Source organism: Schistocerca americana, chromosome 5 (assembly GCF_021461395.2).
Source record: "Schistocerca americana isolate TAMUIC-IGC-003095 chromosome 5, iqSchAmer2.1, whole genome shotgun sequence".
Lineage (NCBI taxonomy): Eukaryota > Metazoa > Arthropoda > Insecta > Orthoptera > Acrididae > Schistocerca > Schistocerca americana.
Genome location: NC_060123.1, coordinates 229,747,746 through 229,819,834, shown reverse-complemented (window position 1 = coordinate 229,819,834; position 72,089 = coordinate 229,747,746). Strand labels below are relative to the sequence as shown.

Genomic DNA, 72,089 nt, shown 5'->3' with positions numbered 1-72,089 from the left:
TACCAGCCAACAAATTTTAACTGTTTGTTTTTTACAAGGGCCAAAATAGTTTATTAAGATGGATCTGAGAGCGATGAAGCTGAAAATGACAATCAAAAATCTATATTAACTCAGGTTTGGAAGTCATTGAAATTGTTATGTTTTTCTCATTTCATAATAGGCAATAGTCTAACAAGCGTAGCACAGCCCAACACACATTTAACTACCAAACATTTGACAGTATTTTTGCGCTTCATTCGACGCAGTTTTTTTTAGAATGGTTCCAGTTTCTTAAATATAGAATATTGAAGTTTGTGCTTTTACTGAAAAACTGATAGCTATATTTTTCATACTCCATTCAAAATTTTCAATAATTACAAGAATATTTAGATGAATTTATACAATTTAAAGGATGCTGAATACATATATCACATCATTTTTATCAGATAGCCTCTCGTTTTTTAGATATTTAGTAAGCTATGTGTGAGGAATGCAAAATCGTTAAGTCTAGCCTATTCATAAAACATGTGGAGTAATAAACCAAAGTGCTTTACGCTTTTAACAGTTACCTTGTTTACAACACGCGTTTGCTCTCCGCCTGCCGCTTACGGGGAAGACGCGACTCTTTCTGCAAAGTCCAGCAAAAATGTGCCAACATTGAAACGCCGAATCGATGTTCTGTTACAGATATTTGTTGGTGAACTCTCTCACAACGTTCATCACTAAACGTCCCACAATATGCAGGAAAATTTCGAAATGCGAGTGAATTAAGTGCATTTTAAGTGACATTTTGCATTTCAGTTTCTCATACGCGCAAATAAATTCAGTCCCAAGTTCACTGTAATTTTCAGCCCTCCTGCTGCATACCGTAACTTTATGAAACGGTTGGCACGCGTTTAACCTATCAAGACTGAGAATACACTCTAAATGCTGCCCTCCAAGGGCCTTACGTATTTGTGGACCAATGAATACTCCTTGCTTGATCTTCTCAGCACTCAGTAAAGTTATTTTTCCACACAAATATTCCAACGCGCCTTCTTTGGTCTTATTCACTGTTTTTCCAAGTGAATTAATCAATCTTGGCTTCGCATGTAGTGGTGGTGGCAGGACTTTACTGTGGTTCACAAGTGGCTCCCGTGGAACAAGTTTATTGCCAGGCAATAAAGCTTTACGCCGTGGCCGGTCCTTCTGTTTGTAATATAATTCCTTAGCACGGCTTTCCCACTTATAAATGTAGCAACACTACTCGCTGCACCCATCTTTTAGGCCCATAAGCATATCAATGACTTTTAAATCAGCCCATGTGAGCCACTGATACTTATCATAGTCGATACTGTGTAAAATATCTGTCATCATGATGTAATTTTCCTTTGCCAGGGCTACATATGACACTGGCCCAAAAGGAAGCACGTTGCCATTTTCTAATAGCACAGCTTTCAAAATAGTTTTCGAATCATCTATGAAAAGTCTCAAGTCGTACTGTTTATATAAGATAAAGAGTTCTTACATCAAACCTTCAACATCCGCAGAGTATGTCATTTCATTTGCTGTGTTGAAAAACTTCGACTGGCTTTTGGCTTTGTTGGAAGGTACGTACACCAGGTGCATCTTCCAAAAGATTCCACTCCATGAAACAAGACGAAATAGTTCGACTTTATGTCTTGGAAACTCCAAGTTTCTAACACAATCACTGAGTTCACTTCTTGTGATTTTGTGCGTTTCTCTGTATAAGGGAGGGATTGTTAGATGTCGAAGGATGGTATTTACCTGACTGGTCTTTATTTGTCACTAGAAAAGTTTATTGTTGTGGCTACTGAAAGATCTGGAACTGGAAGACCCACTCCATGAGGCACTGAACACATCGCACTTGGCATATTAGGCTACTGTATGATGCTCTTATTTTTAGTTAAATCCTTTATCGAGTGGAAGCATCAACCAGAAGTCCAGAAGAATCAATATGTTTCGTCGTTTGCGGATTCACACCAAATGGCAGCACTGCAAAACGCTTGAAAACTTTTTTTCCTTTCATCCATGGATTTACAGTTGATGAACATATTCAACAAACATGAGGAGCCCATGCTTTTGATTTGTATCCTAAACGACACCCGAAATATAGGAAAAAAGCTTTTTCAGTTTTTGTGACAAATTCTCTTCCTTTGTCCAAATGTCGCATCTCCACATATGTAACAATTTTTTCAGGTTATTAACACGTTTGTGGGGATAACAGCCGTTTTGATTCCACACTTTAACTCAGGAACTCACTTAAAAGTTACAGAGCAATGAACGAGAGAAAGAGTCGCCGCTCTGCTAACCTAAAAATATAACAAGATGCTTCTGCAGGCTGTTTCACAACGTTGTACCGGCCCTTTTGCGGCGCGCGATTATATCTGTGGCGATACAGTGAGCAGGTAGGACAGCACTTATTTTCCGATAAATAGATTGCGGAATAGGCTTAACACAACGATATAGAACTACTGAAACGGGTGTGACGAAACATGATTTGACGGATATGACGTAGAAGCTGTTCCCAGCATATGTACGTAAAAGTCCTCCATCGTTTGTAGAATTACCGATTTTTAAACATGTATATATATTGATGGGTTTTCTCTAAAAGTTCTTAAAGGGCTTTCTTGGCCATTCACGTAAACTTTGTAGCTTATTTTCGCTTTCTTTTTTGATGTTGTCGTTCGGATCGTCATGACCGAAGTGAACTATGTTCCATCGCCTGTAGCTATGGTGACAAAAATTATCACGATCAGCCTCGTAATGCGCAAGCACAGATGGTTCTATATTGCTCTTTATGGGCTTCTGTTAGACGGCGAGGAAACTATCGGGCACACGCCGTTGAGTACCAAAGCTGGTGGACGAGTGTGTCACCACTACCAACAAAGACGTCCATCTGAGCACCGAAGTGTTTGACTGTCATCCGTCGATCACCTCGAACAGAGTATCCGCACGTTCCAACACTGCTTGTTGAGATGATCACAGACGACTCCCTCGACGACTCAGCGTGCTTTTGGTCACTGCCAGGTGTCCGTAGCCATTCTGCAAGCGCCTACGAATATCGGCGGTGCTCTGGTTTTCCGCCAAACGAAACTCAGTGACAGCTCTCTGCTTGGAATGAACCTCTGTTACAGATGCCATTTTGAAGACTAAATATAGCAGCGTCACTCATTTTAACTTCATGGGTAGCATTGCTGCCTCTGGATCACGGGGTCCCGGGTTCGATTCTCGGCCAGGTTGGGGATTCTCTCTGACTGGAGTCTGGGTGTTGTGTCGTCCTCATCATTTCATCATCATTCGTGAAAGTGGCTAGATCGGACTGTGTAAAGATTGTGACTTAGTAGGGAGCTGATCACCGCGCAATGTAGCGCCTCACAAACTAAACATCATCATCATCATCGTCATCGTAACTTCATGAAACTATAGGGACTGAAGCGAGAATATTTCACGATGTCCCACAACAACTTCCGAATTTTTTCAACTATCACTGGCCGAGAAAAAGAATGTGTTGCATTACTTATTGACCACCCCTCGTATTTTATGTGGTCGTTCCACTTTAGAAAACTCCTTGGTATTTTATGGTAGTTACCATTTCCAGGGATTTCCTCCAGTAATGTAATCAAACAATAGTGGATGTCTTTCCAAATTACGCGCAAAATATTACATTAAATTTATTTACGTTCAATGTAACCTCCCATTCTTTTCTTCAGCCGTAGGCTTGCAGGTCTTCCTACCTTACTAAAGTCTTCTTGTGTTTTAACTTTGCTTCAGACAATAGCATCGTCCGCGAATGGCCCACGGAGCTTTCAACGTTACTCACTAGGTCATTTACGTATCTTGCAAGGAGTAACGGTTCTGTCAGACTTCCCTGACGTACCCCTGAAATTAATTTTACATCTGTAGATTTTGTTTCGCAAGAACGACTTGATGAGCTCTGTCTGCGAGTAACTTCTGAAATGAAATGATCTGGAAACCTCGCGATCTACAGACAGTGACGCCAGCCGTTAGATCGCGAACTGTGGACGACGAAGTACGAATCCAGTCCCCATGCCCGCATTTTGTTCAGTGAACGACACTTCTGAAACGAACCGAATACATTCCTGAAATCAATCAGAATGCGGTTGTCTACGGCGCTTTTGACCTCATGCTCGAACAGATTGCCCAGTCAGTGCAATCCTTACTGATGTCTAGCGTGTGTGTCTCCTAAGAGTCGCCAGGCGCATATTGTACTGTGTTTTGGTAGATGTTTGTAATATCATGTTTCCATTGTGTAGCTGGAGCTAGTCCAAACGATCACTGCCCGTCACATCTTCCATGCGTCGCCCAGTGTCAATAGAAGGCGTCGGTTTGTTTCTCATTACGACCAAAATTATTTTAATTGTTGAGGCCACATGTAGTAAGCGTTGCTTCACGCAGTGGAGAATGTCAACACAGAGGCACACCGGCGACCCAGGCGTTGTGAAGTAGGCAGGCACAGATAGATTTGCTGACAGCAACAGTCTACCAGCAGGCTGACGCAAGGATGCACACAGACTGAGCGCCAAGCGAAGCTTGGAGAGTGCTGAGTAAGTGGAAGTGAGGCCAGCACGCTAAGTTACGCTGCAATATATTGCGGGAGTAATAAGAAAAAGCTACCACCGAGGGTAAAAAACGTCCTCCTGCAGGATATAAAAAGTGGAGCGCAGGTAGCAACAGACAGAAGCCATTAGGAAGCAGTTCGGATCTGAGGACGGACGTGGTCCGTGTCCGAATGTTCAATCTTCGTAGGTGACGATTATGGAAGTCTGTTCCAGCTCGCAGGAGTCATCCGTTCGCCGCCAGATGTCATCTTCAGCTCTGGAGGTCGGCCCGAGTTCGGTCGGCATCATGGTTGACTAACTATAGCGAGAACTTCCAACAGGACCGGCCGCAGCGCGGTCTTGGTCACAGGCGCCGCCGGGGACCGACGCCCGGACTTCACGGCAACCCGCCCCCACGGCGCGTGGTCCGTCCATGACGGGACCTCGTGGACATCGCGACTGACGGCTTCCCAGCTGCCGGTGCAGCAGGTGTCGGCAGCTGACCTCACGGCGACGCGGCTCCGTGGACGTGCCCGTGCTGGGGCGCCGAGCGTCGACGAGTTCATCTCAGCCACAGGGCATCCTGGCTTCAGCGGAACACTGCTGGCCTGAGGCTCCCGAATGCGATCAGCGGCGCGCGTTGCGCGCATTGTCAGAGAATCTACACAGCAGCAGCCAGGCGGAGGGATCCGCAGGGCTGGGCAGCGACGACGAGGGAGTAATTGTACAGGAAGTTCAGTAGATAATTGTAAAACTCCACCCCGTCTCAGTCTGGTACAACTGCTGTGTCTGCTGCTAACAAGTGGTGCAGAAGTCGTAACATAATGCAGAATTTTACGTGCTCATTCGATATAGCGCTCCCAAATTTTTCTAGTGCCATATTCGTTTTATCGGTACCATATGTGCTAAGAGGGACAGTAAAACACAAAGAATAAAAAGTCATACAACAGCGACTCAGAAGCACGGTGTGTCTCACTGTAGCAATCAGTGCGGGCCAGGGTGCTACTGTCGCTGCTAGAGTACTCGTTATTCTTTGAGTTTTACTGTCGCTACCTACGAATTACGGCTCGGAGGAATCCTGAGAGCAATGTCACCTTGTTGAAAAATAAAAGAAGTATCGCATGAGACTGCTCTACAACCGCTGCATCGAATGGCCACGTAAAATTCTGTTTTAAAAATCGTTTTGTTTGTAACAAGAAACAAACTGACACTTCCCGTCGACAATGGGAGTCGCACTATTCGTTTAGGCTTACTCCAACTACACAATGCATAAACGAAATTGCAAATATCTGCTGAATCTCCGGAGATAATACGCCTGATGACTCTTGGGAGAGACACCCTGTGTATAGAAGATTTTCGTTCTCCAGAAATATCATAGTGCGTGAGCATTAAATAAGGTTGCAAAATTTTACATCTCTTTGACGTCAGCGATATAAGCCTATAATAGTTTACTGCTCTCCGAAGGTCTTTGTTAAGAATAGGTCTGAGTTGCATTTGTTTCCATTCGATAGATACGTTTCATTGCCCCAGCGACCATCTTCGAACTACCACTACAAGGGGAACAAGTTCTTTTACATAATGTCTGTAGAATTTCAGAGGTATCGAATCCGGTCCTGTTTATTTTCCACAGTTGGGTATCTGTAGGCGGTTTTCTGTTCCCACTATCTCAATAGTTACACTTTCGACGTACGTGTGCTGACTGAAACGAGTAGTCATATTCCTAAAATCCGTTATTAAAGAATTTCGGAGGATCGAATTCAGTATCTCGGCCTTCTCTGTGTCATTCTCTACTTCGGTGTAAGTGTAGTCAATTAGCGACTGAATAAATCATTTCGCTCCACTTACTGACTATACAAATAGGCCAAATTTCTTAAAATTTTGCCGGCCGCGGTGGTCTCGCGGTTAAAGCGCTCAGTCCGGAACCGCGCGACTGCTACGGCCGCAGGTTCGAATCCTGCCTCGGGCATGGATGTGTGTGATGTCCTTAGGTTAGTTAGGTTTAAGTAGTTCTAAGTTCTAGGGGACTGATGACCACAGATGTTAAGTCCCATAGTGCTCAGAGCCATTTGAACCATTTTTTTCTTAAAATTTTTAACGAAATCGGTTAGCAAAATTTTGCTTTCGAATTCATTGAATAATTCTCACGTCGCTCTATTTACACTCATTTTTGCTGCGTTCAGGTTTTGTTTCTCAACTAGGCTTTGACTTCACTTAAATCTGTGATGAAACTCTCCTAGCTTTCGTTGCAACTTCCTAACCCGGCTGCTGAACCTCGGTTGGTCTTCCCTATCCCTCAAGAACTTGCTCTGCACATACTTTACTGACGCATATTGTACATTTATTTCCATTTCGGTTTCACGTCTTCAACCTCAGAGAAGAATATTTGATGTAGACTACTCAAATACTCTGCAATTTATATCCTGTCACTTTTGCCCAGCAAAAATATATTTCTCCCCATTGTAGCACTCTTATAGATGCTATCACAGCCTTAAGATCACTGATGCCCTCGCCTATGTTAAATCATTAGAAAAATTCTGATCCATTACCTACCACGACGTCTAAGACGTTACCCTCGCGAGTTGGTTCTGTAACTACCTGCTCAACATAATTTTCAGACAACACAGTTACAACAATCTCGCTCTAATCCCAGTCTCTGACACAAGTTTTAATGGCTCTCTCATTCTATAGCTGGCATATGGAAGTCTCCGCCTGTAACAATAGCATTATCAGGAAACCTACTCACAATATCTTGCAAGTTTTCTTTGAAGCGCTCTGGCACTACATCTTCTGATGCAGGTGGTCCATAGTAGCAGACCGTTACTATATTTGACCCACGTTTGATGCCTTACTTTACCAAGATTATTTCACATTCGGAATTCGTAATAGACTTAGTATATTACTGTTAATGTATAACATGTTTCGTGTCCTTTGAGGCCCTAATTCGCGATGGAATTTAAGGAACAAGGTAAGTGAATGAATGACTGAATGGATGAATGAATGAATTAATGAATGTATGTGTCGCGTGAGGTTGTTTGTGAAAAAAATATTGATTGTCTGCAATTTTTTTCAGAGCACGCACAGTAAGTTACGCTATGGGAAATTTATTATATTGTCATTTTCATATAAATCTCGTTTAGTCGCTTGTATGCCATATGAGAAACTTTGCACTCGGTGGTTATCTCGAGAAGTGTTTGGAGCACAGCGGCATTTGAAATTCAGAGTGTCTTGGTTAGTAGTTTGACAGTAATTTGCAGCAGTCAATGGGTCACAGCTGTGACTTACAGCAACCTTATCTGCCGAAACGCTTAAATTTGTATCTTATTTGTATCTGTTAAAATCTAACTTACGTGGTACTAATATGAACGATTCAAAGTTCAGGGCTCTGTTGACTTTATCTTTATATGTCTTGCCCCTCAACAAACGTGTTGAACCGTGAATTGTGAAATATTTAAGAGTCCTGGGATCCGGGACTGTAAGCGAAAGAGCCCACTTGTAACAAAAAAATTTCACAACTTTATAACCCACAAACCATTTACGCAAGGCGCACGCTGGTAAACTGAACATATTTAGTTAGTTAGTTAATCAAATGTAAATTATTATCAAACTGTTAGAATATATCAAATGCCATTAAAATGAAAAAGGGGCCAATAAAAACATATCTTATACTGTAATATCCAACAAATATTTAAGGCGCTGCTAACTGAAGTATCAACTTAACATTAAAATTTATTTAAAACCCAGAGGATTTAAGCTTACAATTTAACATAAAAATTACTTAAAAGGGCGCCAATAATTGGATTAACAAAATACTTTACGGGCTCGAATAAAAGGTCAGTTTAAAATCAAAATACCTTTGAAAACGACAAGGACCAAATTAAACAACGCAATATCAAAAATTTATTTTTAAGGCACAAATAATAAGATGGTGTAGCATCAAAAGAACTTTAAAAACACCGAAGACAAAAGTAAACAATGTAATATCAAAATGTATTTTACGGGTGCTAATAATTAGGGCGAACGCTGTACCGTTCCATGGATTTAGACTTAGTACAAACAGACTTCAAATGACGCCGAATAAATTACAACCCAGATTTTACGCCGACGAAGAACGCCAAGGACTTGCCCTGATTTTCCTTACAAGCTGGCAGTTACGTTCCTCACCGGATGCAACAGGTTGTCCCACTACATCTACACAGGTGTAATAAAATCAGCTAAGTTTTAGAGGTCTAAAACAGAAAATAACTGATACACATACAGAAGCACCTCAAAAATAATTACATACATTTAAGTTAAGAAACGGTTTTGCATGTTGAGCTTTACTTAGCCGCTTAAATAAATTTATCAGTGGATACTGCACGCCCAAATTACTTATTCTACTCACTCATAAATTAACCAGTGAGGTTTGAAGTGATATTTATGATTTACTTATCATCAGGCATGTAAATTATGTTATGTGTGTTGGAACATAACTTAGGAATAGGTACAAATAACACAGGTGTGTGAAATATGTCATGTACATAAAGGCATTAAAGCAAATAAAAGAATCAAAATATTTCAAGTTAAACAGCACATTTAAATTTAACATAATGTAAAAAGTGGGGATATCCTTGTATTTGTTAATGGTTGATGAGATACAATTACAAACGTGAGTGCACTGTGGTATTGATACATATTGCTGTAATCTTAGTGCTATAAATCTTATTCATATGATATAGTAGTTACATCTTATTTATATGACATAAAGATGACATAGTAATGTTAACAACTTAATCAGCTACCGCATATGAAAGCCCCAATTGGGTTAATTCCTATTTCTTAACAACAAAGATGAATGTAACATTATTTATCATAAATACTTCTTAGAGAGGTAATAAACAATTGAGAAGACACAGGAGGTCTAGAATACTATAAATCATTCACTGAAGACTGTAGGCATGTGGAATTGAAGTGTAATGGAGGGGGTGTAGAAGGATGGATGGGGGGGGGGGGGGTTATAAAGTGACTAATGAAATGAAGAGGAAACTATTATAGTGGAGTGTGTATGAAAATGTGAAGTGAATGCTCTTTTTTTTATACACCTATGGTAAATGGGCACTTTTAAATGTTAAAGCTAGGACCAAATATACACTCCTGGAAACGGAAAAAAGAACACATTGACACCGGTAGGTCAGACCCACCATACTTGCTCCGGACACTGCGAGAGGGCTGTACAAGCAATGATCACACGCACGGCACAGCGGACACACCAGGAACCGCAGTGTTGGCCGTCGAATGGCGCTAGCTGCGCAGATTTGTGCACCGCTGCCGTCAGTGTCAGCCAGTTTGCCGTGGCATACGGAGCTCCATCGCAGTCTTTAACACTGGTAGCATGCCGCGACAGCGTGGACGTGAACCGTATGTGCAGTTGACGGACTTTGAGCGAGGGCGTATAGTGGGCATGCGGGAGGCCGGGTGGACGTACCGCCGAATTGCTCAACACGTGGGGCGTGAGGTCTCCACAGTACATCGATGTTGTCGCCAGTGGTCGGCGGAAGGTGCACGTGCCCATCGACCTGGGACCGGACCGCAGCGACGCACGGATGCACGCCAAGACCGTAGGATCCTACGCAGTGCCGTAGGGGACCGCACCGCCACTTCCCAGCAAATTAGGGACACTGTTGCTCCTGGGGTATCGGCGAGGACCATTCGCAACCGTCTCCATGAAGCTGGGCTGCGGTCCCGCACACCGTTAGGCCGTCTTCCGCTCACGCCCCAACATCGTGCAGCCCGCCTCCAGTGGTGTCGCGACAGGCGTGAATGGAGGGACGAATGGAGACGTGTCGTCTTCAGCGATGAGAGTCGCTTCTGCCTTGGTGCCAATGATGGTCGTATGCGTGTTTGGCGCCGTGCAGGTGAGCGCCACAATCAGGACTGCATACGACCGAGGCACACAGGGCCAACACCCGGCATCATGGTGTGGGGAGCGATCTCCTACACTGGCCGTACACCACTGGTGATCGTCGAGGGGACACTGAATAGTGCACGGTACATCCAAACCGTCATCGAACCCATCGTTCTACCATTCCTAGACCGGCAAGGGAACTTGCTGTTCCAACAGGACAATGCACGTCCGCATGTATCCCGTGCCACCCAATGTGCTCTAGAAGGTGTACGTCAACTACCCTGGCCAGCAAGATCTCCGGATCTGTCCCCCAATGAGCATGTTTGGGACTGGATGAAGCGTCGTCTCACGCGGTCTGCACGTCCAGCACGAACGTTGGTCCAACTGAGGCGCCAGGTGGAAATGGCATGGCAAGCCGTTCCACAGGACTACATCCAGCATCTCTACGATCGTCTCCATGGGAGAATAGCAGCCTGCATTGCTGCGAAAGGTGGATATACACTGTACTAGTGCCGACATTGTGCATGCTCTGTTGCCTGTGTCTATGTGCCTGTGGTTCTGTCAGTGTGATCATGTGATGTATCTGACCCCAGGAATGTGTCAATAAAGTTTCCCCTTCCTGGGACAATGAATTCACGGTGTTCTTATTTCAATTTCCAGGAGTGTAGCATATGTTAGGGCATTGTGTGGGAATGATGTGTCCAAAGCGGAGGTATGGCTTAGGTGTGTATCAGTATAGTCTGTAATTTTAGTATCACAACCAATTAATACATAAAATACTAGGATATATGAATCCACACAGGTCATATACTGATACACACATAAGCCAGTTTAGAACCTGACACAGACCTCTAAGTAGTGTCGGAAAAAACAGAATGTATGGTGGTGGACAAAGCGTGTTACAGAAGAAAAAACAATGTTTAAAACAACAACACTGGGACACTCTCCTGCGACTGATAGCCTTGGGTTATGGTCCTCCTATGGTACAGGCGACGAAACTGTGCAAGCGACTTCTATCACTAGCCGCCTGCACCAGTGGATCGATACCTGTATATTTAATAGGATCGCCACATACACTCGATGCCAGCATCCAGACAGTATTTGTTTTCGATGTATGGGAAGAGAGAGATGCGGTAAAAATCTTATCTAGTTCCGTGTTGGATGAAGTTACCGGAGCTTTTATAGTTCGTAGTTTTTCTCTGTTGGATGGTACAAAATAACGATGATAGAGTGTTTGGGTTACAGATGTGAATGCTCCCTGAGGGATGCAGATCTCCTTCGGACTGTAGTACCCATATGTAGATTGGAAACACATTGCAGTGGAGTAAAAAATCCTCTTCCTGTATGATTTGGAGTCTTCCTCATTTTCCCAATAAGAAATACAATTGTAATTGTTCATACTGGCTTTTATACTACCTCATGTTTCAGGAGAAAGCTTTGTTTTGGTGCTGAACTTACACGTCGCACATCATTGGTGGAATTATGACAACATGTTCCCATTTCCACCGAGTGGTCAAAAGACGGTCCTGTTGCATTAACTCAGCTCAACCTATTTCTGCATGGGTTACGGAAGGTTGTGGATATGGTGCTCTCCGACTTCCCTTCAGCTCCGATCTAAAGTGGGACGATCACATGGACGAAGCTGCAGGAAGGCCGGGGCATAGACTGAAGAACAGTTAAAAGATGCAGAGGGACTGTCTAAAACCACCTTGGAGTTTTGCTGTAGCAGATAGGTTCGGAAAAGATGACTCGTTTCGAGATATGATAGTGGCACAAATATTATTCACTAGTGGCTGTAATAATTAAAAGACGTCTCCATAGGATCCAATACAAGTATGTGGTTGAATGGGGAGACTTGACTCCAAATCGCAGACAGCATTTTTACCGGAAAGCGTTACACTGTCAGCGACTTTTGCGCAGGCATGTATAACCAAGATCGCTTTTTATGCAAGATGACGGTAACATAGTCGTTGTAATCATGTTTTGATAGCGAGGTCAGCCGACCGCTGTGGCAGAGCGGTTCTAGGCGCTTCAGTCCGGAACCGCGCTGCTGCTGTGGTCACAGGTTCGAATCCCGCCTAGAGCATGGATGTGTGTGATGTCCTTAGATTAGTTAGGTTTAAGTGGTTCTAATTCTAGGGGACTGATGACCTCAGACGTTAAGTACCATAGCGCTTAGAGCCACAGCGAGGTCCTTACGTGTAATGTATGTTGACGGTGCTAGAATCCTTTCTCAGCCAAACTTCAAATGTCGGTACTCAATAGCGTTCCTCGAAAAGAACATTTCTTCCCTCCAGGGATTCCTATTTGAACTGCCTGGTGAGTGTAATCCGGCTACTGAAAAAGTAAAATTCCTCTCCACGTAAAGAGACTCTCATGATCAGTTTAATTAATTGGCCTATCAATTTGCTATCAGTGATATACCACCTGGCAGGTGTAGGCAACAGCTAGGGCACCACGGATACAATTCTTCACTTGGTGTTTTTTCGTTGTGGCGATATCTTTTAACGATATTTCAATTGTCCACCTATACAGGGAGAGAAAACCATCGTAATAAAATCAGATTTGTTACAGAATTTGTAAAGTGATACGTAGTATAAAACTTATATTTAGAACCTTAAGAGACTTCGTGTGTGGTGAGATATTTGGTTACCATGAGAGAGATTTCGAAAGTGAGGAGGCTTCCTGGGATAGTGGTAGGTCTTAGCACTCCGTCATGAGCCAAAAATGAGTTTAATATTCTAGTTCTGTGATGCATGACGTAACAGAAAAGAAAAGATACTTTTCTATCTGATGAAAGAGTGCTTAAAGGGAATATACCCTATGCCAAAGTCCTGTACAGGATTTTCACAAGTACCGATATTTTAGCGACAGAAAACGCGTGTATTGTCCGACATCTTCTACCTTCTAAAATGACTCGTATAAACGGGAGGAATCTACATTTCGCGTGAGAAATTGAATGTGTATGGTCAACAACATCGCTACCTCGGACTAGGTAAAGTCAATTTTTTTAAACTGGTAGATCTATGTCGGGGTGGAATTATTTAGAACTACTGTATAGGCCTAAGCTGCAGCTGCTTTTTCCCAGTACACCGCGGCTGCCTGTAAGGGCGGTCATGAGGAGTTGGCGACAGGAAGTAACGGATTTGCTCGGCCTGTGACGTGTATAAAGAATACACCTACCTGACTGATGTTGACTGCGGCAGCGAGGTCTGCTGGCGATGTGACCAGCGTGGTGGGTGAGCGCGACAGAAGCGGACGTGTGTGTGTTGCATGAGATAAGCTGCAAAATAATGGATGTTTGCACTGGACGTATCGATAAAATTAGAGTTCCTGCCATTCCAGTTATCCCCGGATGCCCTCCACGGCCAAGGGTGGTGCTCTCTGACGTATACGCGGGCCCACTGACCTATTTATGTCGGCGCTGGGAGTGCACAAGGCAGACGGGTGCCCTGCGTGTTGACCTTTGGACATGAGCGCGCGGGATGTGTGAGTGTTCTCAACTGTCTCCGACATCCCATGACAGTTTATTCCTACGGTCTGGATTGTGGTTTAAGTGTGTCACGTTTAGTGCTTCTCAATACATCGCAGTGGACTCTTTGCTGTTGTCTCCATTCTATCTCCCAGTAGAGCCTTGCTCCCTCCTTCCGAATGTAGTGGAATGAACCACTTTAGGAAGTCTACAGTACCGGTGCTTTTAAAAACCCAATCGCGAAGTCAAATTCTCAATTGATCAATTTATTGTTTCCTACAGCTGGACTGCGTGCTCACATGCGTTCGCTATATGTGGGCATGGGCGGCGCACAAGTGGGTCTCTCTCCCTCCCAGCCAGCATGGACGGGAGTGTGTGTTCAAATGTGTGTGAAATTTTATGGGACTTAACTGCTAAGATCATCAGTCCCTAAGCTTACACACTACTTAACCTAAATTATCCTAAGGACAAACACACACACACACCCATGCCCAAGCGAGGACTCGAAACTCCGCCGGGACCAGCCGCACAGTCCATGACTGCAGCGCCTTAGACCGCTCGGCTAATCCCACTCGGCTGGACGGGAGTACCCTGCAGTCGGCGCACAGCGCACCCCGTGATGGCGAGTTTGCGTGATCGTCAGGATTCTTTTTTTTTTTTTTTCACCATATATGTTTAGTGAAATTGTGGTGCAGGAGTGGAGGAGGGCGCGTACGAGATCTCGGATGTATTTAACCCTACAATCTGTTTGTGACGGAAATTTCATTATCTGATTTGCATAAAGTTTGCGTGTGATACTTAAATATGTTTTATTATGAAGGATTATCGTAAGGTGGAAGTGAGTGTTTCAGGCGGTCTTACTGTCTCCTACACTACTGGCCATTAAAATTGCTACACGAAGATGAAGCGCTACAGACGCGAAATTTAACCGACGGGAAGAAGATGCTGTGATACGCAAATGATTAGCTTTTCAGAGCATTCACACAAGGTTGGCGCCGGTGGCGACACCTACAACGTGATGATATGAGGAAACTTTCCAACCGATTTCTCATACACATACAGCAGTTGACCGGCGTTGCTTGGTGAAACGTTGCTGTGATGCCTCGAAAAGGAGGAGAAATGCCTACCGTCACGTTTCCGACTTTGATAAAGGTCGGATTGTAGCCTATCGCCATTGCGGTTTATCGTATCGCGACATTGCTGCTCGCGTTGGTCGAGGCGCAATGACTGTTAGCAGAATATGGAATCGGTGGGTTCAGGAGGGTAATACGGAAAGCCGTGCTGGATCCCCACGGCCTCGTATCACTAGCAGTCGAGATGACACGCATCTTATCCGCATGGCTGTAACGGATCGTGCGGCCACGTCTCGATCCCTGAGTCAACAGATGGAGACATTTGCAAGACAACAACCATCTGCACGGACAGTTCGACGACGTTTGCAGCAGCATGGACCATCAGCTCGGAGACCGTGGCTGCGGTTACCCTTGACGCTGCATCACAGACAGGAGCACCTGCGATGGTGTTCTCAACGACGAACCTGTGTGCACGAATGGCAAAGCGTCATTTTTTCGGATGAAGCCAGGTCCTGTTTACATCATCATGATGGTCGCATCCGTGTTTGGCGACATCGCGGTGAACGCACGTTGGAAGCGGGTAGGTATGGGGTGCCATTGATTACACGTCTCGATCACCTCTTGTTCGTATTGACGGCACTTTGAACAGTGGACGTTACATTTCAGATGTGTTATGACCCGTGGCTCTACCCTTCATTTGATCCCTGCGAAACCCTACATTTCAGCAGGATAATGAACGGTCACATGTTGCAGGTCCTGTACGGGCCTTTCTGGATACAGAAAATGTTCGACTGCTGCCTGGCCAGCACATTCTCCAGCTCTCTCACCAATTGAAAGCGTCTGGTCAATGGTGGCCGAGCAACTGGCTCGTCACAACACGCCAGTCACTACTCTTGATGAACTGTGGTATCGTGTTGAAGCTGCATGGATAGCTGTACCTGTACACGCCATCCAAGCTCTGTTTGACTCAATGCCCAGACGTATCAAGGCCGTTATTACGGCCATAGGTGGTTGTTCTTGGTACTGATTTCTCAGGATCTATGCACCGAAACTGCGTGAAAATGTAATCACATGTCAGTTCTAGTATAATATATTTGTCTAATGAATACCTGTTTATCATCTGCATTTCTTCTTGGTGTAGCAATTTTAATGGCCAGTAGTGTATAAATTGTTAGACAATTGAATTCACAGGGTAGTACAAATGGTTCAAATGGCTCTGAGCACTATGGGACTTAACATCTGAGGTCATCAGTCCCCTAGACTTAGAACTACTTAAACCTAACCAACCTAAAGACATTCGAACCTGCGACGTAGCGGTCGTGTGGATCCAGACTGAAGCGCCTGAAGCCGCTCGTCCACAGAGGCCGGCGCACAAATTGATTATTTCACTCTATTTTTTATTCCGAGATTGCGCCTGCTTTGTCTTTGTCTCCCGCATTAGCCAATAGTACAGTATTCTGTGGAGAGATAAAAGCCTCGATCTTTGTGTTTGGAGACTTTGGTTCGTACAGAGAAGCAGGGAGTGGCCTTTTGAGAGCGATAGAGACAAGAAGCGAGCCTGAAATTCGCCTATCAACAGAAACCTGCCACTTGATGCTTTGTTTGGGGTCCGCGAGATCAAAGGAGGCCGATATGCAGTCTGTGGTGGTATTTACTAACGTGATCTGGATTTAGGACATTAAGCTATTTTGACCTTGGTGGCGGCACGGGAGGCTCCAAGCTGTGGCTCCCATACCGAACTTCATTCCATTCCGTTGTGACTATAGTTATTATGTAATGGGGAGCAAGAGTGACGGGTGCAGTCACCATGTCTACCCAAGTGGGAGTACCCCGTCTCCCATAAACCGACTAAATAAAGAATATGTATGAATAAATTATTGATTTTGATCTGAATTTCGTGTTGTGAGATGACAAATCCAGCTATGGTTTTCGCGCGCTCACATATTCATCTGAAAAAAGCCCTACTTTATGGTCTCGACTTACTCTGTGGTGAACTGCGGCCTCTGACAGACGCGCCTTGCCTTGCCTTGTGTAGCAAACTTCTGTGATAGAGTATTTAACAATATTTAGCAGGATCTTCAGAGTTTCGTCGCAGTGTGTTTGCGGTCATTTATTTTAACGATGTATTTTTTAAAGCAACATTTGCAAACGTATTGACGCGTTAAACACGTTACCTAATTTGTTTATGCTCGCAAATGTTTCAGATTAGTGGGGGAAGCCCGAGGTTTTTTTTTTTTTTTTTTTTTTTTTTTTTGGAGACAGTGGCTGTATACATCGCAAAATTGAAGCAAACTACTGTGCAGGAATCTTTTTGAAAGTGCGATTAAAGCCATATCAATTGGATTTAGTAACTCTTGAGGCAGCTCGTGTTCAAAGACGAGGCTATTTCCCACTAAAGAGCGCCAAATGTCTCAGGGATAGTTTCACATGTGTGCCACGACCTTTCCTTTTAGAGTCTGTAATCAAGTGTGGTGGTGGTGGTATTCCTCGGAACTGTTTAAATACTCTAACATCATCTGCAAAGTTCTCTGTTTGTTCCTGTGATATCTTCAGGTTATGTATGTGACAACATTCCGCAACACCAGATGCAATAACTCCCGAGGCAGTTAGTGAAATGGAACAGAAGGAAGTGCGCCAGGAGAGCTGGGAGAGTTTAGAGTCCATGGCGGACTCGATTCTCAGACAGAAATTTGCCTTGGAAGTGACCGACGGCACGTGCAAGTCTCAGCAGGATGTGGTCACCTAAGACAGAAAGCCCGTGTTTCGACAGGTATTTCTTGGGTGCTTTTGTTCGGGGATTAGCGTGATTCCCAGTCTGTCAGTCGCAGGGCCCAAGCGAATACGCTTGAACAGGTGCGTGGCACGGCCGCTGACGGACGCGTCGCTTTGCAGGATCCCGAGAGAGCTGCGTGTGTGGTTGCGTAACCTGGCATTGGGTGCGAGCCAGCGGACAGGGGACGGCTGATAGCACGTGCTTCACGATCAAAAGATTTTTAACAGTGTAATTACATGTTTCCTTGCACGATTGGGATAAAAATGTGATTGATTTAATTAATTGTTTTCGATGTACGAGGCCTGTTTTTTAAGTAAGTACCGTTTTGAAATTAAAATAAGACGTGCTAAGATATTTCAATTATTTTATTTTTAAATGAAAGCCTGTACCTTAATCTACGCAGTGACGCCATTACTGTCTGATTCTTCCTTGTTTACGTTGTGTACTGAGTCCTGCCGACTGTGAAGTACCAGCTGTTATAAATTTCTTATTGCTAAAGGCCTAAAAGCGATCGATATTCATCGTGAGATCTGTGCAGTTTAGAGAGAAAACATTATGAGTGATGGAATGGTAAGAAAGTGGGTGAGAGCATTTAAAGATGGCCGCACAAATGTGCATGATGAACAACGGAGTGGGCGTCCTTCGGTCGTTAATGAAAGTTTGGTGCATGAAATGGACAATAAGATGAGAGAAAACAAACGCTTTACGATTTCCTCCTTGCGGGATGACTTTCCTAATGTTTCTCGTAGTGTTTTGTATGGTGTTGTGACCGAGCACTTGAATTACCGAAAATTGTGTGCATGTTGGGTACCGAAAATGTTGACGGATGTGCACAAAACCAAACATTAGACAGAGCATTGATTTTCCTTGAGCGGAATCACAACGACCGTGATGATTTCTTAAGCCAAATTGTTACGGGTGATGAAACATGGGTGGCCTACGTCACACCACAATCAAAGCAACAGTCCATGGTAGTTGAGCAAGGGCATCGTTTTGCTGCAAGACAATGCCCGTCCGCATGTGGTGAATCAGACCCATCTTTTCGATGGGAAACTGTAGGTCATCCTCCGTACAGCCCCGATCTAGCGCCCAGTGACTACCATCTGTTCTTGCACTTGAAGAAACACCTGGGCGGTCAGCGTCTTCAAGACGATGACAAAGTCAAAACAGTGGTGATGCAGTGGTGAACAAGTCAGGCGGCAGACTTCTATGAGGAGGGTATTCAAAAACTGGTACAACTTTGTGACGAGTGCCTCAATATTGACAGAAATTATGTAGAAAAGTAGATTAAGGTACAGTCTTTCATGTAAAAATAAAATTATTGAGTTACCTTGGCACGTCTTTTTTTAATTTCAAAATGGTACTTACTTAAAAAACACACCTCGTATTTTACAAGACCTGCATTTTCCCAAACAGCAGAGAAATATGAACAAGAGATCTAAACTGTGGAAACTGAATCTTTTTGTAAATAAACAATATAACTTCTGCTATGTAATTGAATTTCCTGTCGTAAGATCCTTCCTCTCCTGCACAGAGCCGCCAATCTCCAGGTAGGGGAGGGGAACAGGAGAGGGGAGGGTTGAGAGGAGAGGGTAGGGGAAGGAGTTAACTAATTGATCAATTTAATTAAGTAGCCAATCAAATTGTAGAGTGAGAGGGGGCTGTTCGAGGGGGGAGGGTTGGAGGTTTCCCGTGTTGTTGGGAGGAGGAGGAGGGGGAGGGGAGGTGTGGGGGAACAATAGGTTAAAGACCTCTCAATCAAAAGAGAACAATAGATTTGTCCCTGAATGCATACCTGCTCCTGAATGTAGGCAGCCCACACTAACAAAATGCACTCATGGCCCCCTTGTCCTAATACTCTTGTCGCCCACTTATGCAGTGATGTGCTACTGAAACGTTAGTGAGCGCTATGGTCTATCTGGCGACTTGCAACGAATCCATGCAACTCTCATGGCTAGGTAAGAACTCACAGTCTCTCAAAAAAGGGGACTGCAACTAGTCGTCACCACCGATTTAGTCCAGATTTATGATATATGTAGAACTTGGCTAGACATAAAAGTTACAAAGTGGGAACTGCAGATGGCAGATCGTGTGGGAAAAAAAAGGCCAAGTGCGAGTTGGACGCGCGCCCTGACGGTTCTGTGAAAACTTATTAGTGTATATAAATAATTCATCCATTCTGGGAATCTAGAATCTCGGCGATTTTTACCTATTACCGAAATCGATATCGATACTGAAAAGATATCAGTCCCGGGTATTTCAAGATTTTCGTGAGATACAATTACAAATTAACAACTGTCAGGTTCTTCCCTTTACCTACACTTTAAAAAACTTACTTCTTGCCGAATTTCATGATTCTAGGTCAATGGGAAATACCCTATACATTATGATGAGTGAATTTGAGAGTATCAAAATATGTAACGTGAATGGCCGTATCTTTTGACTGCATGGACTTGGAAGTTAGAACTTTTTCACCATCAGGCGACTACAGACCTTAGTAAGTGATCTAAATCCAACTTGATACCTCTACTCGTTTCTGAGAAAAATGAGTCTTAACAGACAGAGAGTCGAATAACAAATGACAAAAGAATATTTTTTTCGTATGACCGAATAACAAATGACAAAAGAATATTTTTTTATTTTTTATTTTTTTTTTCGTATGACCTAATCCCCCCCATGAACGATGGACCTTGCCGTTGGTGGGGAGGCTTGCGTGCCTCAGCGATACAGATGGCCGTACCGTAGGTGCAACCACAACGGAGGGGTATCTGTTGAGAGGCCAGACAAACATGTGGTTCCTGAAGAGGGGCATCAGCCTTTTCAGTAGTTGCAGGGGCAACAGTCTGGATGATTGACTGATCTGGCCTTGTAACATTAACCAAAACGGCCTTGCTGTGCTGGTACTACGAACGGCTGAAAGCAAGGGGAAACTACAGCCGTAATTTTTCCCGAGGATATGCAGCTTTACTGTATGATTAAATGATGATGGCGTCCTCTTGGGTAAAATATTCCGGAGGTAAAATAGTCCCCCATTCGGATCTCCGGGCGGGGACTACTCAAGAGGATGTCGTTATCAGGAGAAAGAAAACTGGCGTTCTACGGATCGGAGCGTGGAATGTCAGATCACTTAAACGGGCAGGTAGGTTAGAAAATTTAAAAAGAGAAATGGATAGGTTAAAGTTAGATATAGTGGGAATTAGTGAAGTTCGGTGGCAGGAGGTTCAAATGGTTCAAATGGCTCGGAGCACTATGGGACTCAACATCTTAGGTCATAAGTCCCCTAGAACTTAGAACTACTTAAACCTAACTAACCTAAGGACGTCACACACACCCATGCCCGAGGCAGGATTCGAACCTGCGACCGTAGCAGTCCCGCGGTTCCGGACTGCAGCGCCAGAACCGCTAGACCACCGCGGCCGGCGGTGGCAGGAGGAACAAGACTTTTGGTCAGGTGATTACAGGGTTATAAATACAAAATCAAATAGGGGTAATGCAGGAGTAGGTTTAATAATGAATAAAAAAAAATAGGAGTGCGGGTTAGCTACTACAAACAGCATAGTGAACGCATTATTGTGGCCAAGATAGACTCAAAGCCCATGCCTACTACAGAAGTACAAGTTTATATGCCAACTAGCTCTGCAGATGATGAAGAAGTAGATGAAATGTATGACGAGATAAAAGAAATTATTCAGGTATTGAAGGGAGACGAAAATTTAATAGTCATGGGTGACTGGAATTCGTCAGTAGGAAAAGGGAGAGAAGGAAACATAGTAGGTGAATATGGATTGGGGGGAAGAAATGAAAGAGGAAGCCGCCTTGTAGAATTTTGCACAGAACATAACTTAATCATAGCTAACACTTGGTTCAAGAATCATGAAAGAAGGTTGTATACCTAGAAGAATCCTGGAGATACTAAAAGGTATCAGATAGATTACATAATGGTAAGACAGAGATTTAGGAACCAGGTTTTAAATTGTAAGACATTTCCAGGGGCAGATGTGGATTCTGACCACAATCTATTGGTTATGAACTGCAGATTTAAACTGAAGAAACTGCAAAAATACGGGAATTTAAGGAGATGGGACCTGGATAAACTGAAAGAACCAGAGGTTGTACAGAGTTTCACGGAGAGCGTAAGGGAACAATTGACAGGAATGGGGGAAAGAAATACAGTAGAAGAAGAATGGGTAGCTCTGAGGGATGAAGTAGTGAAGGCAGCAGAGGATCAAGTAGGTAAAAAGACGAGGGCTAATAGAAATCCTTGGGTAATAGAAGAAATATTGAATTTAATTGATGAAAGGAGAAAATATAAAAATGCAGTAAATGAAGCAGGCAAAAAGGAATACAAACGTCTCAAAAATGATATCGACAGGAAGTGCAAAATGGCTAAGCAGGGATGGCTAGAGGACAAATGTAAGGATGTAGAGGCTTGTCTCACTAGGGGTAAGATAGATACTGCCTACAGGAAAATTAAAGAGACCTTTGGAGAGAGGAGAACCACTTGTATGAATATCAAGAGCTCAGATGGCAACCCATTTCTAAGCAAAGAAGGGAAGGCAGAAAGGTGGAAGGAGTATATAGAGGGTTTATACAAGGGCGATGTACTTGAGGACAATATTATGGAAATGGAAGAGGATGTAGATGAAGATGAAATGGGAGATAAGATACTGCGTGAAGAGTTTGACAGAGCACTGAAAGACCTGAGTCGAAACAAGGCCCCGGGAGTAGACAACATTCCATTAGAACTACTGATGGCCGTGGGAGAGCCAGTCATGACAAAACTCTACCATCTGGTGAGCAAGATGTATGAGACAGGCGAAATACCCACAGACTTCAAGAAGAATATAATAATTCCAATCCCAAAGAAAGCAGGTGTTGACAGATGTGAAAATTACCGAACTATCAGTTTAATAAGTCACAGCTGCAAAATACTAACGCGAATTCTTTACAGACGAATGGAAAAACTGGTAGAAGCGGACCTCGGGGAAGATCAGTTTGGATTCCGTAGAAATGTTGGAACACGTGAGGCAATACTAACCTTAGGACTTATTTTAGAAGAAAGATTAAGAAAAGGCAAACCTACGTTTCTAGCATTTGTAGACTTAGAGAAAGCTTTTGTCAACGTTAACTGGAATACTCTCTTTCAAATTCTGAAGGTGGCAGGGGTTAAATACAGGGAGCGAAAGGCTATTTACAATTTGTACAGAAACCAGATGGCAGTTATAAGAGTCGAGGGGCATGAAAGGGAAGCAGTGGTTGGGAAAGGAGTGAGACAGGGTTGTAGCCTCTCCCCGACGTTATTCAATCTGTATATTGAGCAAGCAGTAAAGGAAACAAAAGAAAAATTCGGAGTAGGTATTAAAATCCATGGAGAAGAAATAAAAACTTTGAGGTTCGCCGATGACATTGTAATTCTGTCAGAGACAGCAAAGGACTTGGAAGAGCAGTTGAACGGAATGGACAGTGTCTTGAAAGGAGGATATAAGATGAACATCAACAAAAGCAAAACGAGGATAATGGAATTTAGTCAAATTAAATCGGGTGATGCTGAGGGTATTAGATTAGGAAATGAGACACTTAAAGTAGTAAAGGAGTTTTGCTATTTAGGGAGTAAAATAACTGATGATGGTCGAAGTAGAGAGGACATAAAATGTAGACTGGCAATGGCAAGGAAATCGTTTCTGAAGAAGAGAAATTTGTTAACATCGAGTATAGCTGTAAGTGTTAGGAAGTCGTTTCTGAAAGTATTTGTATGGAGTGTAGCCATGTATGGAAGTGAAACATGGACGATAACCAGTTTGGACAAGAAGAGAATAGAAGCTTTCGAAATGTGGTGCTACAGAAGAATGCTGAAGATAAGGTGGGTAGATCACGTAACTAATGAGGAGGTATTGAATAGGATTGTGGAGAAGAGAAGTTTGTGGCACAACTTGACTAGAAGAAGGGATCGGTTGGTAGGACATGTTTCGAGGCATCAAGGGATCACAAATTTAGCATTGGAGGGCAGCGTGGAGGGTAAAAATCGTAGAGGGAGACCAAGAGATCAATACACTAAGCAAATTCAGAAAGATGTAGGTTGCAGTAGGTACTGGGAGATGAAGAAGCTTGCACAGGATAGAGTAGCATGGAGAGCTGCATCAAACCAGTCTCAGGACTGAAGACCACAACAACAACAACATGACCTAATCAAAAAGTAACAATTTACTGATGTTTTTCCTCTACATCTCCTGTAAAACCTCGCTTCCTGCCAAATTTCATTATTCTAGCTCAAGGGAAAGCAACCTATATGTTTTGACGAGTGAGTTTGGGAGTATTCAAATTTGTGACATAAGTGATCGTATCGTTTGATTACATTGACTTAGAAGCCTGTACATTGTGAAGAGACCGCCGACCTTAGTATGTGACATAAATTTCAACTTGTTGAGAAAAAAGGTTCTTAACTGTGGCACAGACAGGCAGGCAGACAGACGGACTACAAAGTTATCCTACAAGGGTTCCGTTTTTACCTGCTGAGGTACCGAAACCTACAAATAGCATTTTTGGCACTGGTCAGGTGGAGCATGAGCCATGTGTGTTGGAGTGTATTGCAGGCAGTGTCTGGCGCAGCGGAAAGACTACAGAGCGGCAATACCAAGGTAGTAGGGTCGAGACCCTACTCACTAATTATTCTGTTTTCAGTTGTTATGTTACTTGCACTGCAAATGAACAGAAACAGGCTCACTACATTGTACTTATTCATATTTTCGTAAAATCCATGGAAATGAAAGCCAAAGCAAACTTTGAGATTTTGAAATAAACTCCCCGGAAAGGATCGTAGAGCATACATGAGAACATGTTGTACGAAATTAGGTACCTCTATTATTTTACAGTGAATGGTTTATACACAGTGTGCCATGTTGCACACGTTATAAACGCCACATTTTTACAATTACTTGGTTGGTTTACATTCATAAAAGGTTCCCTCTGCTTGGGCAGTCTTGGAGCAAACCACGCACAACGAAGTCCTTTACGCTTGAATTAAAGTTTCTTCTTAGAAAGTTAGCTGCAATACCAAATATTTCTTTGACTATCTTTTTCATTCCTTTTGCAAAAATACTTATTAATACGCTATATTCAGTATTATTTCGGTTTCGTTGCATAGTAACTAATGTAAAAAATTGAAAATAAAAAGAAGTTGCGTACAAGGACTCGACCCCACAACCTTCGGGTTGCTCTTCTGTACTCTTTCCGCTGCGCCAACGTTTCAGTGGAAATCACGTTAACATATAAATAACTCATATCTCCCCTATTCCGCGCCAAAAAAAAAAGGTTTTTTCTAAACGCTTGGCCATATGGCGCTCGCACTTCTGTTACTTTCATTTCTGGTCAATACCATCAATTTGGACAAATCGGTGGTGACGAGTAGACGCGGCACAATCTCTTGCGAGAGCGTTTGCATGTCCTTTGTTTTTCACGCTCTTAATGTATCAAGGTGGTAATGTGTTTTCTCTTTGGTCTAAAACTTTGAAATACGCCATTGTCATCTATAAAAAGCAAAAAGCCGGTTTTCCGTGGCGGCTCACCAACGTCCGCGCAGGGGCTGGAGATATCGTTTGTCCTAAACGGCTTGATAGTACGTTTGACTCTCTCATGGCGCACCTTCTCCAAACTGGCTGTAGTAATGTGTTCGTTCACTACCACTGAGATGATAAAAGGAATTCACAACTTGTCGCAGCGTATGTGTACATTGTGAGGCCAAAAACATTCACGTCCTATTGCTATGCAATAGCAGTACGATCAGTCTCCATGAGCATCCGGAGAAATTTATCTAAGAGTGGAAAAAATTTTAAAATTTATATTATTAATACACCTAACGATTTTTGTAAACGTTGTGCAAAATTTTAAAGTTAAAAGTCAAAACAGTCTTGATCGCATAAAAACATTTATTACAATGGCGACCAGTTTCAGTCTATATGCGAAGCATCCACAGACCAAATCTGAAGGCTGTAAATTCAACTAAATACTTAGGGATTACAATTACAAATACCCTAAATTGGAACGATCGCATAGATAATGTTGTGGGTAGTGCCAACCAAAGACAGCGATACATTGGCAGAACACTTAGAAGGTGCAACAGGTCCACCATTGGGACTGCTTACACCACACTTGTCCGCCCTATTCTGCAGTATTGCTGTGCGGTGTGGAATCCGCATCACGTGGGACTGACAGATGACATCTAAAAAGTACAGAGAACAGCAGCTCGTTTTGTTTTATCGCGAAGTAGGAGAGATAGTGCCACAGACATGATACGTGACTTAGAGTGGCAATCATTAAAACAAAGGCGTTTTTCGTTGCGACGGGATCTTCTCATGAGGTTTCAATCACCAGTTTTCTCCTCCGATTGCGGAAACATTCTGTTGGCACCCACCTACATAGGTAGAAATGATCATCACGATAAAATAAGAGAAATCAGGATTCACACAGAAAAATTTAAGTGCTCGTTTTTCCCGCACGCCGTTCGAGAGTGGAACGGTAGAGAGACAGCTTGAAGGTGATTCATTGAACCCTCTGCCAGGCACTTTATTGTGAATAGCAGAGTAGTCACGTATATGTAGACCATTCTCCAACGGTGGCAGGCGGAGGTGGTGAACGGAGCTGCACTGTTTTAATTTTTAACTTTAAAACTGGTATAAATAATTTGATTAGTTTGAAAACAGGTCGTGCCCCAAGCACTAATTTTTACAAGCAGGATACAAAACTAATTGTGTCTCACATGACTGATAATTACCATCCGCTCAGTACTTTCAAGGTAGATTACTTTAAAAACTAAACGGTATGCATATTTCGACAGTGTATGCAATATTTTGATATTATTAGGGTGAGTAAGGAGCTACCTTTTTTATTTAACAGTTTGAAATCATATCATTACATGAGTACATCCAGGATAACCAATGAGTTGTGAAATACAGGTAGAAACTAGTCACAAAGAAATTATTGTGTAAAGCCAGGCTAACACCGAAATCAAAAATCGAGTATATAAGAATTCAGGACGACTGAAAATATACTCTGTTGCATGTCAATAATAATAACTATGAAAATGCCGCTTTACGTTAGACACAGGGAAAAATTACAAACAAAGACATTAAACTTCGAGGACTTCTAAACATTCTGCTGGCTTACGAAACATCATATCTGATAGCGATAATGAATTTATGGATTACTTCCAATCTTCATATTTTGAACGCTACGTTTTTTGGGTCCCCATTCGAGTGAATGAATGTGGGAAATATACCAAAACCAACCATAAACTAGTTGACAGAGGCGACTTTTAACAAACTAGGACTGAACCAAAGCAGTCCTTGCCGCTTCAGTTGGACTGCGGATTACAGAATTCGTAGTTCTATGACTGCATTTGGCTCTTTATTGTAAGCCGTTGAAAAGGTCCAAATCATTGGAGAGGACATCTTTCGGACCTTGGAATTTCACACTTGTTATCCTTTTTCCAACTCATGTATTTAGCTTCCAGGATTAATAAATGCAGACAGCGCTCGTATAGCATGGCGCGTTCTTCATAGAGCATTTCAGCAGCTCTACCGTTAAAAACTGAATGTCCATTGAGGGAGCCATTATTGGTCCACAGACCTGTTGTCATTTAGTTGTGCAGCAGGGGGAGCAGACGGCCGTATGGGAATTGGGAGAACGGAGGGTGGACACACATATTGCTGTCCTGTGTCTGCCGTTTCCCGAATTCGTGCGCCATCTAAGCTGCAGTTCGGTAAGAGTTGTTTGAAGAAATTAGAGACAAAAGACTGCGGGCAGTGTTTCAGCAGTCCTGTAAAGTTTCGCATGCATGTTGACTACAGAACAGCGACGAAATGCCGCGGCCTCTAGGAATCGACATAATTTCATGTCAACAGCGTGACAACGAAACAAAAGACATAGTGATTGCATTGCAGTATAATCACCGGTAATATTTGCAAGATGTGTTTGAGAATTATGTAAAACCGTACCTCGCTAAACCAAAGAAAGAGGTCGGGCACAGAGCGGCTCGGTGCGACCAGCGTGGGCGTCAACCGCGCCGCCCTGCGCAAAAGCCAACATGTTACGCGCAGTGTCGGTGCATCAAAGGAAGTGGTTCGTTCGTGTACGTTCTGTTTCATAGAGAGTAAATTTTGCGATGGCTAAAAAGTTTGTATGCTAGAAGCCAATAAAAAACAGAGTATAAAAATCTATGGAGAGAGCATTCGGATGCGCAGAGCGAGAAATTTGTCCGCAAAATCTCCTGCTGCTCAAGTCACGTGGTGTTGGGACGGCGCTTGTTAGTCCGTATAGCGCTTAGCGTATTTTGAGTGTTATTACTTCGCTAGAACAGATGGATTACCTTCAGAAGTATCCTGAAACTTTGTACATGGAACTGAAATAGTTTTAAAGCTGTGAAGAGCAAGGGTATTGTGCTTTTTCGCCACAGTATCATAGCTCATTTCCACTTTACTTACGCTTTTTCGGGTGCAGGAAAAGAATTTACAGCCAAGAATACATTTTTAGGTTTTCTATTGCACTTATTCATGTTCCCGAATCTCCGTCACAGTGACACTGTATTGGGCACCGATGCATCACAGGAATAGGGGGCGGGGGGGGGGTCGGCGGGAGGTGGGGGGACCCATTTGTAGCAATGAAATTGCTAAAGTACATAAGCATTCTTCAGCGTGAAGGGTTTAGAGCAACTCTGAATCTTTTGTAGGGACGAAATTGTTTCTTTTTATTTTGTGGAGCCATATTTTGACTCTCTGTGTATCTTTCGGGGAACTAGAATACAAAAATTATATAATGTAGGAAAATTTCTGATTAATTGGGCTGTCTCTTTCCTCACTGCCAAGAATGTTTTGTAATTCTTCTCAGTCTTTCTGCTGTCCCAATTACTGTATGCTTTCTGTCGAGATTGGATTGCTTGTTCACAATCTTCGTTCCAACAAGGGTGCTTTATTTTTTATTTTTTGCACAGGCATCAGTGTTTGTGCGGTTTCGATTAGTTTGCTTCTGAGTTTCTTCCAATTGTTGGAGGGCTTTTCCTCTCATTCTTTTGTGAAAGATGATTTGATCCGGCTAGCGTCAAATTTTGGGATTATTGGCTTCCCTTTTGTGAACCTCTGAGGTTTTAACTGTAGTTTAATTCTCGTTAGGTAATGGTCTGAGTCTATATTTTCACCCTTTCGTACTTGGATATTCATGACTTTTCTGTGCTTTGGACAGAAAATTGCTACATGGTCAATTTGGAATTCACCAATGAGTGAGTTGGGTGATCTCCATGTCATTTGTTTCGATGGTTTCTTCTTGAAATACGTTGACATGAGTTTAAGGTTGAATATCCTGCAGAATTCGACCAATCTCCGTACATTTAGATTAGTCCATTTATGTGCTGGGAAGTTTCTTATTGTTTTCCTTTATTTTCTTTCTTTGCCTAGCTGCGCAATGAAATCACCTAGTAAGATTTTGACGTGGTTTTGTGGAATTTTGAATACTATTTCTTCTAGTTTCCAAAATTCCGCAAAACCACGTCAAAATCCTACTAGATGATTTCAATGCGCAGGAAATCCGAAAAGCCGGCCGCGGTGGCCGTGCGGTTCTAGGCGCTCCAGTCCGGAGTCGCGCTGCTGCTGCGGTCGCAGGTTCGAATCCTGCCTCGGGCACGGGTGTGTGTGATGTCCTTACGTTAGTTAGGTTTAAGTAGTTCTAAGTTGTAGGGGACTGATGACCACAGCAGTTGAGTCCCATAGTGCTCAGAGCCATTTGAACCATTTGAAATCCGAAAAGGATCAGCTACCTGAAATCGAGAAAAACTTTGATAGAAACAACTAGCGAATTTTTTACAAGAATTTTAAAACAAAGCTCACAGGATATCAGCCGCAAAATCTTTGCTTCAAGAAAAGAAATGGGCAATTTGCACTGAAAATCAAAAAAATTGCGAAGAACTTGCAAGACATTTTGAAAAACTACTGAACTGCCCAGAACCAACACAAAGGTTTTCGCCTCAGGAACGTGAATCCACAAATCCAAACTCATTATCACCGGATGTAGAGGAAATCACAAACAGACCAAACGTCTTAAAAACAACAAAGCTGCAGGTGAAGATGGAATCGTAGCGGAAAACCTCAAATCAGCAGGCCCAGAAATTATTTTAAAAAATCACTGAAATAATACAAGAGATTTGGCAAACAGAACGAATTCCGGATGACTGGAAAAATGTATTAATTCATCCTCTACACAAGAAAGGAAATTGATCGGGTGTAAAAAACTATAGGTGGAATCTAATTGATATCAGTAGCTTACAAAATTCTATCTCTGTGCCTTCTTGATAGAGCACAACAACAACTAGAACCAAAATTTGAAGAATATCAGCCAGGATTCAGACCAGGCCGTTCATGTCCAGAACAAATTCTGAACTTAAAACTAATCTTAAGAAATCAGAGAATAAGTGGCAAAGATGTAGTTTTCACATTTGTTGACTACGATTCAGTTGATCGTCAATCATTATTCCAAATATTAAAAGAACAGACTTTAGATCTGAAAACACTTGCAATGATACAACAGATATTGATAGACACAAAATCAAAAGTCAAATTTATGGATGAAATCTCTGAACGTTTTCTGATCAAAACAGGAGTAAGACAAGGAGATGGACTCTCTCCACTACTGTTCAACTGCGTCCTTGAAAATATGATACAAGAATGGCGCAGACTGAAATCAGTCCTCAAGATTGACCAACCAATTACTCTCGGCAGAGCAAAATTAACAGTAAATTGCTCAGCATTTTCAGACGATCTAGCCATCTTAACTAGCGATGTTTCAACAGCCAAAAAACTGATTGAACTCCTGAAAGAAACTGCGGAAAAAGTCGGCCTGCAAGTATCTTTTGAAAAGACAGAATATATGACTTGCTACAAACAAGCACCAAAATTCATGGAGACAAAATATGGCAAAATTAAACGAGTCCCACAATTTAAATATCCTTGTGAAACGATTCAGGAAAATGGAATAGAAGCGAAGACCAACGAAGTCAGATGCGAAAAGATGGTCACTGCTTATCAACTCACTCAAACTATCTACAGTAAAAAATGTGTCTCCAAGCACACAAAACTACGACATTACAATACCGTCACAAAACCAGAATGCCTATATGGATCAGAGACACTAATTTTAAACAGGGAAACAGTCACAGAAAACATTCAGAAAAAAGAACGGAAGATCATAAGAAAAATTTTAGGCCCAAAACTTGTAGATGAACAGTATCGGCTCAGAGGCAAACAGAAAATCAAACAATACTTTAATATTCACAGTGATATTAGAAAACGCAGTTAGGACTCATCAAAAGAATGAATCCGGACAGACTTACAAAGCAAATAGTTGAATTCTATGAAAACGGGAGTAAATCTAAAACAGAGCCAATGAAATGGATTGGCGAAATCAAAACAGATCTGAAACTAGCAGAATTACATCCGGAGGACATCCAAAACAGGGAAATCTTCAGATCCAAAACTCACAAGTGGCAGGTGACCAAGAGTAGAAACCAAAGAAGAAGACTGGAACAACGTGGTCTCGAGAAAGAAAAGAAGTCCACAGCAAAAGAATGAAACAAGTATGTGCACAAAGAGAGATAAATTCACGCCACTAAGTACTTCGCGTAGTCCTAATGGGCTCATTGTCTCATGCAGAAGTATTTAGATACACACAAGGGTTTGAGGACCTGAATAAACTGGAGGAAATTAATTACACTGTCTTAAATAAATTTTATCTGCAGATGAACATAGCACGAATACATAAACACTGACTGGCAGCTTAAACGCACTTCCAAATTTATCTAGCACTTCTCTCGTAAATACATGGGAAAAAAATTAGCAGAAATTTGATAGCGCGTTTCGATATTTTTAAACATATAAAGCGTCTCATATCAATATAATATTCACTATTAGAGATTTGTTGTACGTACCTATGAAAAGTAGCTGATCCTCCTTTAACGTACTTCACTTAAAATCCTTAGCAACAACAGTACTGCAGCATGGCTGTTATTACTACTAAAACGTGTAGAAAAGTACGTAAAAACAGGTGAATACGTATAATTTTAAAGTTTCGTTGTTGCCACAAATTGCAGACAAGTAGCGACGTCCCACTGCCACGTGACTAGCCCGGTTTGATGTTGAAAACATGCGCAGTAGGCTATGCTCACTCCGTAGATATTTATGCTGTATGTTCTGTTTGGACGGCGTACCTCGTTCTCCATTTTAAGTGACGCGCAAACGCTCACTGGAGCAACTCTGCGCATCTATGAGCACTCTGCTTCATTCTGCTCTGTGCTACCCTTTGCTGCACCGTATTGCTGCTCTGCACTGCGTATTTGTGCGCGGCGCGGCGCGTCCGGTATAGACGTTCGATGAATTAAAAAATCTGACCTAGGTATCAGGAGTGGGTGAGATAACCTCTTGCAACCTTTCCTCCCCCATCCCCCGACTCGAGCCCATCCAGATGGCTATGCCAGTCTGGTGTTTTCTTACCGGACTTCGTCTGATGCTTTGAATTAAGGGCTTGTATTGTATTTTAACCGGGGACCTAGAAACGACGTAGAGGCTCCGTCCCCGCCGCAGCCGCAGTGGTCCACAACCCCACGACGACTACCGCAGTCCACTTCACCCCTCCGCCGCCTAACACAGAACCCAGGGCTATTGTGCGGTTCGGCCCCCGATGGACCCCCCAGGGAACGTCTCACACCAGACGGGTGTAACCTCTATGTATGCGTGGTAGAGTAATGGTGGTGTATGTGTACGTGGAGAACTTGTTTGCGCAGCAATCGCCGACATAGTGTAACTGAGACGGAATAAGGGGAACCGGCCCGCATTCGCAGAGGCAGATGGAAAACCGCCTAAAAACCATCCACAGACTGGCCGGTTCACCGGACCTCGACACAAATCCGCCGGGCGGATTCGTGCCGGGGACCAGGCGCTCCTTCCCGCCCGGAAAGCCGTGCGTTAGACCGCACGGCCAGCCGGGCGGGCGAATTAAGGGCTTACTTGTATACAATCTGTGATATTTCATCTTTTAAATTATAGTCCTGTTTAAGTTAGTTCTAATTTTATATCGAGCGGACTGTACTGCTCCCATCAGCGATACACCATACGGAGCCTAGCACTGTCGGTTCTCACTGTGTTGGTGCGTCGACTATCTACAGCATTTCGGCCTTTTCCAAACGTGAAAATTTAATCCATTTCAACAGGAAAGTAGTGCCGGCCCTAATTAAAATAAAGAATGAATATTTGCCGTCCTTAGAGGCGTTATAGAGATCTGTAACATAAGCGAATTTCAGAATATTTACATAATTCTTGTAGGAGATATAGAATTTAAACTTCTCACTTGTTTGGAATTTAAGATTGATTAAATTGGCAAAAAGGGAAATAAGAAATTTTCTGATACTTATACAGTGTGATTTTTTCCACCGTGTGCAAACTCTAGGGATTGATCCATGAGAGGATACAGAACAAAAAAGGTCTAATAAACTTATGTCCGAAAATGCATGCTTTCCATGCCAGAGGCCATTTGCTCAACCTTATCTTGTCACAGATACTGCGGTGTGATACGCCCTGTACCATGCAGCCACAGTTACAGTATCTGCTGAAAATGGTTTCCATATGCCTCATCCCATGTGGTACGTACCATGTCTCACATGTTCGTATAGACCAGGCTGCATCCGAACAGTGTCAAGGGCAGCGTGAACACGCTGCTCCAGCGTCTCCACATCTGGAATGGGCTCTGCATACACGATACTTTTGAGATGGCCCCATAACTAGAAATCGCACTGGTTGAGGTCCGGTGAACGAACGAGCCATGCAACAGGATCTCCTCATCCGCTCCTTCGAGCAGGGAACACACGATTGAGATGCGTCCGGACGCTAAGGGCGAAGTGCGCTGGGGTACCCCAGCATCCATATAACCCTTCAAATCGTCAGTGGCACTTCTTCCAGCAGGGGAGGCAAAGTCACCCGCAAGAAATGCCGATAGTTCCGACCTGTTAGGTAACGTGGAAGGAAGACTGGTCCCAAAATACGGTCGCCATTTATCCCGGCCCACAAATTCCGGTTGCACAGATGCTGATGATTCGGTGTCACCATACCATGGACGTTCTGCATACTGTTCCACAAATGACTGTTATGAAGGTTGAAGATACCACTCCGCGTAAAGGTGGCCTCATCTGGGAATAGGATGGATGACACATATCCTGGAATCGTGGTTGCCTGGTGAAGAAACCAGTGACAAAACTGCTGCCGTTGAAAGTCTGTCGCTAGTAAACCCTGCACACGCTGTAAGTGTAGTAACAAATGTCGTGGAGAATGTTTCACACGGTCGTCTGGCTTACCCCGTACTGGCGGAACAACGGCCTGGTACTGACACGGCGGTCACCTTCCGTAGTGTTAATCACACTTTCCTCCAAGTATGTTGTCCCAACATTTCGGGTACGTCCTTCATGATTTCCTGCTTCATGTAACGACCCTGTCTGAGACAAACAGCGAAACACTGCTGCAAACACTGAATGCTGTGGTTGTTGTCGGCGGGGATATGTCTCCTGATACAACCTTGCTGCCCGCCGCCGGTTGCCATTTGCTTTTCCGTAAGGAAACACCATGACGGCAACCTCTCTATTCGAATACATAACCATTGTGTACAAGGCTGTATCACGTCCACTACAAGGTGATTCAACAAGAGAAGTTAATCGGACACAACATTACGAATTGGTATGGTAGGAGAAGGCACTGGAGCGTGACGTGTGGGGAACAGTAGCACCCTACAGGAGAAAACGATGCATACTGTAACTATGACTTCATGGTACAGCGCGTATTAGACCGCAGTCACTGTAACAAAGTATGATTCAATAAATGGTCTCTAGCATGGAAACCATGAATTTCCACACATAAGTTCATTAGACTTTTTTTGTTCTATATCGTTTCATCGATGAACCGTTAGAGTTTGTGCACTTTGGAAAAAATCACCCTGTACGTAGCAAACTTATGCCACAAGTAATTTGGGAAAGACCCATTCCTACCGACGTGTTTTGGTAATTTACCAAAAAACCTTAATCATTGAGTTCGTTAGTTTTAAAGATATGACAAGATAAGTTCTGAACAGTCTCCCGAACGAGCAAGCTTCATATAGTCAAAAAAAAAAAAAAAAAAAAAAAAAACTCGAGCGCTAATTATAAGTAAGAAAAGTTCTTTGACGTGCTTAGTCAATATAGACTTGTACGAGAAGTGAATTTCAAACTTAATTTTTGCAGGAGATAGAGACTTTTGTTGTGTTGGCAGAAGAGCCAAAACCGTGTTACTAGAGGAGGCCGAAATGCACGCGTTTTAGCTCACGCAGGCTGGCGTGAGGAGGGAAGAACTATACTGACGTGAGGTCTGGAACATGACAACGAATTAGAATTCAGAAAGCGGACGTAATTAGTTTGATACTTAACTTTAATCCATTAATGATGAACGTCACTCTTGATGGCACATGAGTCACAATATTATCTGTTCAGAAGACATAGTAACTGAATATGGCACCTTGCTAGGTCGTAGAAAATGACGTAGCTGAAGGCTATGCTAAACTGTCGTCTCTGCAACTGAGAGCGTATGTAGACAGTGAACTATCGCTAGTAAAGTCGGCTGTACAACTGGGGCGAGTGCAAGGGAGTCTCTCTTGACTAGACCTGCCGTATGGCGGCGCTCGGTCTGCAATCACTGATAGTGGCGACACGCGGGTCCGACGTATACTAACGGACCGCTGCCGATTTAAAGGCTACCACCTAGCAAGTGTAGTGTCTGGCGGTGACACCACAAGTTTAAAGTGATTTTCTATCGCCACAGAGAGTGGAGCACTTGTCGCGACAACGTCGCAATATCAGCTGTCAACTAATATAAATTAAACAACGACTCTTTTGCCAGTGTTGTTTATGAAATTCTTTTCTTTTACAGGTTGTCTGTAAACGAGGAAGGAAAGCAGACCACTACTCACTCCTGACCTACCACCGCTACGAAGCAGTCAACGTGATATCGTCATGGCGTTCCTACTGAAACGGCTGTCGAACAATCAGATACTGGTGCACATCTTGGCAACGTTATTTGGAATTGGTACGTGGCTGCCGGTAAATGGAATGTACGTCCAGTTGCCACTGCTCGTCCAGACACAGCCAGAAGGATGGAACCTGCCCTCGTACATTTCTATCATCGTACAAATTGCAAACATTGGGCCCATCCTGTACGGACTGTCGCAGAAATTTCTCCCAGGGAAGTTGAGAGATAGCTTCATTATTTACGGTACACTAACAACGGGTACTATTGCACTCTTGCTGATGGCACTGCTGTATAGGGAGACGACGTACTTTGGGGCTGAGGAACACAGCACACCCTTCTTGGTACTGACGTTTTTTTGTGCTCTTGTTGGCTGCACCAGCCTCGTGCTCTTCATGCCATTCATGAGGAACTACAAAGAAATATATCTTATATCTTACTTCGTCGGAGAGGGCCTCAGTGGTTTTTTGCCAAGTGTGCTCGCCCTTATACAAGGTGTTGGAGGCAACCCAACGTGTGTGAACCAAACCGTCGTAAATACTACTAATCCTGACGATTCCTATACCGTACTCGTGTCGCACATACTGTCACCTAATTTTTCAACCACTGTCTTCGTCCTAATCATGTTCGCAATCCTCGTCATCAGCACCGTCTCTTTCGCACTTTTAAACAACCTGAAAAGCTGTAAGGCTGAGAGAGTTAAATCACAAATGGTGCCATGTAAAGTTTCCACCAGGGACGACAACGCTTCAGAAGCATCGAGCGACCAGACAGAGGGGCACGGCCTGCCGCTTTCCCGCTGTACCTACGGCTATTTGATGGTGCTAGTGTCCATAGTGGCTGCGTTCGGACACGGAGTGTTTCCCAGCATCCAGTCGTACTCCTGCCTACCGTACGGCAATGTCGCCTACCATCTGGCGGTAACTCTGTCCGCCATTGCGAACCCACTGGCGTGCTTCGTACAGTTCTTCCTGCCGAGGACCTCAGTGAGAGCGATATCTGGAATCGCAGCGGTGAGCGCCGTTTTCGCCGCCTACGTCGTCGTCACAGCACTCATGAGTCCGGCACCACCTCTGGTTGGCCACACGATTGGTGAATTCCTCGTGGTGAGTATAAACTATTAGCACGCTGTGAATATTGCTTTTCTGCTGTGTGCAGCTCAGCGATTTCTTTTTACAATGTTTGTGTGTAAAATGCCGATGCCGCTGTGGTAGCCGAACACCAGTGCTTTCAAGTTCGTGACAATGGTACTGAGTGACACTTGTGCGGAGATCGGATGTCTTGACGTTTCTACAGAACCCAAGACACTCAGTTAGTTTTTTGCTTCCACATTTGTTGGCTTTACCAACTCACAATCAGCTGTCACGTTCCATCCTAACCTAGAGCTGTAGCTAACCTACATATCAATCTAGTTCCCACAACTGGGTTTTATTTATTTATTTACGAGGGTTGTCCAGAAAGTAAGTTCCGATCGGTCGCGAAATGGAAACCACAGTGAAAACCAGAAATTTTTTTATTTTCCAACAGTTAGGTACACCTTCCACTACTTCTCTACATGTTCACCACTCCAACTTCGAGTTCTGTCGTAGTGTTGTATCAACTTTCCAATATCCTCCTCATAGAAAACAGCCGCCTGTGCTTTCGGCCAGTTACCTGCACTGGTCTGCAGCTCGTTGTCTGTGCAAAGATTTTGTCTTCATAGCCAGCGGTTCTTGTGAGCAGAGATGAGACTCAGGGGGAGCCAATTAATGACTGTATTGCGGCTGATAAAACACTTCTCATCGGAAACGCTGCAGGAGCGTCTCCGTTTCCCCTGCAGGGTGCGGCCGAGAATTGGCATAAAGAAGGAACTGCTCGACAGTTCTGTTATGTGGGCTGCATGATACAAGCGAAATATCTAACCAGGCCTTCATACTTGGCGGGAGACGCTATTCCCTACGCATCTTTACGTGCTCACTGTTCACTCAAAACCGAAAAGAGCGACGCGACACGATCGACGAGCATACTAGAGACACTGCCAAACACGCATGTGCAAAGCTTTACCGGATTTTCCCAGTGGTTTCCATTTCGCGACCGATCGGAGCTTACTTTCTGGACAACTCTCGTATTTTGCTTTCGCATTCACTGGGTTTGCGAGTTCACAATGGAGCTGTCGCATTCCAACCTAACCTAGACCATGAGTGAAGCTGCATATTGCCCTTGTCACCACAATCAGATTTTCTGCTTCCACATTCTCTGGGTTCCCAACAAGAGTCCTAGGCTCCGCTGAAGCGTCACTCCCCAAAGTGTTCCAACCCACATTCTCTCCTATGTGCATTCAGGTCCTACTAAACTGATAACATGCGTTGTAGCTATACTGACGGTGACGTAGTGCAATGAAAATGTGTGTGATGAATAAAGGGAGAATAATGTTGCAGTTTAATTTCCCTAAACTCGAGGAAAAATATAAAAGGAGAATGGAAAGTGTTATTCTTTAAGTCTTTGAGTTGAAAGTCCTTTAAGTTTCAGACAAAATTTCATATAAGTTAGATTATACAACGCTGTTAAGAGAATGATTTCCATTGGACGTAATAGTACACGTAGCTAAAGTCGAACAACTCACAATAATTACTGTTTGCTTAAATATGTGGCTAGCTTCAAAAGAGGGTGACAACGACTATTCTCTTGAACAGCAGATTGCGAGGGAAAACATGAGCTACCTTATTTTCAGCGTAAATGTGTTTTCTGAATGAATGGCTACTGATGACCTAGAAATCATTTATAGGTATGTAACCTCCCCCTCACTTACCGACCTTAATGACAGTGAAAAATGAAACCGCGTGTACCTAATGGGAGTTTTGGAAAAGCAATCGTCACCGAAGTTAACCTGACGGTAAAGAGGGAGGAAAGGGTTACATCTAAATGAAAGGAAAAGTGCTAATGAAACTGGTGGAAATTAATTTTGAAAAGGGGTAAAGTTAATAAAGAAGGTAAAATGTGCAGCCGTTACGTTAACAATTAACTAGCGGTAATTAGGTATTTGAGATTTGGGGGAAATCACGGTCGCCAGTCCTAAGGACAATTACTATAGTAACTGAAAAAGAAAGGTTATTACACATATAATTAGCACTAGAAGCGTGGCAACTGAAGGTTGACACGTGTAGTGTGAAAACTGAAAGTTTGTCAGAAGTAATAAATTTCGCTACACCCTGACTTAATTTAGCAAAAGAATTAATAAAACCGGAAAATCGAAAGTTAATTTAGTGACTGAAGTTAATAGTGAGCTTTCTTTCTGAAGCACATCGAAATTCAGTAAAATACAGTTAGTCTTGGACTACCTCAACAATCGTTTCAAAAGCTACTTGAATCTACGCAATTTAGAAATAAGAGATTTAACTTTGATCTTGAATTAAATGATTCTGAACAATTAACAATAGTAAAATGTAGTACGTACCAAGCTGAGCTGCAGTCACAGGTAAGCTAAAATACGGTAACAAAGCTCGCACTCTTAATTCGTGCTTGTGTAATCTGAATATTGTAGCCAGCTCTGAGACTTTAACTGAACTTTGAAATTAAAGCAGTGAAATGGAATTATGCTGGCGTTTGAATTTCAACGACACTCGGGTTCATTTCGGAAAAGGAAGGGACCCTGCTTGGCAATGAAATTGGGACAATGAGCAACAAAGGTTCATGCTAAGTTGCTGTAATTTTGCGAGACAAATGGAACAATTTGAAAAGCTGAGGTCTGCCATACAGTTCTGAAACTTTACGTGCTTTTAGTCTTCCTTGTTGGTTGATTGAAGGTTTGAAGCCGTCGATCGAGGAGGTGGCGACAGTCACTCATTGTCGGCCGTCGCTGTTGCAGAAGCTGGATGTTGGCGCGCCTTCTTCTCGACACGGTCACCAGGCGAAACGGGCTCTTGATGTGCGCCAGCTAATGCTTCCCGTCCGCGACACCATGTCAGAAACTATCATCGCGAGTCGAGCGCAATTACATGCTGCCAAACCCCGAAAGCGCGGCAACTCGCGGGAGCGTCACACAACACCTGCTCCACTCGCTACTCCCGCCAGACTCTCACTGTTCTGCCCGCGCTCCACGCGGCAGAGTTAACACTACCAAAGATCCTACACACTTTGATTCGTCACACGACCTATCGACGTAATCGTTCGATAGCAGTTTTCCCTAGGCAAGACCCAGCGTAAAAATACAAATAATATTTACGAAACAAACCAATTATACATCGACATGAGTGCATAAATATATATATACAAACAGTAAAACAATTACAATATATAAAGAGACAGAAATGTCATATCTTGAGGTAACAAAACAAGGAAAAAAAATAATAGTACAATAGATGGAAATAGGAGTATATGCATTTCCGGCGTTACAGGTAGCTCAAAATACTAGAAGAAAATGAGCTGCGACGTTGTTTAACATATGCGGCTGGCTGCGTCCTCTTGTGACGATGATGAGGTCCCATACTCCGAGAAGCGTACGGGATACGCCAGACACGCACCGCCGTACTAGTCAAGGTCCTAATGGAGGTGGTTTGCCACTACCTTCCTCCGACCATAATGGGGATGAATGATGATGATGAAGACGACACAACAACACCCTGTCATCTCGAGACAGAAAAAATCTCTGACCCTGCCGGGAATCTGTTAAGTCCCATAGTGCTCGGAGCCATTTGAACCATTTTGAACCCCGCCGGGAATCGAACCCGGAACCCCTTGTGCGGGAAGCGAGAACACTACCGCAAGACCACGAGCTGCGTCCTGCTTTACCTTAAATAATTTAAAATTCTGACCGTAAGTGCCTGTATTGCTTGCAAATTTTACTTCTCTTTATTAATGAAGCCAGCTTTTAGCTAATATTAGGGCACCACGCCCAGCTTTAGGTGAATTTAGAGAATCCAGCAGCAACGGCTGCCAACAATTAACGTACATCTGCTACAATGAAAATGGCAATAGCTAGGAATAAAGGTGCTTTACACAGATATGAATATAACATAAAATCAGATATTTTATGTTCACGAACAATAAATATATTCTAAGATAAGAAACAGATATAATCCACGTAATAAAATGTTTGCGCACAAGTTTCAGTCTTTCTCTTCAAAGGAATCGAATAGAAGTAAGGATTAATAGTACGCAGTCTTTATACAATTAATGTTAACAATGAGCGTTGTATTTTCTTTGATTTTGTCATTTCGCAGATACGACTATTATCTTAGTTTACGGGATTTTGTGCTTTTTGTCACTTTGTGGTTTTTCACACTCAAAGAAATGTCTAGCACTTCTTCCGTTTCCAAGCGATAGTGCACTAGGTATGAGCTTCAATTTCCTATTAGCCGGAGTAATTAACCTGCGCCTTTTGCTAATCATAATTAAAATGTTTAAAACTACTATCAAAAATAAAACGTAGGTGGTGAGCTTACAACACTACTCAAATGAGAGTCGAATTCAGACTCCGATAAATAGACTATTCGAATCTCCAATTACATATACGAAGAAGCTTACTGTTGCTCATCATGAACACAGAGTAAATAAGACAGTTATCGCTCAGTTACCTGGAAAATGTAAGTCACAAGATACACAGGGCGAGGCAGCTGAAATGAATAAATATATCGAGATGCGGTTTACGCCAAGTTATAACGGACAATACAGCGAATTTTCTGCCGGTCGCAAGTAAGTTTCATCGCTTACAGTCGCCGAATTTCGATTACGCCTTTGTTTTCTAATGTAACTGTATACTTTTTCTCTCACATTTGAAAAAACTCCTAAGAGAACTTCAATAACATAACATTTAAGGGACTTGATCAAGTAGCAACAAGATAACACGGCCGCAAACCTCTGTCCCGCCGTCAAGAGTTGAGGCTACACGAACATCTGCCCTATTATACCAAATGCAAGTGGACACGTAAACCAGGTACAGTCCGTGTGTCATCACGGCTGTCATACCATGTTCTCAAAATGTTGACCTTGAGCATTGCTACAGGCTGTAAAGTGATTCTGATTCTGAAGAAACAATACGGCACGTTTTTTATCTGGAATTAACGGCAGCACAGATCCTGTTATAAGGTATTGCCTGCCTAATGGAGTCGTCGCTGTTTCCTAATAGAGCTCTCGTTTTAATCTTCGGCACAGATAAAAGTATATAAGTGTTAAGTTTGTTGAGTGTGCAGACCATTTAGCGTTCTCTACATCTACATCCATACTCCACAAGCCACCTGACGGTGTGTGGCGGAGGGTACCTTGAGTACCTCTATCGGTTCTCCCTTCTATTCCAGTCTCGTATTGTTCGTGGAACGAAGGATTGTCGGTATGCCTCTGTGTGGGCTCTAATCTCTCTGATTTTATCCTCATGGTTTCTTCGCGAGATATACGTAGGAGGGAGCAATATACTGCTTGACTACTCTGTCAAGGTATGTTCTCGAAACTTCAACAAAAGCCCGTACCGAACTACTGAGCGTCTCTCCTGCAGAGTCTTTCACTGGAGTTTATCTATCATCTCCGTAACGCTTTCGCGATTACTAAATGATCCTGTAACGAAGCGCGCTGTTCTCCATTGGATCTTCTCTATCACTTCTATCAACCCTATCTGGTACGGATCCCACACTGCTGAGCAGTATTCAAGCAGTGGGCGAACAAGCGTACTGTAAACTACTTCCTTCGTTTTCGGGTTGCATTTCCTTAGGATTCTTCCAATGAATCTCACTCTGGCATCTGCTTTACCGACGATCAACTTCATATAATCATTCCATTTTAAATCACTCCTAATGCGTACTGCCAGATAATTTTTGGAATTAACTGCTTCCAGTTGCTGACCTGCTACATTGTAGCTAAATGATAAGGGATCTTTCTTTCTATGCATTCGCAGCGTTTCCTGAACGACCGTTCTATTACTCTCTGGATGTTCTTTTAAGAGAGTCTGTCAGTACCTGTGCATAATGGGAGGGACATCCGTCAACTTGGCACCATAATGATTGCCTCATGTCCAGTGGGAAGTCTTCCAACAGCTGTGCAACAGCCTATCATAGAAGCACGAGCTATACAACAGCGACCAGTGATGCAGGACTCAACAAACACACAAAACGCTGATAGCCCAAGAGCTCTGCTCTTATCCACTTCCTGAGCTAAGTGTTTGCTTACATTTGATATAATAGGACAGACGTTTGTGGAAGCTCTTCTCCTGACGGTGAAACAGTGGTTTACTTCGCTGTTACTAGATACCGTTTGTTCAAGTACCACACATATTACGTCTTTGGAGTTCTTTTAGAACCTTCTTTCAGACGACAAATATATTCGAAAAAAAACAATTTCGGTGTCGTAATTCGACGTCAATAAACGAAAAATATTATTTGCGAACGTCAGGAAGTTTCCAGTATTGTCCTCTATAACTTCGCGAAAACCGCACCTTGATATATTTGTTCATTCTGGATACACACATATCAAAAAAAGTTTTGCATCACCTCGGTTTCGAGAGTTCCGCAACCTGTAGAGAAAATTGGAATAGAGGTCAACATAAACATCATACCGGCCTTTTTGTTGCTCATATTGTACCACCATACAGCGAGACTTTCAGATGTGGTGGTCCAGATTGCTGTACACTCCGGTACCTCTAATACCCAATAATACGTCCTCTCACGTTTATACATGCCTGTATTCGTCGTGGCATACTATCCACAAGTTCATCAAGGCACTGTTGGTCCATATTCTCCCACTTCTCAACGGCGATTCGGCGTTGATCCCTCAGAGTGGTTCGTGGGTCACGTCGTCGATAAAGAGTCCTTTTCAATCCATCCCAGGTATGTTCGATAGGGATCCTGTCTGGACAACATGCTAGCCACTCTAGTCGAGCGATGTCCCTATCCTGAAGGGAGTCATTCACAAGATGTGCACGATGGCAGCGTGAATTGCCGTCCATGAAGACGAATGCCTCGCCAATATGCTGCCGATATTGTTGCGCTATCGATCGAAGGATGACATTCACGTATCGTACAGCCGTTACGACGCCTTCCACGACCACCAGCGGCGTACGTCGGCCCCACAAAATGCCACCTCAAAACAGCAGGGAACCTCCACCTTGCTGCACACGCTGGACAGTGAGTCTAAGGCGTTCAGCCTGACCGGGTTGCCTCCAAACACGTCCCCGACGATTGTCTGGTTGAAGGCATATGCGACACTCATCGATGAAAAGAACGTGATGCCAATCCTGAGCGGTCCATTCGGCATGTTGTTGGGCCCATGTGTACCGCGCTGCATAGTGTGGTGGTTGCAAAGGTGAACCTCGCCTTGGACGTCGGAGTGAAGTTGCGCATCATGCAGCCTATTGCGCACAGTTTGAGTCGTAACAAGACGTGCTGTGGCTGCACGAAAAGCATTATTCAACATGGTGGCGTTGCTGTCAGGGTTTCTCCGAGCCATAATCCGTAGGTAGCGGTCATCCACTGCAGCATTAGTCCTTGGGCATGTCATCGACAGTTTCTGTCTCTCTGTGTCTCCTCTATGTCCGAAAAACATCGCTTTGGTTCACTCGAAGACGTCTGGACACTTCCCTTGTTGAGAGCCCTTTCTGGCACAAAGTAACAATGAGGACGCGATCGAACCGTGGAACTGACCGTCTAGGCATGGTTGCACTACAGACAACGCGAACCGTGTACCTCCTTCCTGGTGCAATGACTGGAATTGATCGGCTGTCGGACCCCTTCCGTCTAATAGGCGATGCTCATGCATGGTTGTTTACATGTTTGGGCGGTTTTAGTGACATCTCTGATCACTCAAAGAAACTATGTCTGTGATACAATATCCAGAGTCAACATCTATTTTTAGGATTTCCCGGAACAGCGGTGATGCAAAACCTTCTTTTGTGTGTGCATTTTGGGTGGCCTGTCTTACTTACCTCACCCTGTATAGACACTAGATACACGAGTGAGAGACATATCGTCAGACAGTGTCACAAAGGCAACTGAATATTTTGTTCTACCTAACGAAGGTAAGAGTTAAATGTGCCGTCGACAGCGCGGTCATTAGAGACGGAGCACAAACTCTGAATATGAAAGGATGGGTAAGGAAACTGGTTGTGTCCTTTTCGTAGGAATCACCCCAGTATTTACCAGAAGCGATATAGGGCAATCACAGGAAACTAAACATAGATGGTCAGACGGAGATCTGAACCGCCGGCCTACCAAATGCAAGTACAGTGTGCCAACCAGAGGGCCACGTCACTCGGTTATATTTCTAACTTGGCGGCAGCATGGATGACCTTATGGTTCTGTAACGATCATGCTTTTGAGTTACCATCGTTAATTTACCTGAACGAGTTTGTGAGCTCTCGACTAATAAATATCGTAATTTTCTTCTTTCAACTTTCCTATGCTGACGCAATTACGTCAGTGCAGTCGTATGGTAAGCTGAGATTAAGATCGAAATTGCCTCAGGCTGCAATTGAATGATCTTCAGATATCTCTTAGCAGCGTCTATAGCGAGATCGATCGTGTTACAATAAAAAATCTGAAGATCGTTTGATTGCAGTCTGAGGAAAATTCATTATCACTCTTAATTTTCGGCAATCGTTCTGATTAGTTAGTAGCATAACTCACATCCATTGGTCATACTTGCTTCTTAGAATGACTGCGGGCTCTTCACTAGAACAACCACAATTATAACCATTAGCACAAATACGTATTAACTATTAGACTATTATCGAATAGTAATAGTTCAAGTCACGTCTGACGACACTTTGGCATTTATTGTAGAATAGCTGTCTGTACGATTTCTAGCTTTTACACACATTCTGTTGAAATCACAATTCTACTTTTCATACATCTGAGTCCATAATTAGAAATAATTATTTCAATTGCGTGTAGGCTTTCACGGCCGGCGTCTTCAGTAATTAAAACTTCCGGGCTAAGAGGCCGTGGTCCAATAGTAGAAATACTTCTCCCTGACGTTTCGTTGCCAGCTGCAGGCAACATCATCTGAGGTGAGTCTACGACTGGCTGCTAGGCCGTGGAGGTCCTGTTTATATAGAGCGCGTAGAGGGCGCCACCACTCGTCACGTGTTGTCAACAGTAAAACTATTTCTGGCTGGCGTCATTACTCTCGATCGATTGTCACATCTTTGGTACAGAGTCGATCGACTCTGTGCCAAAGATGTGACAATCGATCGAGAGTAATGACGCCAGCCAGAGATAGTTTTACTGTTGACAACACGTGACGAGTGGTGGCGCCCTCTACGCGCTCTATATAAACAGGACCTCCACGGCCTAGCAGCCAGTCGTATACTCACCTCAGATGATGTTGCCCGCAGCTGGCAACGAAACGTCAGGGAGAAGTATTTCTACTATTGGACCACGGCCTCTTAGCCCGGAAGTTTTAATTACTGAATTATTTCAATTATTTGCAGTAATCAGTATAAGATATAATCAGCATAAATCATTCGTGATATTTTGTCTGTTCCCTGTTAACTGTTAACGCTTTCACATCTTCAGTGTGACCATACACCTTGCATTCACACTTCAACATCAGAATCGGCAGACTACTCATCGTTGACTCGTACGGTGCCAGTCGTCCACAGTCCACCTTAACCATCAGACATCAGAAACAAAGCGAGTACGAGTCTAATGTTGAGGGTTGCATGCCTCAGGGACCAAGGCGACATGTTACGTCTGAGCTATTAACTTCTTGCTTCCCACATTCTCCCTTACTGAATTGTGCAGAGAAGTAAGGCAAGTCGCGACTCTAAACGGAATTTGAGCGCACGAACTCGCTGTTGTAATGTGGCGCAGAAAGGGTGAAATGACCGACTGTTGCAATCAGATATGCTCTATCGAAGCTGTATTTTGTCAGGCTGTGCAGGGTGCAAGACAAAAATTAAATGATGCAGTTTGTACAAATAGTATTTGTGCTCCATTACAGAAAAAGTAATCTCTGGAAAAAGTTCGATAGTGTAGCGCTCAGACGAAAAACGTAGAAAGCTAGTCCACTGCATACAAAATGGTTGTATCATTGTTCATTCCACCTCCACCGTGAGAAAACGTATGTGCTCTGTCTAACGAATATAGGTTACACAGCAGTGTCACTGTTTTGTCCCAGCGACAAAAAGATCATATTATTTGTGTATTCATTTACTCATGGTAACTAGTGATTATGTGCTAATAAGGAGTTGTGCAGCTGATCATTCAATTCTGTAGCTTTTTAGAAGACTGAAGACTACTGTAAATTTATTTTAATAATTAATCACAATTTAGAGCACACACTTCATTCTCGTGTCTCGTTTCCTCGTACTCTCGTCGCACACTCGGTAACAAGTCGAAAGTGTGTGTATGTCACGGTAATTGATGGACGTCCTCTGAGTAAATATTAAATATTAAAATAAATTTACAGCAGTCTTCCGAAGAGTTTTATGCACATTACATACACATTCACACAGATTTGTATGTTTACATATCACACAGAAACACACACACACACACAGACACACACACACACACACACACACACTCGCATGCAGGCTCGCACGCACACATACACACATCAGGTTAGAAAAATCTCACGTAAATCCATCAGACGGTTTCAACAGAAACTCAAACAGACAAAACATTAGCAAATGGGAAGTAGGTCTACTGTCAGAGAATGAAGTCAGCATCAGAGCAAGGGCACAGTGGGCTAAAGAAAGAAAAAGAATCCAAGGAGAAAGAATAAGAGCTGCTTGTAAACTCCGATGATTGCAACATAATTGCTTTGTAGGGTCCGACAACGTCCAATCACACATAATAATACACTGCACAACAGAATTGATGATGATGATTGGTTTGTGGGGCGCTCAACTGCGCGGTTATCAGCGCCCGTACAAATGCCCAACCTTTGCGCAGTCCAATCTCGCCACTTTCATGAATGATGATGAAGTAATGAGGACAACACAACAACCATTCATCTCGAGGTGGGTGAAAATCCCTGACCCCACTGGGGTCCCATGCTCGGGAAGCGAAAACGCGACCGCGAGACCACGAGCTGCGGACTACACAACAGAATTAAAGAATCACTTTTTCTAAACATCGTAATACCCATCCACTGTGACGTATAGGTTTGGAATTTTGCTCAATGGTGTCATAACCTTCCTCTGTAAGGGTGCAAAAGCCTGGCGCCCAGTGACGTCACCCTCAAGTTCGCCGCCCTCAAAACAGCAAGGTGTGGACATCTGCGAAAAATAGACCCCAGCTCAAAAGTTCATGTGACCTATCACGTGGGTTAATGATGTCACATTGTCACCTAATTTCACCACAACTCTGCCCAGTGTCACTGCGGACGCGTCACACGATCTGAAGGTCGTCATGTCTCCTCACCCCTTCTTTTGACGCCCCTGTAATGGAGGTTAGAACCGTGACACCTAGAGTTGAAACCACGCGGCTTTCTTATGAGCGGCCGAAGGCAACATTCCAGGCACATCGCCCAGAATCGGCACGAAAAGACCGCAGTGTGTGGCATAAATGGCGTCACTGAAACCACCTCTTCCCCTGGGGCGTTGATTCCCATGCATTTCGCTGTCGAAAACGACGGTTCGCTGTGCAATGAGCAATAGGAAGAAGTTTTTCGAGACCTTTTACATTGCTGGCACGCTCTGGAGTTTCAGCCCAAGGATATTGTGGGGCTCCATTCCTATCGAACGTGTTCGCACCCATCTGGAGCAGAGCGCAATTGCAATTTTTGTTCTCACGTACAGCTTGGAAACCATAGGAACTGTTCAAAACCATTTGACGGCATTTGAAGGTGAGCCGAAGGAGCTAATAGTGATTATGCTTCTTCAGCGCTCCTATTTTGTATCCTCAAATGGCTCTAATCACTATCGGACTTAACATCTGAGGTCATCAGTCCCCTAGACTTAGAATTACTTAAACCTAATTAACCTAAGGACATCACACACATCCATGCCCGAGGCAGGATTCGAACCTGGGACCGTAGCAGCAGCGCGGTTCCGGACTGAAGCGCCTAGAACCGCTCGGCCACAGCAGCCGGCTTTGTATCCTCCTGTGGAGTGTTCATAGAGTATACAACATTGACACACTGCGTGAATAAAATGGCAAAAAGTCCCTCTAAGACCTCAAAACCCTCGGTGGCACCTGCCTAATTTTATTGAGAATTTTAATAATGCACTTCTTCAGACAGAATACGTGACGTCGTCCTAGGGGCTTGCAGACCGGCAATCCTTCTCACAGTCTCCGATCCCACACGGCCTATTATCAGGCGTGAGAGTAGCAGTGTAGCGACGAAAGAGCAGCGGTGTAGCTTGCCCGATAGCGTCTGGGACTATGGTCGCGGGGTCTGTCTGTACAGGTGCATTTCACAAAAAGTTAAGAATCATTGTAACGGTACTCACAGGTATTGTCCATTATGCAGTCTCTCTCATTCGATTTTGAGGAAGCAATTTCGTAAAAAAAAAATTGATTTTTTTCATCTTATAGTCTTATATCACAGTTTGATAATGAACTGGATTTCTTTTCCCTGTTGCTCATAGTTATTGTGATGTTTCGAAATTAAACGAAACACGGCATATATTTTGAAAAGTTTGCAGTAAAATGTAGTTGCTTCCAAGTTTGTGGCTGGAGTATTTTAGGCCATATAATTCTGTGTATTAAATGTAGCTAACATAGCAAAATTGTTTTTAAAGCTCAAAGAGAGCATTTCCTCGTTCCATTATCAAGTAAAAAACTGACATATTTGGAAGTTGTCCATGTCGAGACTGGCAGTGACATACCACACACGAGGCTATTAGAGCCTACTGTGTCTTATTACTTGTCATATCGCTCCTGTGGGAACACTAGTGTCGCTAGGGTAACCTTCGCATTGCACGACCTTTATTGCAACATTTAGCACTGAGTGTCGTATCGTATCAATAAGAACTGTACCTTCCTGCCACAGCATCCCACTGCATAAGGATATTTACTCATTGTCCACTACCTAAAGTCGCTTGTCGTCTCCTGGGCCACATCCATTGACCTCCTTTGCGGAACCAACCAGTAATAAAGAATATAGGTTTCGGGTAAACTTTCTGTACTCTGCACTCATAACACTACTAGAGATCCCATCCTACAGCTTCATGCGCACGCCATTTTGTAGTCTGAAGTGGTCATCCTCCAACGCTTCGGTTCTGCGCTGCTGTAACGTAGAAAAAGTCGAATTTTCATTTGTAGCTAAAATTTGCCTATCTGCCCAGTCGACATCGCTTTTCACAGTGCGAATGCTGATTTTTAAAGGCGTTTCATTCTTCAGTATTTGGTCAGTTAGTGAAGAAACTGTAATTGTATAAAGTTTGTGGTAGCCAGATTTTGTGTGATTGCCCTACATTAAGATAATACCTCTCCTGAGCGTCCCACGGAGTGGCAACATGTACCAAATTGTTGTTGATACATTAGTGACTAGCAGATCTTAAATTCTTTCTACGTTTTGGTATATTTGACTTAATAGGTTGAGTTCCGGCACTGTGTTTCAGACTCTTCCTCCTATTGCACACTAATGCGAAACCAGGCACTGGATCCATATTTGAGAGGACCATGGTCCAGGGCATAGGTCCTGATCCAGGCATCCAAGTATGGGTTTTCCAGGCTTTCATAAAGAATTAAATATTCGTACAAATGCTGCCGCGTGGAGTAGCCGCACTATCTGAGGCTCCCTGCCACAGACCACGCGGCTCCTCCTGTAGGAGGTTCGAGTCCTCCCTGGGGCATGGGTGTGTGTGTTGTCCTTAGAGTAAGTTAGATTAAGTAGTGTGTAAGCCTGTGGACCTACGACCTCAGCGGTTTGATCCCACAAGAACTTAAAAAAAATACAAATGCTGGAATGTATAAAACATTCAGTATTCTCGTTGCGTTGGATTAGAATAAAATTTCAGGCTTACGCTGATAACATCCATTTTCTTTGTCAGAAACAAATGATTATCACCATACTGTCAGAGACAGTTACACAGTTTGATCTCTATGGCCCAGTTGATCGAAGAGACTCAGTAATTTTCACGCCTAAGATCAGATTTTTGTTTCATCAAACATAATTTTTCATTTATTCGTGACTGTGTGCTCTAAAACAGCTGATATGTCTACATTACGATTTTAAAATGCCATCTTCATTCTGCACAAAGCTCGGAAACTGTACAGATTGATTGATCGATATAGTTACTCCTCAGTGATAAGACCGCTCGTAAAAATCAGGATCTGTCAGGTGGAGACTGTACTGGACAGGATGCAAAACTCTCTTACCTTCTTGACCGAAACTCTCTCTGTCCGATCAAGTCTTGAAAGGCCCAATGGTACCGACCGACCGTTATGTCATCCTAAGCCGATAGGCTTCACTAGATGCGGATATAGAAGGGCATGTGGTCATCACACCGCGCTCCCGGCTGTTTCAGTTTTCGTGACTGGAGCCGCTATTTCTCAGTCAGGTAGCTCCTTAATTGGTCACACGAGAGCTGAGTGGAACCCGCTCACCAACAGTGCTCGGGAGACCCATCCAAGTGGTAGCCAAGTACGACAGCACTTAACTTTGGTGATCTGAGGGAAAGCAGTGTTACCACTGCAGCAAAGCTGTTGGCTCTCTTACCTTCTTGGGTGGTCGGAAAATAGGCCTTCCCAGAACTCTAACCATTTCGCTACCTGTAACCATGGGACGCTATCTATTTTGCCACTTACAGAACCACAGAAAGAAAGAGGCGAGTTGTTTGGAGGGCCCTGCACCTAATGCCCCAAATACCTCAGTTGGGGAGAGATCTGGCGACTTTGCTGTCTAAAGTAGGGTTTGGCAAGCACGAAGACTAGAAGTAGAAACTCTCGCTGTGGGTAAGCCCAGAATGGCTTGCCATGAAGGGAGAAAAAATGGGGCGTACATTGTGGTCGACTTCCCATGTGCTGCAAGGAAGCCGCATATGTCAACCAAATATATTTTGCTGTGAAGCGAAATGGCACCCCAAACCATCATTCCTGGTTGTTGGACTGTATGGTGGGCGACAGCCAAGCTGGTATCCTACTGCTGTCTGGGGAATCTCCAGACATGTCTTTGGGTTGGAATCTCATTGACTGGAGTAGAATTGTCTCCAGTGATAAGTCCCACTTTGAACTAACCCCCAGTGACCGGCGATGACCAGCCCTGGACAGCAGTCGAATATCAACCTGAGTGTCCTATGTCATATGGCTCTACAACCAGATGTGAAGGTCTGGGGTACCATTCCATTTCGTAGCAGGATATCTTCCGTTAACATCTGCGGCATACTTACAGCCCAGCAGCACACTGACGACGTTATACACTCTGTCCTCTCACCCTTCATGGCAAGCCATCAGCAAGGTAATGACTGCTCACACATAGTGAGAGTTTCTACTGCTTGCCTTCGTGCTTTCCAAACCCTACTTCAGTCAATAAGGTTGTCGGATGTCTCCCCAATTGAGGAAGTTTGGACAATTATAGGCAGGGGCCTCAGACCAACTCAGTATTTGAAGATCTAATGCACCAGTTGGACTGAATTTGGCACGATATTCCTCAGGAGAAGAGACAATATCTCTATCAGTCAGTGTAAGCCAAGAAAGTGCTTGTCTTGCATAATGGCCAGAGGTGGACCAATTAATTATTCACATGCTCAATTTGTGAAGCCCTTTATCTTGAATAAATAATCCAATTTTTCAGAAACTTTAATCATCTGTTTGTCCATACACATACATCACATCCATCGATATGCATCCCATTCGGATAATTCCTTCATAGCGCATGCTTTTTTTGTTTTTGTGTCTTTTTATTTTCATTTACGTTGTTATACAGAGCTACAACTGCTTCTGACATTAAGTATGAGGATCTGTCTCTCTTTCCCTTTGTCTCTCCCTATCTCTCTCAGAGCATCAGAATCTGCCCCTCATCGCTCGTCTGGTGGACACTAAGCACAGGTGCTGTTTTTCCATAATCTTCTTATGGTTGTATTTGATAACTTCTGGTTTGTGTTGCCGTCTCAGTTCTCTTCTCAGATTTCTTGCGTCTCCTTCAACGCTTTTGGATGGCCCATGATAGACCAGTCTTCACTGCTCCCCAGTGCGGACGTCGTTCCAAAATGCCAGGAGTGTCGTGAGAGTGCCCTTTGTTTTTAGGGGTGCAAAACATGGAAAACGATGTAGCGGACTGCCGTCCGGCGGAATTCGCTTCGTTGACGGCCCCATCTGACCCCACAACCGAGCCACATGACCTGGGAATGTGGACATGGACGTGGGCATTATGCAGAAAAGTCTCAACCCTAGAACATTGTAGCGAAGTGGAAGTCCTGCAGAGAAACGACATTTGTTTTGGAGAGTGGAAATTGTCCATCAGTATAAAGATTGACAGAAAGACCCGTTATTGTATGATTATACGATTGCAGACCAGTCAGCTACTTCCACAAAATATCTAGGAGTTATCACAGTTTGTTATATACTCTAAAGATCAGCGATGTACACACTTCAAAAAAAGTTTTCCGTCACCCTGGTTCCCAGAACTCCTGAAGATGGACGTTGACTGTTGATATTATATCACAGATACAGTCCCGTTGACTGTTCAGAGATGTCACTAAACCCGCCCAAAGATGTAAGCAACCATGCAGGAGCAGCGCCTATTAGACGGAGGTGGTCCGGCAGCCGATCAATTCCAGTCATTCCACCAGGAAGGAGGTACACGGCTCGTGTTGTGCCAGGAAGGGCTCAACAAGGGAAGTGTTCAGGCGTCTCGGAGTGAACCAAACAGATGTTGTTCGGACATGGAAGAGATACAGAGAGACATTAACTGTCGATGACATGCCTCGCTCAGTTCGCCTGAGGGCTACTATTGCAGTGGATGACCTCTACCTATAGATTATAGCTCGGAGGAATCCTGACAGGAACGCCACCATGTTGAATAATGCTTTTCGTGCAGCCACAGGACGTCGTGTTACGACTCAAACTGTGCACAGTAGGCTGTATGATGCGCAACTTCACTCCCGACGTCCATGGCGAGGTCCATTTTTGCAACCACTGTGCAGAGCGGTACAGATGGGCCCAACAACATGCCGAATGGACCGCTCAGGATTGGCATCACGTTCTCTTCACCGATGAGTGTCGCATATGCCTTCAACCAGATAATCGTCGAAGACGTGTTTCGAACAACCAAGTCAGGTTGAACGCCTTAGACACACTGTCCAGCAAGTGCAGCGAGGTGGAGGTTCCCTGCTATTTTGGGGTGGCATTATGGGGGCCGATGTACGCCGCTGGTGGTCATGGAAGGCGCCATAACGGCTGTACGATATGTGAATGCCATCCTCCGACCGATAGTGTAACCATATCGGCAGCGTACGGGCGACGCATACGTCTTCATGGACGACAATTCGCGCCCCCATCGTGCACATCTTGTGAATGACTTCCTTCAGGAAAACGACATCGCTCCACTAGAGTGACTAGCATGTTCTCCAGACATGAACGCTGTCGAACATGCCCGGGATGGATTGAAAAGGGCTGTTTAAGGACGACGTGACTCACCAACCACTCTGATGGATCTACGCCGAATCACCGTTGAGGAGTGAGACAATGTGGACCAACAATGCCTTGATGAACTTGTGGATAGTATGCCTCGACGAATCGCATCAGAGCAAGAGAACATGCTACCTGGTATTAGAGGTACAGGAGTGTACAGCAACTGAAGGTTTCGCTGTATCGTTCCACAACATGCAATGTGTGGTATTCATGAGCAATAAAAAAGGCGGAAATGATGTTTATGTTGATCTCTGTTTAATTTTCTGTACAGGTTCCGGAACTCTCGGATCCTAGATGATGCAAAACTCCTTTTTATGTGTGTATATAACATCCGATCCCAGTTGCCCAGACACACACACACACACACACACACACACACACACACACACACACACACACACGTACACAAAGAATATTGCCTAGAATCACCGTAGAGATACATAAATCGCATCTCAATACCATGTTCTTTAGTCAGGAAGATGCGTATGAGGGCGTCTTTTTATAAGATCAGTGAGACATTTACCTAAATAGAAAAGTCTCTAAACAAAACAAACGGAGGCTGCTTGCCATAAGATGCAAGTGTGATTAATGATCTCTGATTGTGACCAAAAGAATCGAGTTTGTGTAAAAATAAAAATTGTCTCTATTATTATTTATCAAAACTGCGTTACATATCGAGTACAAACCACGTGTGACACTATTGTCGTATCCTATTTGTTTTATAGCAACAACAAAATACGCATGGATCACATATTGATACCACTACTGAAAAAATCATGTTACATGATTGATTAGTTGTGGTTGGCCCATGAACCGGCTGCTGACGCTGGACTCATATGATGTGGTTTCCTACAACAAGAAAGCAACTCCTGGAGACGGTAGCGAACTGCAGAGAATCGAAGATTCATACAGGGACATGTATTCAAGTACTGCACATAAACAGGCCAAGAAATCCATAATGTACAATTCCAATATTGTTGACAAATCACTAGAAACAGTAATTACCGTAAAATGCCTGGAAGCAACCATTCGGAGCGACCAAAAATGGAATAACTACATAAAGCAAATAGGCGGAACAGCGTGCGCAGGACACAGATTTACTGGAGATATCTTAAGGAAACGTAATCCATTTATAAAACAAGTGAGTAACAAAGCATTGGCCGATTTTTTTTTTTACCTTTTTAGTATTGCTCGTTAGCTTTGGACCGTTAACAGATCACTTTAATAGAAGAGACAGATGAGGTCCAATGAAGAGCAGCAGGCACGTGATCGTTTAGTTGATGTGAGAACATTTTGGTGATGCTAAACAATCTCCTGTGGTACAGAAGAGTTGAAGTTCCCCTGATGGATTTGTTTCTCAGGCGACATCCAATGATTACATGAATAATTTAGTGTGAACGAAATAGAAAGGAAACGGGGTGGCAAAGAGGTATGAAGGAAATAATGGCTTCCAGCCACACAGGGGAATGCGGCAATGCAATGGAGAGAGTTGAAAATTTGTGATGGAGTGGGTCTCGAGCACGAATGCTGCACTTCTCTATGGTTGTAATAACTGTCTCTGCCATCCGGAGAGGCTTTCTGTCAGACCAAGTTCCTACCTTTCCAATCGCAGCACCGCAACGGCCCCACTAACACTAACACCCTACTCACAAATTTCTGATTACCGTAGCAGTGTGGTTGTTGGAAATGCATCTGCACTGAAACTTTTTCGTCACGTAGCTGTCGCACCAATGTATTATACATATGAGTGATGTCTGTTTTGTTAGACACATCCGACAGAACAGACACCACTCATCCAACGACCAGTCCACGTTCTTAGTCACTGAATTCTCCTGACCAACCCATTTTGCTGCCCCTCTACTGACAATACATTACTCCTCACCTCCTTTTATACTGGCGGATCCGCCTCTCATGACATTTAGCGGTTAATTCCACATTACATAGGGTTGTCCGGATACTTCTGATCAGATATTGTATCTCTGAAGATGTTGCATACTGTTGTGTCTTTCTAGAAAAGTGAACGAACGTTACCTCACTTAGTACTTCATCCTAAAACTAACAAGTACCTACATTTGCTTGATTGCAGGTCATATCGTGGATAATCTTCACCGGCGGAATTTCGTACATCAAGATGGCGATAGCGTCCATTTTCCGGTCAGAAGGAGGCCGCAGTCTGTTCTGGTGTGGCGCCGTGCAGCAGCTCGGCTCTGCCACAGCCTCTGTGGTCACTTTCAGCGTTGTGAACTACGCTGACATCTTCCACTCATACACGCCATGCTGAACTACTGTATGGGCAGTGTCTTGCCCAGTGAATAAACGTGTCACAATGCTGTGAAACTGCAAATAATGGTTAAAGCTAGAAATAAATCTCCATACTACATATATTCTGACATTTAAAATACATAATATGCAGAGTGCTGTAAAAGACTCAATATTACTGCATAAAATTCGTTGGGGTAAGAAAACGAACAAGAAGTAGCGCACAGTGTGACCTAAAAGGTTGTGGATATGAAACGCTTTCGCATGCCTTCATTTCGCATGCCTAGCCTCCTAAATGCTGTCAGCTCCACATATTAGAATCTCCGCAGCTTATCTGTTTTCACTAGTATTGACCAAGTTTGTTTTGTTTGTTTTCTGTAGTTCAGCTTTACAACATATTACAATAACCTACAACTAATTAGGGATATTTAACACAATGTATATTTTAATACGGTTGGGTGCTGATCATTTACAGATGAGACTGTATGATGGCAAAAACACTTAATTTACAAAAAGAAGTAATCATGTATTTATTTTACACTGCATAAACCACAAGCTGTGAAATGGAAATGAAATAAGAGAAGGAGTAAAGAAGAAACTATTTTACTTCCTATTAAATTTAGTTTTACTTCCTATTAAAGATTATATATCTGGGTAAGTTGTCGAAGAATTTACGTGCATTGTTATTCACTTCCTCCTGAATTAGTCAGTTCTAAGCACCAGTACTGACAGTCGTTTTATTACCAAGTACTGAAAGTATGGACATCATACACACAGTAAATTCATGAAAGACATATTGTGTAATAAAAATGTTTATCTTCTTCAACTTTTGTCTACAACTTCATTTTGTGTGAAAAATGAAAACTTTCTTTCTTAAATATGAAGGAATTTAATTTAAATGTCATTAATGAATGAAAATATGCAAAATATATTAACACACTGATCACTTTCTCTCTGGGATTTGCAGTGACATTATCTCAGTTGTTTTATTTGCCTTGTAATGTTTTTATCGGTTTAATTCTAAATGATAAGTATTCCCAAAAACTTTGAAGATTTCTTGCCTGTGTGCTAAACTTAATTGCTTTTGTACTTCACTCAATATGAATTACGTTTTTTTTAAATTAGCATAGAGACAAACTGCAGACAACCAAGGAATAATTTTCTTAAAGGTATTATGTCCAATTTCTTCTACTGCTGCATTTCAAATGCCATTGCTTGTAAAACTTGTGTAATGTGCCAAACTTATTTTTTTTCTTTTTATACAGTAAATGATTAGATGGAAAGTTATTGCTATAAATGTGGAATATAACAGGAAAATTGTGGCAATCTGTTAGCGATTTCCCACAGACATCAAGCCTCTGCCTTCATTTTTTGTAGTATGCAATACAACTATCCACATTCTTTTCATAAAATACAGCATGAGCCACATCTTATTTCCTACAATCCCAGTTGTTGAGATGCACACATTTTTACTCCTTGGATAGATTATGAAAAATAACAGATGGTACATTTTCTTTCTTATTGCTTACTGAAAATTAGAGGTGAACGTGTAGATAGAGTTTTCTGTTCAACAACCACTGCAGAACACAAATTATGATGGACTGTTTATATTATCACAGACGAGGTAGGATACTGTTCTGAAATACATAAGAGTCTTTAAAAAGAAAAAGAAGAATATTGTTATGAAGCAATCAAATGTGTTACTAATTAATGACATCTGTCCAAAGGTTTGAACTACAGCATCTTTTAATATTTTCACAAATAATTGTCTTACTTTCAAGAAAATAAATGAGAGGTTAACTTATGACCAAATTTTTATGAAAATTTCTGTCCACTTATCTTTATCAATTAAATCATATGACATTCTTTCTCCTACATTTAATAAATGATATAACTAATATCTGCTGCTTGTGAATTATTTACATTCATTCTATTCAAGAGTGTACAGTAATACATCCCATCCCCACTGTCGATTTCTGCCTGAGGTTATAGCCCACGAGTCATTACTTCGACTGACAGTGCCCGTATATATAGCTGTAATAAGCGAATATGATACTATCGCCATATAAATGATATTGAAAGATTGCTACAGAAGAGGACCTGCCAGCATTAATCAAAACAGAAATGCTCCAGATCTAAGTGCAAAAGCTGGATACTATTTTCAGGTTTCGATAACGTGACACTGTATCGGTGTCGGAGCTGCAAGATGGGTGGAGTTACCAACATACAATCTACTGTATGGGCCAGTCACAAAAATAATTTATGAACACAAGAGTTCTAGTAAGAATAGCATGCACAAGTTAGGAAGAGAAGAACATAAAGAAATCCATCGAGTAGGGGAATATCAGGGACACAACTGTGCAAGGGTTTTGTTAGACATGGAGTCTTCTTGCATCCTGCTGTGTTATTTGGTGTAGCAACAATGACATTAGTGGCCCGCCTACATGACGTCAGAAGCAGAGGCCCGTCCTTTATGGAAACGGCTGCATGGCGTATCTCCTCTGCAACGTTGTCCGTTTATAAGTGCTCTCTTATTCCTTCACCAAAAACGTTTAGCCTGCTTCGGTGGTTGCCTGTAGGGAATCTGTTGCACTGGTCCCTGACAAGCTACCAACCCAATTAGCGCCGGGTCTTCGTCGCCGAGTCTGAACATTGAATTTTCTCTCGTTTCCTGTCCTAAGAAATGACCGCTAAGCAACTTTCCCTAGCCCTCCCCAACTATAGGCCATGAGCCATGTGTTGCTAATTGTTTATCTTGCTGTTCCTGTGCCATCGCCCTCGCTAACACCATTGAAAATTATATCCCACATCCATTATTGTGTGGCTGGATCAAATTATTTGTATCACTACAAGTGATATGATTGTGTTCTCTTTTCTACTGTCTTATATGTTGTTTTACTTCGCTCCAAAGACTTTCAACTGTGTTGTCTACACTATTAATTGATAAATAATGAACAAATTTTCTTTCACAATATGCAGGGTTACTCGGAAGTACTGAAATGTTTATCTTCCATGAGAAATAGCAGTTTGTTAGGAATGTTTCCATGGAGATAAAAATAGGGGGAGATGGGGCTACAGATTAATACTGCTCTTGTTAGATGCACCAACACGTTAGCAGACTATTGTTTACATGGAGGTTGTTTATGATTGTTTTTTGTTTGTAACTTCTGTCGTGTTCACCAGAAAATACCAAAATATCCGAAGCGTAAGGCACATGTTAGCAACGGCCTTGCCGCAGTGGATACACCGGTTCCCGTGAGATCACCGAGGTTAAACGCTGTTGGGAGTGGCCGGCACTTGGATGGGTGACCATCCCGCCGCCATGCGATGTTGCCATTTTTCGGGGTGCACTCAGCCTCGTGATGCCAATTGAGGAGCTACTCCACCGAATAGTAGCGGCTTCGGTCAAGAATACCGTCTTAACGACTGGGAGAGCAGTGTGGTGACCCCACGCCCCTCCTATCCGCATCCTCCTCTGAGGATGACACGGCGGTCGGATGGTCCCGGTAGGCCACTCGTCGCCTGAAGACAGAGTCCTAAAAAAAAAGGCAGATGTTACCACACCGAAACAGAGACCGACAGCAGCGCTCTGAGTGGCCTGGCAGTGAACTACGTATTTGGGACATTATGGCGCGATTATCTGTATTCCTGTTTTGCGAAATACCAGTATTAGATGATAATATTCTTCATTTATTTTTTATGGGTGAGTCTGCTAGTCTGGTGGTAAAAGGTATATTTTTGTAAAACCCAATATAGCCATTTCGATTGTGTGGCTGTAATCGAGAAGAAATTCTGTGCCTGCTTACGACCTTCATATGTGTATTGCACTCTTTTAACTGCACTGTAAATATGTTCCGCATATTTTGCGTAATTTTTGCTGTAATATTAGATGAGATAAATGATTCCATATGTATTTTTGTTTCATTTGAAACAGAAGCAGGTTTTGTAGCACGCTGTTCTGTGGACTCATGATAATCTGTTACTGGTTACGAATCCGTGTGTGAACGGCTCGATTTAACTGCACTGTAAGTATATGGCACGTATTCTACGTTATTTTTGTTACCATCCGTTTTCCGGGCTCTCCCATTTAATGGAGGCGACCGAAATTTTCATTGGCTTCTGCTAAAATGTAATGACAGTAGTACCTTTTAAAAACATTAAAAACATCTGCGTAACTACTGCCGCATTTTAGCATTTGCAAGGAAGACTGAAGACTACAAGGCATACTTATCTACGGCTACATTCAAACTCTATACGCCACTGTGAAATGCCTGGCATCCAGTGGCAAGAAGCAACACCACTCAAGCCAGAATTACTCACTCATTCCGTGATGTGAAGGTGAATACCAATACTGTCAAAACCTGCTAACACAAAGCTCTCCATTAAACGCGAGAAAGTACGGGAAACAGATGCAAACAAAAATATAAGTACTCTTCTTAACACGCATTTAAATCGAGCAGTTCATACAGAGTTTTGTTAGCGCTAGCAAATACGCAAAAGTCCATAGAACGTCGAGGAAACCAGCTTCTGTTTTGAATGAAACAAAACCAAATATGGAATCGTCCCCCCCCCCCCAATATTAGGGATGTGAGCAGTACTCAGTCAGAATACAAGCAACATATTTACAATGCAGCTGAAAGCGCGCAATACACACGAGAGATCGTAATCAGAAGCACATTGTAACTACGAAACAAAAACAAACATGAAATACTAAAAAAGTGAGTTGAAGGACTGATAAACTAGCAGCACTCCTACTGGCCTGGCAGTGAACTTAGGCCTTGTTACCAGAAGTCCTTATATGAGTTTCACCGCCATGGTGTAGACGCTGCACTTGTTTTAAATAGTAGATGTTACATTGCTTACACCAGAAAGGCATTTCTTAAATGTGTATTTGATCCGGTAATACGACGCATTTGCCTTTGTAAATGTAACTTTCTTCTGGTTTATACATTTCAAATAACCAAGAAGAGAAGTATGGAGGTATACCTCCTTGCAGAGCTGAGCTCTTGTTCTATTAGACCGTCAGTGCGTAAATGTCAATGTAGTTTACACATCTTCTAGTTCTGAAATCTTATATGTAAGTGTCATACAGTGTGTGTCCAATAATAACTAAAAAAAGCTAAATTCATTTTTGCATCATGTTCCAGCAGTACCACCAGTAGGCAGTTCTGATGCTGTTAATGAGCATTTAAACCAAAACCTGCTATATTAGTTAGTGCAAAAGACCACTTTCTGAATAAAGAAATGGCCTCAATAGCCTAGACCCTGTAAACAGATATTTTTCTTCACAATTAGACCTCATTCAAAATGGAGAGAAGTCTTCCGAAGTAAGACTGATTTCAGGTGTGCCGCAGGGGAGTGTCGTAGGACCGTTGCTATTCACAGTATATATAAATGACCTTGTGGATAACATCGGAAGTTCACTGAGGCTTTTTGCGGATGATGCTGGAGTATATCGAGAGGTCGTAACAATGGAAAATTGTACTGAAATGCACGAGGATCTGCAGCGAATTGACGCACCCTAGACACGTGTAATGTGCTGCGAATACATAGAAAGAAGGGTCCTTTATCATTTACCTACAATATAGCAGGTCAGCAACTGGAAGCAGTTAATTGCATAAATTATCTGGGAGTAGGCATTAGGACTGATTTAAAATGGAATGGCCATATAAAATTAATCGTCGGTAAAGCTGATGCCAGACTGAGATTCATCGGAAGAATCGTAAGGAAACGCAGTCCGAAAACAAAGGAAGTAGGTTACAGCACATTTGTTCGCCCACTGCTGTAATACCGTTCACTAGTGTGGGATCAGTACCAGTTAGGGTTGATAGAAGAGATAGAGAAGATCCCACGGAGAGTAGCGAGCTTCGTTACAGGATCATTTCGTAATCGCGAAAGCGTTACGGAGATGACAGACAAACTCCAGCGGAAGACTGCAAGAGAGACGCTCAGTAGATCGGTACGGACTTTTGTTGAAGTTTCGAGAACATAACTTCACCGAGGAGTCAAGCAGTATATTGCTCCCTCCTACGTATGTCTCGCGAAAAGACCATGAAGATAAAATCAGAGAGATTAGAGCCCACACAGAGGCATACCGACAATCTTTCTTTCCACGAACAATACGTGTCTGGAATAGAAGAGAGAACCGGTAGAGGCACTCAAGGTGCCCTCCGCTACACACCGTCAGGTGGCTTGCGGAGTATGGATGTAAATTTAGATGTAGATGTAGACCCATGTAGCTCGCTCTTTTAGTAATGACAGCCTAACCTCTGTAACATAAACATGCTTTTTAATCAGATGTTTCACATATATTTTAATAACTGTTTAATTAAGAACATTTCATTTCACACTTGGTTTTCACTCTAAATTATTGTATCTTTTTAACAGTAGCCTATCTGCTTCAATTCTCAGAATATTTCTTACTAGGACTTCCTAGTGTAAGTTTGTCAGGAATAGCCTGCTTGATTTTACTTTTTAATTTCATATTGAGGCTTTTGAATTACTTAAGTCGATATCAAGCTTTGTGATTAACCTACAATAACACTAGGATGCCGTGTAACTACTATTTTGTTTATACATTCATCCATCCATCATACAAAAGATCAGATTTGGTACAATGTGCTTGCCAGATACGATCATAAACGATCAAGATCTATTTTCTGCTTGGGACTGTTTTCTTCTTTTATGTTTCATCTTATAAGGCTGCAGCTTTATGTTACTGGCCTTCCAAAAATACTTTCCAGTCACTCACTCATTGCAAACGAGGTTCAGACTGTTACATTGTTTAGTAATAAAGCAAAGATCGATACAAAATTACACCACATTGTGAATCCAAAATAGGCTGGAAAAGCGGTGTTTCTCGGTAAGTTCAACAGAAACGCTCATGTGTTACTATTACGGAGATTGTACTTAAAGCTACTTCATAAGTTAAATGAAGGCATCATAAATGTCGGAGAAGAAGATAAACATTCCAGTCCTGTGCAGAATACAAGGAAAATAAAATTGTTGGGACGTATTTCGGATTCTTCAAAGAGACTACATACCATGAGCTACATCGCAGCTTACAACTGAGACGTTTTCAGAAAGTTTTGTATATAGAAAGGAGTAGACTAATGAAGAAATTCAATCAAATGGCTTCCTATGATACACAGAATTCACCTGACTGGACTGATCAGTGTAAATTCTGTGATGTGAAGAACACCAAAGAAAAGTCCAGATGAAGCTGCATATCATGATTTTTCCTGTTTCTATAAGATGGGTAGTAATAGAGATGAACGAATTCGGGATGTTCAGGTACATCAACCAGCACTATTGGCGTTGCATGACATCAGCAACAGGTGTCTTCTTGGTATTAGAATTGCATTGCTTCTACAAGGAAAGCACATATGGAGTCAGAGGAGAACATAAATTTATGGCAGCAAACGTTTATATTTGCCGGAAGAACTTAACATTCGAAAGCTACACTTGTTATATATATTAAGGGAAAAGTCCTCTAAACCTTTTGTCATACGAGTAATATCGACTGGTTTTTGTGACTAACTACAACATAAGTTTTGGGTAACCCAGAACTGAGACATGTTCAGTGTGTGACAGACTTAGAACCGACTGTTCTAAATTTCATTTACAGATATACAATGGGAAAGATGAAATTCACATACAAACTTTAAGTAAGCGGAAAAAGCGATTTACAGTTAATTGCATAAGTAGAAAGCAGGCAAGATTTACGACATTAACTTTCCGAACGTTTGGAGTCCAGAAAATTTATGATTAAGAAAGCAATCTGTATGGATTAGCAGAAAAATGCTCCGCTTCCTAGTATTTCAGCCAATTCGGCATATTACCGTAGCTCTCATCTTATTCATTCAATATTCATTTTCTTTCTTCTGAGAAATCTGTATTTTATATGTATGACGAAACACTTTCTAACAAAGCACCAGATGAAATACAATTCCTTCACACTTCAATCTCCGATCAGAACGAGCAGTCACCCATAAATGACACACGCTGGCATTTTTAATTAAATAACTTTCGCGACTACAACTTTCGCCTCTCGAAACAGCCAAAACACCTGACTAATGTTTTGAGGTAGCTAATACGGTGGAGTTGGCTTCATGTTTTTGACATCACGACTACTTCCCTTATTTTTACCTCTACGAATGTATGCCACTATGAGCATCTTTGGATGGCTGAACATACGAGTGATATCTATTCTTTAGCTAACAGAGGTTGTATAATTAATAAAGCACAAACGAGTGAGTGAGTTGGCGACAGAGAGAAAGAGAGAGAGAGAGAGAGAGAGAGAATGAGGAGCTTTCATGGCGGACGTGCTGAACAGAGAATTAAATTTTATTTGAGATGCTATCTGATATGAGACTGAATATAGAACATGGACTATTGAGATAATTTTATAGAAAGACGGCATTTTTGCAGAAAGATAGTATGCATTGATTATTACTTCCTGCAAGCACTAGCCGAGTGATAATTCTAGTGCAAATACTAAATTGTGTTTAACAACATCGACGTTTTGGTGTCCAGGTCCAATTATCAGTTATGTGTTCAGAACCTTAATTGTTATTCTTCACCCTCCACCTTCAGTTAAAAGTATTTCATCAGAAAAACAAAGAGTAAATTTTAGGAAATTTAAATTTTGCTAGTATGAGTTAATTTTTATGGTGTATGATGATGCTAGAAAAAAGTCACATTTTATGTTAGTACGAGCCATTATGTGCTATTGAAAGATATTTAATATAATTTCAAAATGTCTTTTATTGATTTTCAAACATTTCAATAAAGTTTTATGCATTGTTTCAGTGAAAAGTATGTCATCACTGCACTATCACGCCATGCGCTATTGTGTAGATATCTAGCTGCATTTTTGGAAGACAGTAAAATTCTCATTTGCAACAGCAGCCTCAAGTAAGACAAGGTAAAAAGCTGGGCAGTGATTTCAGAGCTATGCAGTTCAGTACTTCATATTCTTATAGTATGCAGACAGAGCAGAGCAGAGCTGAATTATCCATTTCACAGTTAAGGATACATTTTAGAGCCTAAAAGAACTACACTCCTGGAAATGGAAAAAAGAACACATTGACACCGGTGTGTCAGACCCACCATACTTGCTCCGGACACTGCGAGAGGGCTGTACAAGCAATGATCACACGCACGGCACAACGGACACACCAGGAACCGCGGTGTTGGCCGTCGAATGGCGCTAGCTGCGCAGCATTTGTGCACCGCCGCCGTCAGTGTCAGCCAGTTTGCCGTGGCATACGGAGCTCTATCGCAGTCTTTAACACTGGTAGCATGCCGCCACAGCGTGGACGTGAACCGTATGTGCAGTTGACGGACTTTGAGCGAGGGCGTATAGTGGGCATGCGGGAGGTCGGGTGGACGTACCGCCGAATTGCTCAACACGTGGGGCGTGAGGTCTCCACAGTACATCGATGTTGTCGCCAGTGGTCGGTGGAAGGTGCACGTGCCCGTCGACCTGGGACCGGACCGCAGCGACGCACGGATGCACGCCAAGACCGTAGGATCCTACGCAGTGCCGTAGGGGACAGCACCGCCACTTCCCAGCAAATTAGGGACACTGTTGCTCCTGGGGTATCGGCGAGGACCATTCGCAACCGTCTCCATGAAGCTGGGCTACGGTCCCGCACACCGTTAGGCCGTCTTCCGCTCACGCCCCAACATCGTACAGCCCGCCTCCAGTGGTGTCGCGACAGTCGTGAATGGAGGGACGAATGGAGACGTGTCGTCTTCAGCGATGAGAGTCGCTTCTACCTTGGTGCCAATGATGGTCGTATGCGTGTTTGGCGCCGTGCAGGTGAGCGCCACAATCAGGACTGCATACGACCGAGGCACACAGGGCCAACACCCGGCATCATGGTGTGGGGAGCGATCTCCTACACTGGCTGTACACCACTGGTGATCGTCGAGGGGACACTGAATAGTGCACGGTACATCCAAACCGTCATCGAACCCATCGTTCTACCATTCCTAGACCGGCAAGGGAACTTGCTGTTCCAACAGGACAATGCACGTCCGCATGTATCCCGTGCCACCCAACGTGCTCTAGTAGGTGTAAGTCAACTACCCTGGCCAGCAAGATCTCCGGATCTGTCCCCCATTGAGCATGTTTGGGACTGGATGAAGCGTCGTCTCACGCGGTCTGCACGTCCAGCATGAACGCTGGTCCAACTGAGGCGCCAGGTGGAAATGACATGGCAAGCCGTTCCACAGGACTACATCCAGCATCTCTACGATCGTCTCCATGGGAGAATAGCAGCCTGCATTGCTGCGAAAGGTGGATATACACTGTACTAGTGCCGACATTGTGCATGCTCTGTTGCCTGTGTCTATGTGCCTGTGGTTCTGTCAGTGTGATCATGTGATGTATCTCACCACAGGAATGTGTCAATAAAGTTTCCCCTTCCTGGGACAATGAATTCACGGTGTTCTTATTTCAATTTCCAGGAGTGTATTTGAGAGCAAATAGGGAACTGTTTACATTTGCAAAATTTTCAAATAAATTCAATAGATCCATGTTTCTAAAAGGACGCAGCAGTTAGCCATTGAACGCAATTATTTCATGAGAAAGCCATTCTACACATTGCCGGGTGGTTCTACGTGCTTCAGTCTGGAACCGCGCGACCGCTACGGTAGCAGGTTTGAATCCTACCTTGGGCATGGATGTGAGTGATGTCCTTAGGTTGGTTCGGTTTAAGTAGTTCTAAGTTCTTGGGGAGTGATGACCTCAGATGTTAAGTCCCATAGTGCTCAGAGCCATCTGAACCCATCATTCTACACATTATTCGTTGTATTGAATTTCATTTACAGATAATCGGATTCACATTAATGGAATTGCCATCACACACACTGCAAATAATTTACACAGCTAATGTTCGTATTCAAAAGTAGGGTAGCTAAGGTTATTCTACACCAGAAAACAAGTTTGACACTGTAATCAACATCTAAAAGTACTTGCTTTCACAATGCTAGAGAGAGGTTTCGGCGCACACATTTTACTATTACCAAGTTCAAGTTTAATATATTCAGTGCCTCTGCAGGGTCAGAAGACCATTGTGCGGAAACTGTAATACATTGAAAATAATTACACCTGCCAGTGGATGCAGCTTCTCTCTAAGTTTCAGTTCATAATTCATGCGGTGCTGGCTAGCTTGTTCCACTTGCTGAATGTGCACCTTCACATTCTGAATACGTCTTCTTACTTTACTGTGAGTGGTGGTCAGCACAGTCACAGCACCTCTGTCCTACAGTGTTGTTTTGCTGCGTTGGCACCAGGCAGTTCGGTGTCCCAAACTGGTCGTGGCACTACAGTCCTCCTTTCTCTGAAGAAATTCATTTTCTAGTTTTGTAACTGTTTACATATCTGGAAAAAAACATCTGAACTCATTTTCTACAAGTAATAATACAAAATGAATACAGGTTTTCTCCTATCATTCCTACTCTAACAAAGCATAAACCATAAGTTTCACTGGCTATTGTTTAACCTATATTCTGTGTAACTCATTAGTACAATAAAATTATTAAAAATCTTCTTTCTCAACAAATTCCTCCAGCAAATCATTTAGCAGAGAATAGTTCCACTCAACGGTTCTTCTTGCTTGGTACTCCTCCTTTTTTTACCAGGTGGCATCTTATTTACTTCTTATCAAATTAATCAGTGTTTGCTATAGGTATCCCAGTCCACTGGCAGCTGATGAACTGTGAGTTCATGAGTGTGGGCATTTTACCGCCAGAAGGTGATGCTGGTTGCACAAAACGAAAGCAGAGACTGTGACACTCAAGGTCGTGATATTACTGTGCTGTATAGCGTGATACTCCTGTACTTGCGTGACCGAGCGGTTCTAGGCGCTTCATTCAGGAACCGCACTGCTGCTACGGTCGCAGGTTCGATCCTGCCTCGGGCATGGATGTGTGTGATGTCCTTAGTTTAGTTGGGTTTAAGTAGTTCTAAGTCTAGGTGACTGATGACCTCAGATGTTAAGTCCCATAGTGCTCAGAGTCTGTACTTGCTGAAACATTTACTCAAGACTAAAACGTCTCTTCTTTGAAGCTATAAAATCATCCCACGAGTGAAGGAAATCTTGTTTGAACATATCGCTTAAAAAAGGTCATGTTCTGGATCAGCAATACTTCTAATGGCCTTTCTGGTAAATAAAAACGAAGATTGGATCACCTTTATTATGGTTGTTCCAGCAATGGTGATGGGAAAATGGAATGTTGCACCCACTATATCACAGGTTATACTTTTGAATAACACTCCACTGTTTTGAAATTCTAGTCTCATTGTTTCTTTATGTCATCCCTGGTTGTAACAATTTACTGTCGCTACCTTCAGAGTAAACACAGAAGACGCCCAGTATATGGCAAGCCTTTAACGTCATCACTTCCATCTGACATCTTTATGCTTCTGTTTTCCCTGAGAATAACTGCATTTCAAACACTCGTAGGGAATGCAGTTGGATACATCATTATTCTCTCTCTCTGGTACAAGCATACCTTGTTGACATCAATACATATTTTTCCTTTCTGGACGTTCTTGGTGATAATGCCAGCTGGGAGAAAGGAATTCACATCATTCTCCCTCCCTCTCTCGGAAAGATAGAATTGAATGAATAATTATTACATAAATAATATTACAATAGCATACTTCTGTCAATGTAGAAACAAAACACCTTGCACAGAATGCTACAAGTAGTGGGTAAAGGAGAGTTCTGGCAGAATTCGCAAACTCAGCAACCACTGGTACTTTTTTATCTCCAAGGTCATGGCTTTTAGTTCTCAGACGTATTTTCTATATTTTACTGACATCAGCATCAGCACTCCCTTATCTACAAGGTCATGCCATCACCACATCCAGCCATATACATAGCGGTCATTCCAGGAATCCTGACATTTGTATCAGCAGTTTCAAATCATCACTGCTAGCTCCCCTTACTCATCCACCCACACCCTGAGCGTCCCTGGAGACTCACCCCCCCTCCTGAGCTATAAAATGCTTAACACCAAGTAGGTGCCATCGTTTCTCTGTTGTCTGAATGCACGTCTAGGTCTCATAAGTTCTATTGATGAGATGATTGCACTGAGAAAAGAAGAATTTGACAAGTCTATTTACTGTAAATATCTATCAGAGAATGTACATGCATGTTTCTGCATCAAGAGTGGAAAAGCATGATGGTCAAGGAGTTTATGACTTATGACTGGACGAATACTGCTCAATAAAAAATGACAATGCAAAAAAAATGGAAAAAAGATGCATAAGGGATTAGGTACAACTTTTATTTATTTACTTACACATCCAGTTCTGCAGGACCAAATTTAGGAGCAAATCTCCAAGGTCATGGAACGTGTCAGTACATGAAATTACAACATAAAAGTAATAACACATAAAATAAAAGTTTATGAAACCAAAACATGTCAGTCCATAAGTTTATTTTTCAAGGAACTCCTCGACAGAATAGAAGGAGTGATCCATGAGGAAAATCTTCAGGATCGATTTGAAAGCACGTGGATTACTGCTAAGATTTTAATTCGAGTGGTAGCTTATTGAAAATGGATGCAGCAGTATACTGCACACCTTTCTGCACAAGAGTTAAGGAAGTCGGATCCAAATGCAGGTTTGATTTCTGCCAAGCATTAACTGAATGAAAACTGCTTATTCTTGGGAATAAGCTAACATTGTTAACAAGAAATGACAGTAAGGAATATATATATTGAGAGGCCAATGTCAAAATACCCCGACTCGTGAACAGAGGTCGACAACAGGTTTGTGAACTTACACCACTTATTGCCTGAACCGCCTGTTTATGAGTCAAAAATATCATTTTACAATGGGAAGAGTTACCCCAAAATATAATACCATACGACATAAGTGAACGAAAATAAGCAAAGTAAACTAATTTTTGTGTCGAACGATCACTCACTTCAGATACTGTTCGAATAGTAAAAATGCAGTATTAAGTCTTTGAACAAGATCCTGAATGTGGACTTTCCACAACAGCTTACTATCTATCTGAACACCTATAAATTTGAACTGTAGAGTTTCACTAATCATATGCCCATTCAGTGTAATTAAAACGTCAGGTTTTGTTGAATTGTGTGTTAGAAACCGTAAAAACTTAGTTTTACTGTGATTAAGGGTTAGTTTTTTTTCTACCGGCCATGTACTTTGGTCTTGAACTGCACTATTTGAAACCAAGCCAATGTTGTGTACAACATTCTTTACTAACAAGCTAATGTCATGAGCAGAAAGAAATATTTTAGAGTTGCCCATAATACTAGAGGGACTATCATTTCCCTGCCCCCCCCCCCCCCCCACATAGCTATGTCAGTGGCAGTACAATACCAAGTCAGAAGTTTTATGGCTGGTAGTTTTGAAAATCCTCGATTCAGTGACTTCAATGTAATAATATCCATGGATAAATAGCTAGGACTGTCCCAAGTGTCAATGCAAGTTTCACCCCTCTTTCCTGTTCACTCTCCATCAGAGATACAGGAGTATCATACAATCTCTGTATGTGACTCACCTGGAACAGTTAAAACACCAAAGTCAGAGAGTGCATACTTGTACAGGAGCAGATTTTTAAAGAGTTTAATGTATGCCAGCTACACAATATGGCGTGAGCTGGAGAGTCATCTAAGGTGGCAACAGTATGTCCACCGATTTTATGAGATATTGTGGAATAATCTGCTGGAGTTAGCTCGCTCATTGCTGCATCCATCAGTAGAAACCATAGTACAACTCTTTGATGCTTGCTGTCCACCGATGGAGGAGGAGATGTATGATTCAGCTTTACCAGATGTAGGCAAAAAACTATAATCTTATTTAGGTTTCTTTGTACGCCAAGTTACACATAAGTCTTTGTAAATTAAAAAATCACTTAAGAGTCACACCTGTTTTATTTATTTCCCTGTAAAAATACCCTGCATCCTGATGTAAATAAACAGTTACCACCATGATTGTGTGGATGAAACAATCTCACCACAAGGGTCTCATAGTAAACAACTGGTCCTGCACTAATGATGCTAAAAACCAAAAAACGAAGAATGGGCCATTACTACCGAATAACACATATGCTTTAATTATCAGCACTTCAAGCTGTGAGAAAACTAATGCTATTCTAATGCTCGTAAAACGTCCAGAGGGATTCTGCTTAGAGCTTGTATATATTTTTTCAAATACCTTGTTTCAGACAAAGTATCAGATATTGCAGGAGATTCAGCACAGCTCTGAGGGAGTAACATACTAGACATTCAGGGAAAACAGTGACATTACACCACCTAAAGAAGTAAGACCAAACAGCATGTTCATATTTCTTGACATCACAGGAGAAAATCAGGATGAAATCCGGAGGTATTTTTGTTTCAGCTGCCATATTCAGTCAATATATTTTATTTGAGGCAGATATACTGGAGGCTTCCAATGCAGTCAGACCAGAATAACTCTAATATTATTATCACTTTCAAACAGCACAGTCTGACTTTAAAGCATATTTACCAAACACATGT

General features: G+C 42.8%; 1 protein-coding gene across 1 annotated transcript; it reads left to right on the top strand.

The window, feature by feature from the left end:
* The first annotated feature begins 35,720 nt into the window (after positions 1-35,720).
* On the top strand, positions 35,721-57,329 carry LOC124616197 (solute carrier family 52, riboflavin transporter, member 3-A-like). The gene is made up of 2 exons (XM_047144497.1): positions 35,721-36,917; positions 56,383-57,329. Exons 1-2 carry the CDS (start codon positions 35,799-35,801, stop codon positions 56,575-56,577), a joined length of 1,314 nt encoding a protein of 437 aa, XP_047000453.1. The 5' UTR covers positions 35,721-35,798; the 3' UTR covers positions 56,578-57,329.
* Positions 57,330-72,089: the final 14,760 nt, after the last annotated feature.

Coding starts and splice junctions, on each gene's coding strand:
- LOC124616197 (XM_047144497.1), top strand. CDS start 35,799: ATGGCGTTCCTACTGAAACGGCTGTCGAACAATCAGATACTGGTGCAC. Junction 36,918..56,382: donor CGATTGGTGAATTCCTCGTG/GTGAGTATAAAC, acceptor GCTTGATTGCAG/GTCATATCGTGGATAATCTT.